At 43.7% G+C, this 63,463-nt stretch overlaps 4 protein-coding genes and 1 long non-coding RNA gene across 5 annotated transcripts; 2 read left to right on the forward strand and 3 right to left on the reverse strand.

The window, feature by feature from the left end:
- On the reverse strand, positions 17,017-17,949 carry LOC110432990. Its single transcript, XR_002450337.1, has 2 exons — positions 17,351-17,949; positions 17,017-17,233 (listed from the first exon to the last, which is right to left on the reverse strand). It is a non-coding gene; the product is annotated as an uncharacterized LOC110432990 (long non-coding RNA).
- On the forward strand, positions 24,533-26,101 carry LOC8081049 (transcription factor bHLH87). Its single transcript, XM_002460282.2, has one exon. The coding sequence runs from the start codon at positions 24,880-24,882 to the stop codon at positions 25,663-25,665; it is 786 nt and encodes a 261-aa protein (XP_002460327.1). The 5' UTR covers positions 24,533-24,879; the 3' UTR covers positions 25,666-26,101.
- On the forward strand, positions 34,520-36,424 carry LOC8081050 (NF-kappa-B-activating protein). The gene has a single exon (XM_021453766.1). It carries the CDS (start codon positions 34,625-34,627, stop codon positions 36,170-36,172), a length of 1,548 nt encoding a protein of 515 aa, XP_021309441.1. The 5' UTR covers positions 34,520-34,624; the 3' UTR covers positions 36,173-36,424.
- Positions 37,782-39,334, reverse strand: LOC110432840 (2-hydroxyisoflavanone dehydratase-like). The gene has a single exon (XM_021453767.1). It carries the CDS (start codon positions 38,988-38,990, stop codon positions 38,016-38,018), a length of 975 nt encoding a protein of 324 aa, XP_021309442.1. The 5' UTR covers positions 38,991-39,334; the 3' UTR covers positions 37,782-38,015.
- Positions 41,107-42,367, reverse strand: LOC8081051 (tuliposide A-converting enzyme b1, amyloplastic). Its single transcript, XM_021454413.1, has one exon. It carries the CDS (start codon positions 42,244-42,246, stop codon positions 41,266-41,268), a length of 981 nt encoding a protein of 326 aa, XP_021310088.1. The 5' UTR covers positions 42,247-42,367; the 3' UTR covers positions 41,107-41,265.

Consider the following 63,463-nt stretch of genomic DNA (forward strand, 5'->3'; position numbering starts at 1 on the left):
CAAAAATAGCCTTCACCCATTCTGCCAGCTTCTGAAAGCGCTTCTTCTTTCTTCCATCTCTCCTCTGTGGCACACTGTGTCCTCCCTCACTATGGTATGAGCTCTCTACTGCAGGAGGTGGGGCTGTTTTACCACCTTTGGTTTTCTTGATGTTATACACCGTGTGGCTACAATCCTTAGGATATCTAACTCCAGTCACTCTCTCAATCATAAACATCAGATAAGGAGCATAAGGAAGTGACCTCCTCCCATCATCCATAGCATATGCCAGCTCTACCCATATGAACCTTGGAATATTAAATTTATCCCCTTCTGGAAATCTGGACAGCACATTAGTAATATGGCCATTGAGATCAGTGGCATTGTCTTTTGGGTTGAGTGTCATTTTGATAAGGTTGTTCATCACATAATAGAAACTCTTCAACCCAGTCCTCCTGTTGTTCACTTGGGTTGGATCCTCCCACATAAAACTCACCTCATGTGGCTCAAACCTTCTCTCATTGTGAATTCGAGAGTAGGTTCTATGGTCATTTCCAAAACCCAATATCCTGCAGAAGGTAATGAAATCAATCCTATAATGTGTACCATCTGTCATCCAATGAACCTCATCATTGTCTCTGTTCCAGAAGTAGGTAGCATGAAATTGAGCAAGTATCTCTCTATTCCAGTCATATTTAAAAGACATGAGAGTGGACAGCTCAAACTTATCACATACTTTAATTGCAGCATCAAAGTCAGGCTCCTCTTTTGCTTGCATAGCATCAAAATCAATGAAATGCATCTCACAAATCTTTCCCTTTCTAGCTGGTAGAATAGCAGTCGCATAGAAATTTGAATGAAAAACATTCCAGAAACGATAATCAACACCACTTATCTTGCTGTGAGCATAGGGATCCATCTCTCTAGCTTCCTCCACAGCTTTCCAGCTTGCTGCATAATTGATTAAGGGATGATCCACTGTGTCATTTGGTGCCTTGAGTTCAAACTCATCAGTGTTGTCCCTCATATAGCTGTCATCAAACTCTATAATGTGCAAGGGAGTGCTAGGACAGCCTATGGGAGAGATCATGAAACCAGCCTGCTGCAACATTTCTTCTTGCTGAATATACTGCTGCCTTGCTGCTCTATCATCTCCAAAGAATACTCCAGAGCTGCTGCCTCTGCCCCTGCCTCTGCGAACTTGTTGCTTGGTGGTTATTTTCCTCTTTCCTCGGTCCATCTATGCCAAAATTGAGCCAAATCAGGAACTGTACATCTGGCATATAGTGGAACATATGTAGAGTCAATTGATCAAGTGAGATGTGTAGAATATGGACTGTAGGAACTCCCCCTAACCAGGCTGGTCAGGTGAGGGCGGCACTGCCGCCCTCTGAGGGCGGCACTGCCGCCCTGCAGAGTTTCTGCAGTCCCTACTCTTCACTTCATCACTTATTCAACTTACACACATGTGCACCACTGTCCATCATACAATCTCTAATGCAGTTCATATGCAGATTAAGTCTAGATGAGCATGAGCTTAAAGAGGATGAACAAACGAATTAGGATAGATTTAATCTATGAACTTTAATCGATTCACTTTCCCTTCAATGCATTGAAACTGCAGAGAAGCAGTTGCCAAGGCCGGCACTGCCGACCTTAAGCTCCGGCACTGCCGGAGGGCATCTTTCAATACGTCGAGAGAAATCAAATCCATTCAAATCCATCCACTAAACCTCTTCCTAATTCATCATCCATCCACTAGAAACTGAAACTTTTGCCCAAAAAGCAGACATTGCATAGATCGGAATTGGTTAGGGTTTCACCTTGCTTTGCTTCCTTGGATTGAGGGGATGAGAGAAGAATGTCCCTCCTTGGAGAGGGAGCAGCCCACCCCAATGCACCACTGGAGAAGACCAGAGAAGGCCTTCCCCTCTTCTCCTTCTTCCTCACGGCAGTGAAGAGACCGATGGGGAGAAGTCCCCTAGAGCCGGCGTGAGGGAGAGAGAGAGAGACAGAGAGGGAGAGGTGCGGCGCAATGTGGAGAAGAGAGAGAGATCACAGGCACAACTAGAAGGAAAAGAAAAGTGGGCCCGTGAGAACCAGTCCAAGGCGATTTTACCCTGAACCGCCTAGGGCGGCACTGCCGCCCTCTAAGGGCGGCACTGCCGCCCTCCTTGACAGCAGAGGGATTTAAGAGAAAATAACTTTTCTCTATTGCATTAGATATGAACACACACAGCCCAAACACCATGACTAGATACAAGGAAACAGTCAAACTATAGTCATGATATTTGAGACAAATTTTAAGAGTTTTTGAAAGACATAATTAAATCTTTTCAAGTATTTTCTCCTATGCATACTAGTTTTTCAAACAAGATGTGTGCTGGAGTTCAAACCACGTTACGAGAATCCAAGATATTCAGTTCACTACGTAAAGCACAAAACCTTGTCTCGTCTAGAGGCTTAGTGAAGATATCGGCTAGTTGCTTTTCGGTGCTCACATGGCGAATTTCGATATCTCCTTTGGCTTCGTGGTCTCTCAAGAAGTGATGTCGGACGTCTATGTGCTTGGTTCTTGAGTGACTTACAGGGTTGTTTGCAAGTTTTATGGCACTTTCATTGTCACACAAGAGTGGGATTTTGGTAAATTGACATCCGAAATCACGAAGGGTTTGCCTCATCCAAAGTAATTGAGCACAGCATGCACCGGCTGCAATGTACTCGGCCTCAGCTGTGGAAAGGGCTACACAATTTTGCTTTTTAGAACTCCAAGACACTAAGGATCGTCCAAGGAATTGACATGTCCCCGAAGTGCTTTTTCTATCTACTTTGCAACCGGCATAATCAGAATCTGAATAGCCAAGTAGATTGAACTTGGAGCCCTTAGGATACCACAAGCCAAGGTTAGGAGTGTGTACTAAATATCTCAAGATTCTCTTAACAGCCACTAAGTGACATTCTTTCGGATTAGCTTGAAATCTAGCACACATGCACACACTAAGCATAATATCAGGCCTAGATGCGCACAGATAAAGTAAAGAACCGATCATGGAGCGGTATACCTTGATGTCCACGTCCTTCCCTTTATCATCAAGATCAAGATGTCCATTAGTTGGCATGGGAGTATTGATAGGCTTCGCTTTCTCCATGTCAAACTTCTTCAGCATATCAAGGGTATACTTGGTTTGACTTATGAAAGTCCCTTCCTTCAATTGCTTGATTTGAAACCCGAGGAAGTACTTCAGCTCACCCATCATGGACATCTCAAATCTCTTTGTCATGATCCTACTAAATTCCTCGCAAAACACTTGATTAGTACTACCAAATATTATGTCATCGACATATATTTGGCACACAAATATATCATTACCAATTTTACGAGTGAAGAGAGTAGAATCAGCTTTGCCTATTTCAAAACCTTTCTTGAGCAAGAAATCCTTAAGGCATTCATACCATGCTCTTGGTGCTTGCTTAAGCCCATAGAGCGCCTTTTGGAGTTTATAGACATGGTTTGGAAACTTGGGATCTTCAAAACCTGGTGGCTGCTCAACATACACCAACTCTTGTATAGGGCCATTGAGGAATGCACTCTTGACATCCATTTGGAACAGCTTGAAGTCGTGATGGGCAGCAAAGGCTAAAAGCATTCGAATTGCTTCAAGCCTTGCCACCGGTGCAAAGGTCTCTTCGAAGTCCAAGCCCTCCACTTGAGTGTAACCTTGAGCCACCAATCTTGCCTTGTTCCTTGTCACCACGCCGTTCTCATCTTGCTTGTTGCGAAAGACCCATTTGGTGCCAATCACATTGGTATTGGGCCTTTCAACGAGAGTCCACACTTGGTTCCTCTCGAAGTTGTTGAGCTCTTCTTGCATGGCCAAGACCCAATCCTCATCCGCCAACGCCTTCTCTACCTTATCTGGTTCAATTGAAGACACAAAAGAGAAATGTTGACAGAAACTTGCTAAATGTGAACGTGTCAACACTCCCTTTCGAAGACTTCCAAGGATGTTATCGGCAGGATGATCTCTTTGAATTGTTTGGCGTAGTCTTGGATGCTCAACACCGTCTTGTTCTTCATCTAACTCTTCATCAGCTTCAAGCTCAAAAACTGGTGCAAGATCCAGCCCTTGAGGTGTTGAGGAAGTTGCTGCTGCTGAGGGAGGGGCGGCACTGCCGCCCTGGACAGCCTCACTGCCGCCTTGTTGCTGAGCAGCAGGTGTGGCTGACACATTTGCATCGAGTGCATCAGCGGAAGACTTGTCAGCAGCATCTTGGGGATCCTCCTGAGCAGTGGCTTTTTCTTCTTGTGGCCTTATGTCACCAAGAGCCAATTGCTTGATTGCCTCACATGGTGGATCCTCCTTTCCTGCAACACTTTCATCAATATGCTCTACTTGAGAGCCGTTAGACTCATCAAATGAGACATCTACCGCAACTTCAACTCTACCAGAGGTTTTGTTGTAGATGCGGTAGGCATGCTCATTTGATCCATAACCAAGAAGAATCCCTTCATCAACTTTAGGTGCAAACTTAGAGGTTTTGGGCCTTTTATTGAGTATGAAACACTTGCACCCAAACACTCTAAAGTATGACACCTTTGGTTTGTTACCGGTTAGCAGCTCATATGAAGTCTTCTTGAGTTTCTTGTGTAGATAGAGGCGGTTGATTGCATGGCAAGCGGTGTTGATTGCTTCGCACCAAAATAGGTCCGAAGTCTTATACTCATCAAGCATTGTTCTTGCCATATCAATGAGTGTTCTATTCTTCCTCTCTACCACGCCATTTTGCTGCGGGGTGTATGGAGTTGAAAACTCATGCTTGATGCCTTCATCATCAAGAAATTCTTCAACTTGGGTGTTTTTGAACTCGCTGCCATTATCACTTCTTATTTTCTTGATGGGCAGCCCAAACTCTCTTTGTGCTCTTCTCACAAAGATCTTTACTTTCTCTTGTACCTGAGATTTCTCAAAGACAAAGAATACCCAAGTGAAGCGAGAATAATCATCAACAATAACTAATCCATATTTGTTACCCCCGATGCTTAGGTAGGCGACCGGTCCAAAGAGGTCCATATGTATCAACTCCAATGGTTGAGTGGTCGTCATGATACTCTTTGGTGGGTGTGGTACACCTACTTGTTTCCCGGCTTGGCAAGCACCACATATCCTGTCTTTCTCAAATTCAACATTTGTTAGTCCAATGATGTGGTTGTCCTTTTGGAGTTTGGCCAAGTTCCTCATGCCAACATGTGCTAGACGGCGATGCCATAACCAGCCCATGCTAGATTTTGCCATTAAACAAGTCTCAAGCTTGGCCTTACCTTTGTTGAAATCAACTAGGTAAAGCTTGCCCTTCAAGCGACCCGTAAAGACAATAGAGGAATCCTCCCTCTTAAAGACTTCCACACCTTTCTCCGTAAAGAGACAATTGTAACCAGCCTCACACAATTGTGAAACTGATAACAAGTTGTATCCCAACGGATCCACATGCAAGACATTTGAAATGGAAGAATTTGTTGTGATAGCAACCTTACCAAGACCGACAACTTCCCCCTTGGAGTTATCACCAAATATGATAGATTCTTTTGAATTTGTAGTTGGGGAATACGTTGAGAACATACTCTTCTCTCCGGTCATATGATTTGTACAGCCGCTGTCAAGCACCCAACTTGACCCACCGGAGGAGTATGCCTGCAAAACCAGTTTAGTTCCTTGGTTTAGGTCCCCAATTTTTCTTGGGGCCTTGCATGTTAGTCACAAAAATTTTAGGAACCCAAATGGAAGTGTTAAGATACACATTTCTGCCCTTGCCAACATATTTGGCAATCACTTCCCCTTTGCTGTTATTTTTCAACACAAAGGAAGTATTCACAATTGGGCTTTGTGTCTTTGCCTTTGGTTGATAGAAACTTTTCTTTGGAGTCCCCCTGTTCTGCTTTCTGGGTTGCTGGAACTCCCCCTGAGGCTGGCATACCTTCTTTTGTGCTTTCACAAGCTCAGGTTTGAGGTTGGTAGCCTTCCCTTGTCTGGGGAGGACGGCACTGCCGCCCTTCAGGGCCTCACTGCCGCCCTTGGCTGGACAGTGGGCTCGGGACAGCTTTTGTGCCCCCTTCTGTGCAGGCTGCTCTACACCAACCTTGCCTTTGCTCGTGAATTTGACACACTCAATGCCATTTACCAGGTCTCTTCCATTGGTCTTTCCTCCTTTTGTGTGACCAAGTCCATCCTTGACTTTGGGATTTCTCCCATCCTTGTAGTTTGGCCTATTTTGCTGAACTTCTTTACCTTGTGGTTTGTTCTCACACTTGGTGTCCAACAGATGTGTGAGCCTCGTGATCTCCTTTTTCATAGCCTCCATGTTTGCAAGATTTGTGGAATACATGTTTAGGTCAAGATTATTGCATTTTCCACAACCTTCACTAATGGAGGGAGTACTAGTCTCATTTGACTTAGAGGACTGTGAGGTACTCTCCCAAAGAAGATTGTATTGCTGCTCAAGACCTTTATGCTTTTCATCTAAGCCATAATACTTTTGCTTGAGTGCATCTACTTCCTTCTTTGTGAGAGTGTGGCTTTCTTTTTCTTTCTTTAAACTTTTCTTTAGGGCAGCCACCTCACTCTCCAATGAGTCAATTTCTTTAATTTGAGCTAGATTTTTCTTAGCTTGCTCCTTGATGTCATCATTTCTTAAATCAATTTCATTATTGAGATCTAGTACTTCCTTCATTAGCCTAGAGATGTAGACTTTAGTTTTATGATCACACTTTTTGGTCATTTCATTAAATTCATCATCACTAGAGTCATCATCACTAGAGGAGTCACTTAGTTCACTACTAGAGATTTCTTTGGGGATTGGAGAAGATTTGGATTTGGTTTGTACCTTCCCACCTTTTGCCATAAGACAAATGTGGGGGCTGCCATCTTGCTCATCATCGGTCATGTTGTCGAAGAGCCTTGGTGAAGGTGTTGACTTGAGGACAGCCATGGTAGCCATCTTCTCATCACCACTTGAGGTCTCTTGAGTTGAGTCCCATTCATGCCCGATGTGTGCTTCTCCAACCCTCTTGTAATTTCTCTTGTTGTCATGCCTTTGTTCCTTCTTTTTCTTTGCCTCTGGACATTCTGCAACAAGATGCTCGGTGCTGCCACAGTTAAAGCACAATCTCTTCTTCTTGTTTTGGAACTTCCTTGGAGTGAACTTGAAACCATGTTGTTTCAGCCCCCGTCTATGCTTGCTTATGAAGAGGGCAATATCATCTATCTTCTCATAATCACCATCATCACCATCACTATCACTAGAGGATGAGGATGGATCACATTCTTGAATTTGCTTTGCTTTCTTGGGCTGACTTGTTGATACTTGCTTGCTGCTCTTGGATTTACTGCAGCCACCTTGCTTGTTTGATTGCTTTGCCTTGAGTGCTATATCATTGACCTTCATGCCTTCTAACTTGGCTTGCAGCTCGCCAAGCTTTCTTCTCTCATTAGCCTCTTCTCTTTGCATGTCAAATGTCAACAATCTTCCAAGCACATCACTTGGGGTGAAGTGTTCGAAATTCTTCTTGTCTCTAATGAGAGTGACCACGGTCTCATTCCTTGGTGAGTATGCTTCCAACATTACTTTCACAACTCTATGGTCATCAAGGTCACCACCATAGCCTCTAATTTTTCCAACTAGCACCATCAACCTATCAAACATTTCTTGTGGCCCTTCATCACCAATAATCACAAACCTATTGAGTTTGGCCATCATCAAATCAATTTTGGCCTTCCTCACTTTGTCAACACCTTCATGAGCTAAAACCAAAGTATCCCAAATCTGCTTGGCCACATTCACGTTCATCACTCGATTGTACTCATTTCCATTGAGAGCACTAAGGAGAATGCTTGTGGCTTGATTATTGAAGTGGACAGCAATCATTTCTTCATTTGTTGGATTCTCTGGATCTGCAGGTTCCTGAAATCCATCACAAACAACATCCCAAAGACCGGGGTGAAGAGCTCCAAGATAGCGACTCATCAAATGCTTCCACTTGGCAAAGTCGGTCCCATCGAAATGGGGCAACTTGCCAGCGGGCACGTTGACAAGACACTTCTTGTCTCGGTTAGACAAATAAGAATAGTTAAAGGATACAGCGGAGTATTTCCTTTTGTTGCTGTTGTCCTCCTTTGTTGATTTGCCCTTCTTGTCCTTCTTGGAGCGGTTATATGATTCATCATCATCACCATCATCCGTACTAGATGATAGCTCACTTGATGATGCATCATACACCTCCTTTTCTTTCTTCTTCCCTTCTTCTTTATTTGCTGCCCTTCTTTTGGCTCGCTCTTCTCTTTTGGCTTTTCTTTCTTCTTTTCTCTTCTTCTTGGCAGCTAGCTTCTCATCTTCTTTTCTTTTTGCTTTAGCTTCTCTTCTTGCTTGCCTTCTTTGCCTTCTCTCGGGATCGGTAGTCATACCACCATCAGGCTTGAGGGTGGAGTTGCTAGCTGTTGAGACTGATAGCTCACTGCTATCACTCTCAACCAGCACATCCTCAGCTTGTGCAGCTGGAATGGACTTATCCTTCGCTCCCGAGCTTCCCGCAACTTCCATACTTCACGCGGTGAAGCGTATACGAAGTAACTCAGCTCTGATACCACTTGTAGGATCTCTGGATGTACAGGAAGTGGCCTAGAGGGGGGGTGAATAGGCCTGTTCAAACTTTTTTCAGCAAAGTTTATCAGTCACACAGGCAAGGGCGGCAGTGAGGCCCTACCAGGGCGGCACTGACGGCCTCAACAAAAAAAACAGACAGAAGCTTAATTGAATTGATTCAAAGTTTACCCAGGGAAATTTAGATCGACTAAATTTCCAAGCTTCCTGCAAGATGTTAGAGCACAGGTACGTGGCTAGAATGTGCTGGAGCCTCCCCACCAAGTAGATCGGCCTCAAATCCTAACACAAACTCATACACAAGTGAAAGCACACAAGACACACGATTTTTACCGTGGTTCAGCTGTTGCCACAACAAGGCTTGGCCTACTCCACGTTGTTGAGGTGCCCACACTAGGACCGGCTTAGCCACACAGGCTTACCTTCTCCTCGTTCTCAAAGCAAGGATTTTACCCCTTGCAAAGAGTAAAGAATGTATTAGCTGCAAGGGTAACCTTACAAACCTTCCCTTGGCTGCCACACAAGTTGGCAAGCTCTAGGGCGACGCCTAGCCGGCTAGGAGCAAGCTCCAAGAGTAACAAACTCAAGGCTGCCGGCCAAACGTGAACCAAAAGCTCTTTTTGACACTGGGAATCAATGGATCTGCTCTCCAATCGAAGTTTGCTGCCTTTTCCCTCAAGTTTTGATGGTTGGAATCAAGGATTGGCTTGGGGGCTTGAGGAGCAACAATGGAGGGAGAGAGAGGTGAGCTCTGGTCTGTTTGCAACGGTTGGAAGCGAGGAAGAAGAGCAGGTTACCGTTTGAGACGGTCTGGAAGGGTATTTATACCCAGCTCTCCAACTGTCACAGGGTAGGGCGGCAGTGCCGCCCTTAGAGGGCGGCAGTGCCGCCCTTGCCTGAACCAGCCTGAAAACACAAAAGTGTAGAGAGAAAGATATGCTGGCTAGGCTTGGGTCTGAGGATGTTGATGAGCTTTTGAGCCTTTGGTTCACAATTTGATCCACAACCTTGGAGTCCCTCTATATAGTACGGCTTTTCCTATACTCAAATTCAAACCGAAAATGAATTAAACCTCCTTTGGAGCTAGGAAAGCCATCCTTTAGAAATGGGGGATCCTCCATGGTATTCAACAACCTCTTTGCTATATTCCCTGCTTGTCATCTCAGCAAAACTCATTAGTTCCCTAATTAGGTGGTCATCAACGCCAAAACCCACAATAGGCTTGATTGCACTTACAGATAGCCGTACTATAAAGAGGGGAATTCTTTGGCTAAGCGGTTATCAAGTGCCACTAGGTGTCATTGTTCATGTGCATGCATCTAGAACCTAGTGAGCTAACTTAACTCCTTCAAAGAAAATGATTGTGAAAATGCTAACACACGTGCACGCTCGTTTGGTACACACGTTGTGGTGTTGGCACACTTTGATAAGGAGGTGGAGTTTCAAGAGTAGAGAGGGGATGGGTTCCTCTCTCCCTCCCGCCGAGCTTGCGAGGCGGGATTCGGCGCTTTTCGAGAAAATGAAGTGCATATTTTCTATTGCGCCGGTGGGAAATTTGGAGAAGTCGCGGGAGTGTTTCTCGCTGAGAAAACACTCACCGGACGCTGGCTCAGAGGCACCGGACGCTGTGTCTGAGCGTCCGGTGTGCAGGCTGCCTGACTCGGTTAGGGTTAGGCACCGGACGATAGGCACCGGACGCTGGCTTGAGCGTCCGGTGGTTAGCGTCCGGTGTGCGGGCGTTTTGCGACCCTCTCTGCGCATGGGTCCGGTGAGCACCGGACGCTGAGGGTGCGTCCGGTGGCTCGCGTCCGGTGAACATGCAAGTTTGCGGAGCTCTCTGCGCATGAGTCCGGTGTGCACCGGACCGTCCGGTGCTCACTTGCTCAGCGTCCGGTGCACTGCAGGTGACCGTTAGATTCTGACACGAGTGTGACACGTGGCTGACGTTGGAGCACCGGACGCTGGTGTTGAGCGTCCGGTGCCCCTTTAAGAGCGTCCGGTGACCCCGTATTTCGCCCAGTGAAAGAGCCAACGGCTCTATTTGTTTGAGGGGCTATAAATACGTGTTTGGCTGGCTTGGGGCTCAGACTCTTGGCATTCTAGCATACTTGACATCCTTGTGAGCCTAAGCAAACACCTCCCACTCATCTCCTTCATAGATTAAACATCTTTGTGAGATTGGGAGTGATTCCAAGTGCATTTGCTTGAGTGATTGCATCTAGTGGCACTTGGGGATCGTTCAAGCTGCGGTTTTCTTGTTACTCTTGGTGGTTGCCGCCACCTAGACGGCTTGGAGCAGCGGAGGAGGATTGGCACGAGTTGGTGATTGTTCGTGGCCATCTCCCGGTGATTGTGAGGGGTCTTGTACCTTCCCCGGCGGAGAGCCGAAAGGTAACTCTAGTGGATTGCTCGTGTCATTGAGTTACCTCACTTGTGGGTTGGTTCTTGTGGTGTCCTAGTGAGGACGAGGTTCGTGCTACACCTCTTAGCCACCGAACCACCAAGTGTTGGTCGACACAACGGGGACGTAGCGTGCCGGCAAGCACGTGAACCTCGGGAGAAAAATCGGCGTTTCAATTGTGTTTGATTGGCATTCTCCCGGTGCTTGATTGTTTATATTGGTGATTGGTTCATCCCCTACTCGGTGGTATAATTATCTCATCCACTCTTTTACATTCCCGCAAACTAGAGTAGCGTACTTACTTGTATAGAAACTTTAGGTAGCTTTCTAGTGTAAGTAGTGACATAGCTCTTGCGTGCCTAGTGATTATATCAACTAGAATTGTTGGATAGGTGGCTTGCAAACACCCCATTAGAGCTAGAGCAAAAAGCTTCGCTTTGTTATTTACTAACCTCTTGCTCTAGTGAGTTTGTAGAATTTTTAAATAGGCTATTCACCCCCCCTCTAGCCATATTAGGACCTTTCACCTGCTGTTGGTGCTAAAGGTATTCTGCAGACTGCCTGGTTCAGAGTTAGTGGGATTCCTGCTGATGAGAGGTCTATAAAGACCCTTGCCAAAATAGGTGGATTGGTGGGTAAGGTGTTGGAAATTGATGAAGGGTCTAGATACAGGTATGATTATGTTAGACTCAAGATAGCCTGTAGGGATGTCACCAGGGTACCTAAGACCGCTGAGAGTTTCTTGGGCATGTATCTGATTGACTTTGGCTTTGAGAGGGAAGTCACTATGGAGAGTGGACCCAAGATGCTTAAGAGTGGAATTACTGTGGGTGATCCTGAGTCCCAACCTCCTGCTAAAAGAACTAAGTCTGGAATGGATGCTGGGAAAAGTCAGCTAGAAGAGAAGAATGAAAGTCTATCTGGAGCAGGAGACACCAGTAACAAAGGAAAACAAAATGATACTAGTAAACAATCTCAAGTATGTTGGTCTGCTCCACCTAAAGTTGGTTGTGGTGATCTCACTACAACTAATCCGAAGAGTGTTGCACAAAAGTCATTCAGGAAGAGATGTATTGATGATGATGGGGAGAAAGTTCATATTCCTGAGACTTTGGAGGACTCTGATTCTGATAGTGATTCCTTTGCACAGAAACTGGCATCACTAGATGGTTTGGATGGTGTTGGCCAAATTTCTAAGAATGATCAAGAGAACAATTCCAAGCAGATATGGTTTATGAATGAGACTTCAGAAATTAATATTAAGGAAATGTCACTTGCTAAGCTAGATGACAAGCTCAAGGAGGATGATACAAAAGGTGTGAGTGTAACTGTTAACACTCAATCTCCTGAGATCTTTTTATCTGATGACACCATTGTCAACACTCAAGAAAGTGAGATCATGGACATTGATGGAGGCACCATTAAGGGTGGAGCCCTGCCCTTATCTGACTATGAGGTACAGATTGAAAAAACTGTTCCTGAGCAAGAAAGAAGGAGAAGTGAAAGGCTGAAGAAGATCACACCCCTGACTAATTTGGAAGAATTGGAGAGAAATACTGAGGATACAAGCTTTGAAGGTATATATTCTAATCATAACTCCTTTTCTGTGCTTTTAGATGATGATATTTCTCATATTACATCTTGCATGGGTATTGTGGTTGATGAAAGTAGTTTTGATACTTTTAACCTCATTAGAGACTTAGAGAAAGCTAGAGATGATTTGTATCAAAAGCAAATTGTTAAAAATCAAAAACCTCAAACTGATTTAGTTGAGGGGGGCTTAGAAGAAGATGTTCCATTAGCTATTGAGTGGATTAATGATGAGTCTTCTGAGTCAGAAGATTTTATTCTGGTTGAATCAAGGAGAAAAAAAAGAGAAAAGAGAAAAAGTTTAATGCTGGCCAATTCTCAAAACAATAGGAGAATCATACAGGAAACTCCTGATGATTTGAAGAAGAAAAAAGGAAAATTGAGTAAAAAGAATGTTACAAAAAATATTAAAAAAGTTAAAAAATGAGTATCAACGATTTAATTTGGAACTGTCGAGGTCTTAGGAAAAAAGGAGTGTCTACATTCCTTAAGGATTTGATATCTCAAAATTAGTTTCATTTTGTTGGTTTACAAGAAACTATGATCAAGGATTGTGAAGAGAAGATTCTTAGGAAGTTTGATCCAAATAAAGATTATTTATGGTTGTATAACCCTTCCAAAGGAAAATCTGGTGGTATTTTGGTAGGTGTGAGAAATGATTTGTATGATGTAGGATCCTTTCAACAAGGTGACTTTATGCTTCAAATGAACTTGTGGGACAAAAGTAACAAAATAAAGTGGAATCTGCTAATAGTGTATGGTGCTGCTCATGATGATAAGAAGATGGACTTTCTTGCTGAACTTTCCTCTTTTTGCTCTCGCAATTCAAATCCTATTTTGATAGGGGGTGATTTTAATATTGTAAGATTTGCTAGTGAGAGAAATAAGCCTCATGGTTTAACTAGGTTCACAAACCTCTTTAACTCTCTGATTGGTTTTTATGAACTTAAAGAGATTGTCATGACTGGTGGCCTCTATACTTGGTCTAATAATCAAGGAGATCCTACTCTGGAAAAGCTTGATAGGATTTTGGTCTCTAGAGATTGGGAAGATATTTTTCCAACTGCTATGGTTAAGAGACTTCCTAGAGAAATTTCTGATCATAGCCCTCTGATTTTAACCTCTGATTGTCATAAACCTCTTAAATTTTTGCAGTTTAGATTTGAGCTCAATTGGTTGGATAATCCTGAGTTTTTAGGGACAGTTGAAAAAATCTGGTCTAAACATTGTAATGCTAGAACTTCTTTGGATAGAATTCAACAAAAGTTGAAACTTGTGAAACAATATTTTAAGGGGTGGGGGTTTAATCTGCAAGGAGAATTGAAGAAAAGGAGGAAACTGGTGAGTGAAGAATTGTTTGAGCTAGAAGGTATAGAGGAAGAGAAAAGCCTTACTCAGGAACAAATGGCTAGAAAAGTTTGGCTGATCAAGGAATCCTTGCAGCTTTTGGATCAAGAGGAATCTTACTGGGTGAAAAGGTGCCATGAGCAGTGGCTGCTCAAAGGAGATAATAACACTAAATACTTTCATAGTATTGCTAATGGGAGGAAGAGGAAAAATTCTGTTTTATTTCTTGAAAGTGATGGATTTGTAATTGAGGGCGATGATAATTTGTTGAAACATGCAACTGATTACTATGGTGATCTTTTTGGTCCATCTGAAGAGCATAATATACATATAGATAATAGTATTTGGGATGAGCTGGAAAAGGTATCTGATGAAGAAAATTCTAATTTGACTAAACCTTTCTCTGAATCAGAGATTAAAGATGCTTTATTTCAAATGGAAAAGAATAAAGCTGCTGGGCCTGACAAAATACCAATTGAGTTTTATCAAACTTGCTGGAATATAGTTAAATAAGATATTATCCAGTTGTTTGATGATTTCTATGAAGGCAAAATTGATATTAGTAGAATTAATTATGGTATTATTACTCTTTTACCCAAAATTACTGATGCTTCTAAGATCCAACAATTTAGACCCATTTGTCTCTTGAACTGTTTATATAAACTCATCACAAAAACTCTGACCTTGAGACTTGAAAAAGTAGCAGACAAGCTCATTCATACTAATCAAACTGCTTTCATGAAGGGAAGAAATATTATGAGTGGGGTCATGGTTTTGCATGAAATTTTACATGAGACAAAAAGGAAGAATCAGGTGGGGATTATTCTTAAGCTTGATTTTGAGAAGGCCTATGACAAGGTCAAGTGGAATTTCTTGTTTAGTTGTTTAGCTGCGAGGGGTTTTAATGATAAATGGTGTAAGTGGATTGAACAAGTAGTTTCTGGGGGTACAGTTAGTGTCAAGCTAAACAACCTAACTGGTCCTTATATTAAGAGTTACAAAGGGGTGAGACAGGGTGATCCTTTATCACCAATATTGTTCAATTTTGTAGCAGACGGTTTATCTCGTATGATTCACAAGGCCCAATCAAATAATCTTTTCTCAGGTTTGATAGACCATATTGTTAATAAGGGTGTTGCTGTGCTACAATATGCTGATGATACCATAATTTGTCTTGAGCACAATCTTGAGGGAGCTAGAAATATGAAGTTGCTTCTATATATGTATGAATTGATGGCGGGTCTCAAAATTAACTTTTACAAGAGTGAAGTGCTGGTTATAAATGATAAGGATAATTGGGCTAATGTCTATGCTGAAATTTTCAATTGTCAGATTGGCATCTTCCCTATTAAATATCTGGGTGTCCCTGTTAGCCCAAGCAGACTGCATGTCCTGGATTGGTTACCTTTGGTTGAAAAGAATAATAAAAAATTGGACCCATGGAAAGGGAGTATGATGTCTATTGCTGGAAGAACAGTTCTAATCAACTCTAGTCTAAGCAATTCACCAATATATCATATGTCTATATATTTGTTGCCTAAAACTATTATAACCAAGATGGATAAAGTGAGAAGGAAATTTTTCTGGCAGGGTGGAGGTACTAAGAAGAAATATCATTTGCTGAAATGGGCTAAAATTTGTAAGCATAAGAAGAAAGGTGGGTTAGGTATTAGGGACCTTAGGAAAATGAATATAAGTTTGCTTTGTAAATGGTGGTGGAAGCTTGACACTGAGAAAGGTCTTTGGCAAGACATTGTACAATACAAATATCTGAGGAAAAAAAATATCTGTACTGTGAAACACAGGCAGAATGACTCAGCAATTTGGGCTGATCTCTTGAAAATTAGACACATATACTTACAGGGAAGGAAGGTAAAAATAAAAAATGGTGATAAAGCTCTGTTCTGGAAAGATAGTTGGCTTTTTGATAAACCCCTCGAATGCTTGTTTCCTGATTTGTTTTCTATATGCATGCAACCAGACATTTCTGTATCTCAGATGAAACAAAGGTCTGTCAATTTTACTAGATGGTTAGTAGACAATATGAGACTTGATTGGAACAACATTCTTAGAAAAGTTGAGAAGATTACTTTAACTGATGGGGAGGATATGATAAACTGGAAGTTTGATAAGAAAGGGTGCTTTTCTGTTAAATCAGTTTATAAATTTCTCACCACTAATGATGCAGACATCTACTATAAGAACATTTGGAAGGGCAAAATTCCTGCTAAAATTAAGATTTTTCTTTGGCTTGTGGCAAATAATGCTTTACTCACTAGGGATAATATGGTTAAAAGAAAGTGGACTGGTGATCCTTCTTGCTTGTTCTGTGAGTGTAATGAATCTGTTTCTCATCTGTTATTTCAATGCAGTTTGGCCAAAGCAGTCTGGGCTGTTGTAGCTCATTGTTTAGGTGCTTCTAATGTACCTAGAAATTTGAATCCAAGTTGGGCTTGGTGTGAGCAATGGTTACCTTATGGTACCAAATTTCATGCAATTGGCATTGCTGCTATTTGTTGGGCAATTTGGAAAACTCGGAATAGTGCTTGTTTTGAGGACAAAGTTGTTACTAGTCCAATTCATGTTATATGTTATGCTTGTTCGCTTATGGAATATTGGGCAGGTTTGTTTCTGGAGGAAGATAAGGAGCAGTTGATTGCTGGAGCAAATACAATGCTGAAAATTGCTATGCAACTGGTGAGCAGGGAGGTGAGAGATCAAAAGCACCTCGCTCTGGAGGACAACAAATCAACTGATGAAGAGGATGCCCCGGATGGACAGAAGTGAGCAGGCGACTGATGAAGACAGATTGATGTCTGGTCTTTTGCAAGAAACTGTCTCGAGGAAGGCGCTTTGTCGCTTGTTTAAACTTCTGTGCAATCAAACTTGGTTATTTTGCTGGTGCTTTCCTTTTGCTGTGCTGACAAGCCATAGCTGTCGTGAGCTAAGTGCGTTAGCTGTCTTTGTAGTTTCTTTCTTCCAGAACTGTACTTCTTTCTAGTCTTCTCTATCGGTCCTACAAACTATCTGTATGAACGGTATTTCCGTTGTTCATTCAATGGAAATGGGGATAATCCCTCGATTCGAAAAAAAAAACCAACCAAACTCTGTATGTTCGTTAATGTTGTACTCCTAGCTGAATCCAAAGCACACGGGATAATACCATCTTAATTCCAAAGCACGTCACACACATGAATCTCTGTTTATAGGTGCTAAACATAATGACGCTCGTGATCCCAGCAGCATGGTCCTAGCAGGCAGATGCTGCATTCATAGGTAATCGCGTTCAGTGCACAGGAAATGTGAGGCTATAAATCAAATTTTATTACACCAAAAAAGGAAAGAAAGTAAAACTCAAGGAAATTTCATCAAACACGTTACCTGCAGAGAAAACGAATGACGGACGGATGACTGATGTGCACCAGATGGCCTAACACTGATTGGATCCGGGTTTCGCCAGATTTGGCCGGCGGTCCTTACCACCAACCGATGAGCGGCGACGCCCCGACCTGCTCAAGATGCCTAGATGAGTAGCAGGCGGCGGTGTCTGGTGGTGGAGACGGACGCCAACGGGGTGGTCCTGAAGCGCGTCGGCGAGGGGTAGGGTGGCGTGGATGTTGGGGGACAAGCGGGCGGCGATGTCTGGCTGTAGGGTAGTAGGCTTGGTGGTGGAGGTCGATGTCAGCGACCTCAGGTGCGAGCGGGCGCCAATGGATGGCGGCTGGTCTCAAGGCGGACGGCGGACGACGCGTGCGCTCGGCGGCGGACGGCGCGTGCCGGCTGACGGCGCGAGGCGGGCGAGGCGAGGCGCGTGCGCTCGCCCTCGGTGGTGGACGGCGCGTGTCGGTGGACGGCGCTCGGCGGGCGAGGCGAGGCGAGGCACGTGCGCTCGTAGGCAAGAGGCGAGGTGCCGCGTGCGTTCGCAGGACGCCCGAGCGGACAAGATAGGAAAGGTGGAGGGGATCGAGGAGGGGATGACAGTCTCTTTGTTTCCAAGTACACACGATGGAGGGATGCGGACGCACGGCGGGCGGGCAGGACGAAAGTAGATGTCGCACGAATCTTCTACTCTTTTAGTTGTAGGAGATATCAAAGTAGCCCTCTATTTTCTTATGGTGAGCTTTATTCCTAAATAAAACCACCATCCAAGTGCTTTATAAATTATTCAGTTCCTTGAAACAATTCTAAATATAAGGTTCCATTTAGCACAACTTACCTTTATTAGTAAAGTTTTTTTTTTTGAAAAACAACATTATAAGTAGCTTTTTTAGTGAAGTTGAACTGTTTTGGAAAAACTGTTTGACAAAACCGCTTCATACATAGCTGAGAGAGGGAAAGGGAGAGAGAGAGAGATACATAAAAACCTACTTTTTTAGCTTCACCTCTTTACATTTTTCTTTGTAAGAGCATAAACAGGAGCTTCACTCCATGAGCTCTTCTAAAAAAGGGTGTTTGCTGATTAAAAAAACAGCTCATAGCAGCTCATAAAGTTGTTGGTGAAGCTATGCCAAACAGGTTCTAAATCTATAATCTATAATCTATAATTCTTATAAAGCTAAACCCCACTAGATGATTTCTCTCTTCATGCAAGGTGTCCACATCATTTCCCACTAAGTGACCCACTAAATATTCTATTTCTTCATGCAAGGTGTCCACATCATTCTCCACTAAGTCCATGTCATCCCATAATAATTACAAAAAATGATCATGTCATCTATATCATGTGAAATACTTTAAAACTTTAATCTATTAACATACAAGTCATATACATATACTATTTGTTTCATCACCAATTAAGTCCTCTATAATATAACCAAATATTAGTTTTTGTTCTATTAGCTTAGTAATTTTTTACTAGATCTAATACAATAAAATACATGCAAGTCAAATTTATATGTATGCATACATTGACTAAATACCATATAGTAAATGTTGTGTATATAATGATTTATTTAATCTCTCAGCAACGCGCGGGGAATTCACCTAGCATAGATTTATATTTTTTGTTTTTTGTCAAAAAAATAACCGAGTTCATCAAATTGTTGCTCATATCTACTAAAGCCACTAGCCAACCATGTCATCATGCTAGCATCTATCGGCACATCAATCCTTCTCAATAAAACTATGGAACAACCACTGGTGATCTGTTGATCTTAGAATTCTACGCATGCTGCTCTATTGTACTACTGCGAAGCATCTTGTGACCATTGTAATTCCTTGCAAAGAAGAAACCGAACGATGTGTGTTGCGCTATTCATATCTTATCGGACTCTGGTGCTTTGCCAAGTGCTATTTTTCAAGTGTTATTTTTAGGATACTCACGGTTGAAAAAAAAAACTCAAAAAAAATAGGAATATCTTTTTCGAGCGAGCCCCCATCGGCCAAAGGCCGGGGTGGGATTCAAACTCGTGACCTCCCTCACCTGCAAGTCCCTCCCTACTAGTACACCACATTTGTCACCTGTGTCTATATTGCATTTCGGTTCCTTATATACTATACCAAACCACATATAAATTGATTGTTTGCGACCCTAAACAATTTCAAATCAAAATGTTGTCAACAATTAAGTTTTATAACTTTTAAGATCTACAATTTTTATTTGGGGAGCTTCTCCATCCGACATCGTTTGTAAAATTTGAATTTCAAAATTGAGAAATTCAAACATAGTTTTTGCCTGACAAGATTTCAAATTAAAAAGTTGTAAACTACAAAGTTTTATAACTTTTTGAGATCTATAAAGTTTATTTAGGGAGTTTTTCATCCGAAATCATTTCAAAAAATTTGAATTTTAAAATTTTCACCGGATATAGCTGTATGTATTATGTATAGGTCTAACTCTGCAGAGCATGTACACTTCTACCCATAGCATCTCTGTCATTAGAGGCGCCCGCCTAGGCTGACATCAGGTAGCTATCTAGCCGATATGATACCACCTTATCCTAGGCCCTGAGTCACAAATAGACATGTAACATTTACATCTACATTTCTTATTAGTGTTTGATAGTTTTTTTCTCATGATGCAAATGCACAAGTATATTTGCTGGAACCGAAGAGGTTTGTATGATTTCTTACCTCCATTTCTATGTTTGACGCCAATGATTGGAAAACTTAGGCTCTGTTGGATTCGACTGTTTTTTTAACTCATATCTCGTTGAATGTTTGGACAAATGCATGTAGTACAATATAGATTATTTATGAAACTAAAAACACAGCTAGAGAAGAACTTGCGGGACAATTTTTAAGCCTAATTAGTCCTTGATTAGATACTAATTGCTATAGTTACAAATGTACTACAGTAACTGTTAGCACCTCCAACCAAACACCTCTTAGGCTAATTGACACTAATGTTGTTGTTGGAAATGCAAATTATAAAGAAACAAAGATACTTTACTGGTGATTTTGTAAATCACGAGATCTACCGACTCAATCCTTCAAAGATGCTTATAAAGGTAGGGTTTATGTATATGTATTCATAGGGGTAGTATTTATGCATGTTATGGGCGTCTACATTGTACAGTGTGATTTTTAAGGAAAATCTTTCGGGGAAAGCCAACTGGGCCCAATGTTTAGCGTGCTAGCCCACCAAATAAAGCAGGGTGCCAATCGCGGGCATGCCCTATCGCCGGATAATCTTAGGCTGGGCCTAGCCATATTCCATGGCCCATTATGTCAATGGTCTCTCGCTATAGAGAAAAAGGAGGAATATTTGAGGTGGTGACTGTGCGTTGTGGCTCTGGCTCTGAGTTTATTTTCTTTAGGGAACTCTGGCTCAGAGTTTATTGGAGCATGAGATGAGATCCTTGAGCTACAAGCTGCGAGACAGCAAGAGGTTACAACAGCCTTGCATTGCGTTTGATTGAACGTTGCAAGCTGTGCGTGGTACAAGAATGAAAAGAAAGCTGATCGATCGATGTGCATGCCACACATTTCCAAATCATCTTTTAGCATCACGCGCTAATGCACCTTGACTGTTTCCTAGTTTCACTTGTTTCCGAGTACTGTAAAAAGGAAGCGTAGTAGTAGTAGGAGTGCGGAATCGATCACGCACAGCTAGCACTTGACAGAGACAGGATGAGTGCAGCGAATGGAACAAAAGCTAGGGAAATAAAAAACCATGCGCTAAGGGTAGTGACGCTGCAGGATTAGGGACTTTGTTTGACGGGTTCTGGTTGGTTAACACATCGTGTTCATGCCTCCCCCTAGTCCCCTGATAATAGAACACGCACAGCATTAGGAAACTTGATACAGAACGTGTAGAACCAACTAGCTAGCAGCAACGTAACTACGGCAACGATGCTGAATTCTTCCGTTATTATAAATGGAGCTAAGCTAACCATACTGTAGAGTGTAGACAGTACTAGCAACGCAAAATCTTTTTTTGCCGTGCTATAGGGTACCACACCGACCACTAGCACGCTCATCGTATGGTATGGTACGGCGGTACCTGTACAGCATGTACCAGCTATCTGTAGACAGTAGACTGTACTCCCTCCGTTCCAAATTATAAGTTATTTTAAGAATTTTGGAGAGTCAAAACATTTAGAAGTTTAACTAACAATATAGAGAGAAATATAAAGATTTATGTCATAAAATAGGTACACTATGAAAATATAACTAACAAAAAATCTAATGATACTTGGTTGGTATAAAAAATATTATTATTTTGCTATTTAAATTTGATCAAACTTGAAAAACTTTAACTCTCCAAGATTCTTAAAAATGACTTATAATTTGGGGCGGATGGAGTACTTAGCAGGCTGGTAAATGGTAATTCAGCATTGTGCAGTGCACATTCGTCGACACGAACGTCGCAGTTGTAGGAGCTGCAACTTGCAAGGCAATACGGCAAGCCAACGGACCGTGTCTGTACTCCGCAGGATCGTCGCCACGTGGGCTGCTGAGCGCGGTCGGATCTTTGCGAACCAAAAGATGCAACATGCAAAGGCGGGGTCGGGGTCATTTATGCGGGTACCGAACGCGAACCGACCACCCTGACCACCGTACCTTTGGGCGTTGACCGTGTCTGGAGCCGAATGCTACTGCTGGCTTACTTTTTGTCGTTTTTTTAAAAAAAAATTATTCCGGTCATTCGATTCAGTGCTGAAAGAGCAAACTGCGAGTGCCGAGAGATCAAAAGCGATAGAGCAAATTTGGATATTTTTTTAATCTCACACTATCTGCGTTTTAGCAAGAAGAATACGATTCTCGTCTTCGACTAGTCAAATAATTCTTAATTTATCAAATACATACCCATAAAATTAAAGAGCTAAAATTTTTAGTTTGTTTTTTGTATGGTCTTTCAATCTGGCCAAACTTTAAGCCCGCTTGTTCACGCTTTACTTACCCTCTATAACACATGTTCATGTCTCCTCGTACACTGCCCTTATTGTACAGACACAATACATAGCAATCTATCAATGTCATTTCCAAATACCACATCCTACGTCCATCTAAGTCCCTTGAACCTTTGTTTGTCTCTGCCGGTCCACGTGACGGCTGCTCCCTATTCACCCTAGCTTGTGAAGACCTCATCATCAACAGTGTGAGGAAGTGTCATACCGGAGGAAGAGGCGGAAGAGGTAGCGCATGGGCCCTAATGGCCATAGAGGCAGTGATAGAATGAAGGTTGCGACACAAGCAAGGCCCTGGTGTTCATCGACGGCGGCAATGGCATACAGAGAGAGGCATTTGCTTTCCTTCATGAACGTTCCTGCCCTAGGGCTCTCTTCCGCCAGCATGAGTCAAAAATTGGATCATAATTGAATCCAACCTTTTCGGTCGTCCCACCCTGTCCTTAGCTACGTGTAAACTATGCTGGAGTGTTGGCTACAATTTAGAGACGTTCTTAATGATAATTTCTATGATTTTTACCTCATTTTTAGCGTATCTGAAGACTTCAAAAGAGAAAACGAACTTAGAGCATGATGTCTTGCTTTTGATGTAAAGGTGCACACGTAAATGAAAAAGAAAATGAACTTAGAGCATGATATCTTGCTTTTGAAGTAAAGGTGTACGTAAAAGGAAATCATATTATTTCAATATATTCTCCGCTTGCATTCTGAGCCCTTGTTTAGTTTTCTAGGTGAAAAGTTTTTGAGTACTGTAGCACTTTTGTTTGTATTAGACAATTATTGTCTAACCATGGACTAATTAGGCTTAAAAGATTTACATATAGACTTTGCAATTAGTTATTTATTTATATTTAATGCTCCATGCATGTGCCACAAGATTTGATGTGATGAGGAATCTTAAAAAGTTTTTAGATTTCATGTGTAACTAAACAAGGTCTAATTCCTTTCAAGTTTCAAGTAGTACTAGCATAACACAACAAAATAATATAGCCCGGATAAAACATATCCACACAGCTATGTAGCCAGTGGTGGAGCCAAGGAGGGGCCATGCCCCCCCCCACACCCAACATATATCAATTTATTTACTAATATTATACAATTTTATAATTGTACATGTCAAAGGATAATATAACAAAAAATCTTGTCATCGTATTAACATCTTTTAGATAAAAAATCATACAAAATATAACTAGATAATAAAATTATCCCTACGAGTACATCCAAAAGTTGAGTTGGTAGATCTCAAAATTTATAAAATCACCACAGAGCCTTGATGTCAATGGACATGCCAGTATGCCACCTATCATTGAAAAATGGCACCTCAAATTCTAGAACACTTATAAAAAAAATACCAACTCTCGTGCCAAATCAATAAATTAAGAAATTTCAAACATCCATATTAAGTTGATGAATTAACTTAGGCAGTTACCACGAGAAATATATTCAGACGAGCTATCTTAAAACTTTACAAGTTAGATGCTTTTTTCTGCTAGCCCTATATAATTTCTGGCTCCACCTGTATGTAGCTACACTACACGCGTGTTGGTAGTATATACAGGGGAGCAAAACACAGAGGATTCAGTGCATATAGCGTAACCAGAGCCCCATCAGTCCGACTCGGACGAACAGCCTCTGCCCCACCGCTCTCCTTTCCCGACGCCAGCTAAGCCCCCCACCCGATACGTGGATCGCGCAACGTGTGAAAAGCGATTGCCAAAACCAGCATCCACGTGTCAACCCGTCCTGCCCCGGCGAACGTTCGCCAGTCGTCGCTGCTGCGAGGAGCCAGCCAGCCGCTCTACACAAAGGGGCAGAGGATACAGAGGTCCTGAGTATCAGGCTGACCGTGACGCCTCAACCGAGCTGTTTAGGACCCTTTTTTTTTTCCTTTGGATCATCAAGAGGTAGGGGTAGCCTGATGAGTTTAGTGTAGTCGGCATGCTTCTTTCAGTTTCAGATATTGAGATATACGCTGCAAGATCGGCTGGCTTGTGTTCCTTGAGAGGCATCTTTCGAGACGTCATTTTCGCGAGAAATAAAGAAAGCGAGAGTTTTTTCTGGATGTCTTCAGCGTGGTGTAATTCCAGGAAGGAGCAGAAAGGCAAAAGAACAGAGGGGAGTTTTATTTTTTTAATAAATGATAAAAAAAAAGGAGATACAGATAAATAAATAAATTGTCAGTGCCCGCTGATGCTAAGAGGAAACAGCGTTTCAGTGCGTCACCCAGTCTTCCACTGCCCTGCCAAGAATGCAACGACCCCAGAACCCGTAGCGGTCTTGCTTATAAATAGGCCTCTCTCTTCACTTGCAGCGCTCCATCCATCGACAGCATCGGAGCGCTCGCAAAAACCTCCACACCTTCCTGAAATAGTAGCCACTAGCTTCTTGAGCTGCTCCCCCTAGCTTTGACCCATCCATCGAGCTCCTTGCTTTGCTTCCTGATCATATATATATATATATACACTCTAACTAGCTAGTTCTATCATAAGTATCAGCCTTCCACACGGATATACAGGATTTGTATAGCTAGCTATACCAGCTCGATCAGCACCGTAACTGATGGAGTTTGACCTGCTCAATTACAGCCCGGAAGCGCAGCTTGAGCTGATGAACACGATGCTCCAGCTGGAGCAGCTCACTGCGCTGGACGCCCATCAGTCGTCGCCGATGGCACCTGTCTCGCCGCCGATATCCCCGGTGCAAACCCATGCAGGTCATCACAACAGCTTCTCACCGCCTCCGCCACACATGTCGACGATCACGACCACCACCGCCGGGTACCCAGCAGAGCAGTACCACACACCGCCGGCGGCCGCCCTGTACGCGGCCGCTACCGGCGGCAGCCTCGATCACCTCCAGGACTGCTACGTGCTGTCGTCGTCCCCGGGCCCCGACAACAACAACAACAACAACGGCGGCGCCGCGGCCGCGGCCGCGCTGCAGCAGGCCATGGGGTCGTCGTCGCCGACGTCGGCGGACGCGATGCGGGAGGCCATCTTCCACATCGCCGCGCTGCAGCCGGTGGAGATCGACCCGGAGGCGGTGCGTCCCCCTAAGCGCCGGAACGTGCGCATCTCCAAAGACCCGCAGAGCGTGGCGGCGCGGCTGCGGCGGGAGCGCATCAGCGAGCGCATCCGCACCCTGCAGCGCCTCGTGCCGGGGGGCACCAAGATGGACACGGCGTCCATGCTGGACGAGGCCATCCACTACGTCAAGTTCCTCAAGTCCCAGGTGCAGTCCCTGGAGCGCGCCGCCGCCGCCACCCACCGCGCCGCCGCGCTCGGCGCCGCCTACCCGGCCTTCCACGCGCCGTGGCAGTACGCGCTGCCCCACGGCGACATGTGACGACGAGAACGAGAACGCACGCATCACTCTCGATCGATTGTTACCATCGATCGATCGAGCTAGCGCGCGCGCGCGCGCGTCGGTTGGCGATCTCGACGGGGACGACGACGGCATCTGCTGATGCTCTTGTAGTGTTGTGTGTGTGTGTGCATCAGCTAGCGCTAGAGCATGATGATCGCATGCTTGTGTAAAGATGTAGGAGCTAGCCTTGATACATTTATTGCTGTAGCTGCATACGGCATACGACGTGGTTGCTTTGCTCCAATTTTTTTTGTTGGAGTCGTAGCCCGTGCATGCTCGTAGTGAGTACGTACGTACGTACGTGCGTAGGCTGTACATTTACATTGTACCCCCTTGTTGTTTTCTTCTATCCATGGAGTGCTTCATCTTCATCATCTTCGCACGCTAGCGATCGATGGAGCGAGCTTTCGCAGTACACTACAGTGTGTGATCTGTGATGTGTGATCCTTAAATTTCGTTCGCATGCGCCCCAGGGCAAGAAGCACACACATGTGTCCTTATAAATCTCCTTCATTGGTGCAAGCGACTGGCACATCGGCCGACAAGACAAAGCTCAGTTGACCGTCCATCAATGGAGACGGTACCGGCCGTGTCTCCGGCTGCCGGCCGATTCTGGCTTATCTCGCGTCACGTCGTCGATCCGTGCACATGTCGTCTTTGCCCAATTTGCAATGCACAAATCGCACGCAGGCAGGGATGAAGAATAAATCACCATGCATGTGCTGTTACATCTCGGGATCGAGCCGCAACACGCAACGGCGGTAAAATCTGCCGGCCGGCGGCCCTGGCATGCTTTGTATGCGCAGGTGCTCAACCGTTTCTGTCGGGCGCAGCTTCGTCGGCGCATGTGGCGGTGTCCGCCGGCCGGCCGCCCGGCCATGAATACGCGCCAACAGTTTGGTGCCTGAGCAGGAGGTGGTGGTGGTTGCCGTTGTTTCGAAACCGTTGCGGAATTATGAGCTATACTAGCTAGGCGGGGCCCACCGTGGATAGTGTTCGGTAATGTTGGCTCGCACCTCGTCAGTTCATCATCGACCATGCATGGACCGGCCGGAATCGGGCAAAAATTTAAGCATCACATGGTTGCAGCACGGGATATATAAAAACCGTTCCAGAGATCTGCCGCTGATCTTGCAGCTACAGTGGGGCGGTTCATGATCGATGCTCAATCATTGTTCATCTTTATCTGTACGGGGCATCAGGGCATGCACTAATTAACGAAATAATTTAGGACCTTCATCAGAAGCCATTTAATCTCTCTACTGCAGCACGAAACAGAGCAGGTTTGCCGCTGTCTGAAAGGTTACACTGTACGCATTGAATTGAAGATGAACTTCGCCATCAGATAGCCACACGTATGGATCAAAACGCATACTGTAGAAAGTTATTAACTCTCGTGTTGATTTCTCACCCAAGACCATTACAAGCTAAGCCATGCTGGATCGATCATCCTGCTCCTGGACCACGAGATCGATGTGTGCGATCTCCGCCGTGAATTTCCCCTGCCCGGTCGCCGTTCGATGGTATATACAGTATCTTTTTCACGACACGTACTGTAGTTTCATCTTTGAATTCATGCATCCACTTGACTTGAGAAATGAGAAGGACGGTTGGCGGCATGGCACTGTGGACCGTGCGCATCATCGATCTATTTACGAGTTATGACGCATGGGCATGCAAAACGGAGAGGAGACTGGAGAGACTAACCGACTGAATGATGCTGAAATTTGCCTGTGCTTCGTAGGAGTAAAATGACACGATCGAAAGCAAACCGGGAGAGATGCACGTACTGTGGTTTATTAATGGCCAGATAAGGGAGAGACGGTGAATAAAAACGAGGTAGTACTGTACACTAGCATTAGTTCAGATGAATAGGTGATAAATTACACACAGCCCATGTCATTGTAGCGGAGGACTGCTGATTATTATTCCCAGGTGGAAAAGATGAAAGCGGATTCCACATACGATGAACGAAGCACTGCTGGCTCGATCACTGAATACACATCGATCGGCATCTCAAAGATGCTACAAATCTACAACATATCCTTGTCTTTGCGAATTTCAATTGATTGTCACACGTGTCAATTAAAATCATGTTTGACAGGCTCTGGCTCCTCCTAAAATAGCTCTGTTCTTGATTTTTTTTTGGAACAGCATCTCCAGTAAGGGCCTGTTTGGTACAGCTCGTAACAGCTTCATGAGCCAAACACTTATTTTCAAAACAGCTTTATGGGTGAAGCTGTTTTTCCTCTCCTCTCACAAAGACATAAGTTGGATGAAGCTGGAAAAAAGTAGCTTATTGCAGCTTCTCCCTCATTTCTCTCTCTCAACTATGCATGAAGTAGCTGGTGACGCTATTTTGCCAAACACTTTCTCCAAAACAGCTCAGTTTCATCTAGAAAGTCACTCATAAAGCTATTTTCTAAAAAAAACAGCTTTACTAGTGAAGTTGAGCTGTGCCAAACAAGCCCTAAAGCTAAACACTTGCTCAAAATATTTAGCAAAATGATTTATAGAATGATTTCAAAAAAACGATTGAAACTATAAAATTTTTAGTTATACCTCCTACTTTAAAAAGAGCTTCAGTTCCTTGGTGGTTTAAGAGGCGCAAGTGTAAAGAAGGGACGGAGTAGTGTGCTGTTTGGTTATAGCATCAGTAACAGTAACGCAAATGGAACGGATTTAAAGCTGTTGACGTTGCTGCAAGTCATACTACCATTTGAACTAAATTTATTTTCATTTGCGTAACTGTTGTGCGATTCAAACAGCACGTAATTAAGTTGGGGTCATGACCCCTCCTATCTATTATGTTCTCTACTGTCTAAACAGTAACTTTGGTACTGCTTCAAAGTAGATAATGCTTTAATTATATAGAGTGGCCCCTCCTATATTGTTGTTCAAGCTCCACCACTGCTACAAAAGAATCCACGGCCTAGAGAACTCCAATAAACTTGTCAGTACAAGTCTAGGACCGACCATTGTAGCTAGGGGCTTGTTTAGATCAGATAGAAATGGTTATTAATTGCGATAAAAAAAGTAATTTAAGTTAGCTAAGATTAGACAGTTTTTTTCAAACTTCAGGAAGCTTTATCAATTAATCAAAATGGATATATCATTTACAAACATACAGGAGATCATGTACCCAAATCTGAGAGCTTTTCTCTAGTAATAGCTAACTTATGGGCAATTGAATTGCAACTTCGATTATAATGACTAATATAGATTGTCACGAACTCCTTCCAGTAGATAACACATTCTGCAGTTGTCGTTGAGAAACGCCCATCCTTCATCATATTGACAATCTCCATACATTTAGACTGGAACTCCCCTCGAGTACACCAATTTTTTGGGTGAGGAGTCCAACTAAGATTACATAGTCTTTTTTTTGGGGTGGGGGGGGGGGGGGGCTAGCTAAGATTAGTAGATAGTTAGTTTCCTAAGGAATACTTTTTTTTAGGGAAGGCTAAGGAATAGTTAATGACTTGGCTTAAAAAATTAGCATTCCTATTGGCTTCTGTTTAAATAAGTTAGTGCTAAAAATGATTTGACTAATAGTTAACCACGGGCTTAAGGCCTCGTTCTGTTGGCAAAATTTTTAGATTTTGGTTACTGTAGCACTTTCGTTTGTATTTGGTATTTATTGTCCAGTCATGGACTAACTAGGCACAAAAAATTCGTCAGACAAATTACAAATAAATTGTGTAATTAATTTTTGTTTTTGTCTATATTAATACTCCATGTATGTAACATAAGATTTGATGCGACCGAAAATCTTGAATTTTTTTAAAATAAACAAAGCCTAAATATGTACATGCAGCAGGAATATTCTCATGCTGCTAGGCGCTAGCTTAGAGCAGTACTACACTAGCAGTTTGTCATGAGCCCATCCATCGCTTGTCGGCAACAAGAACGGCGAATCAGCAGCAGCAGCTCACGGTCTGAGCTGATGGAGAGGAACAGAGACGGCGACCGGGCGAGCTCGCCAAGTCAACACCGCGACTGCCGGATCGCCGCCACCTGGGTGTAGCCACCGCCGGATGCGCGGCACGTAGCGGTCGCCGCGAGAGCGGCCGGTCGGCTTTGGCGCTCGGTCGCGGTCGCCCGCGGACACGCGTCAGGCGGGGAGTGGGCGCGGCCCCGCGCGCGTGGAGGTCGGGCTCGGAACAGGATCCGCGGGAGATCTTGCGGGGGGCGCAGCCGCGCAGGTGCATCCCTCCTCGCCGAGGCTTAGCAGCAGCGAGCAGGAGGCAGTGTTGGAACACGGACTAGGAATCGCACTCGCACCATCAGCAGCGCACCGCGGGCGGGCGGACGGCGCCGTATCTCCCCGCCGCGACCAACCTGATCTGATCTCGGGTCCCCCTTTGGTCGCTCCGATCTTCTTCAGTTGTTGCTCGATGCTTCCTTTTGTTTTGTTTTAGGTTTGTTTCAACGTGCTTTTTTCAGTTTTCTTTCTTACCGAACCAATGAGGCTGCGCCATGTGTAAAGTATTCTTTCACTTGTTTATTATGAAGAAGGTAGTATATAATATAATGTAATAGCGGTCTCGTTCACATTGAGTTTGTCTTTGAGATGGATGGCAAAAGAAGTTTGTGCCTTGATTACCAGAGGCACCAATATGATTCTTTTTTTAACCAAGGGAAGTTGAATATTAAGAATCGAATCGACATAGTAATATTCTATTCAAATTCTTCCATTGTATTTTTGCCTAATGTCTTTCCTCGATACAAATGATGCTCTAGATGAACAGAGTCTTGTTGAATGACGAAAGCAAAGTGTAGTTTGTATACCGAATTCAACGACCAACTACAAAAACATTGGACAGGAACGGATCGACAGTTGCATCGTCACTAGCAACATACGATGCAAATTCATCATCTTCAATACTTGATTTCCTCTTCGCCGCTATCGATGATGAGATCGATGACCTGGAGTAACGGTCCTTGTTGGTTCATCTATGACATAAAATCCGGCGGTGATCCTTAGCTGATGCAATGGGCTGCAATTACACGATTGTAGGATGATCGGCGTCCCAGATACCAAAACGGATGAGGAGGAACAGACATGTCACATCGGGCGCTACTGACGCTTTGTGATGGTTGCCTGATTTTGGAACATTTAGTTTGGATATTGAGAGGGATGACATGTGGGCGGCATTTGCAGGCAGGCCTAAGCACCTGTAGCTTTCTCATCATCCCAATAATCCTTGCTTTGAGTCCCCCTATCTATCAAGATCATTGTGTGGGGGCCGTTCCTGATTTGGGTCCGGGCACCAACCCTCATTGGAGTTGCTTGCGGCGAAGGCTGGTGGATGCTGCTGCCCTCGCGAAAGGACATTGCTTGGGCAGGATGCATGCACCTGAACCACCAATGGAGATCAATGGACCAGCCTGATAGGCATATCAGTATACGTCTCATTGGATAATACCTGAGAGAAGACCAAAGTAGAAAATGACGCAATGTAGGCCACAACAAGATATAACTTTGCAGATTATACGTATATAGCTCTACAACTATTTGGAGGAATAATAGTCTTTATTCCCTAGGAGCCTAGGTGACATGCACTCCACTATGACATTTTTTTTCTCTCCCAAGGGCCTGATTTCATTAATGAGAAGGAGCGATGAGCCAACGAAGTTACAGAGCGTTCACCTGTCTGAACATCCATTATACTTAGCTCTACAGCAGTAACAATAATAGTATGATGAAAGAGATTTTCAGAAGATAATCTTGTGTGTTGTGTGCCTACCTACCATGAGCAGTTGAGCATTGCACCAATATTTTCTTTCGCCATGATGCACCTGTTTCTTAAGAACATCGTTGATTTGACCTAAATTCATTACGCTCTTGGATATTTGCTCCCTTCAGGATCACACCAAGCATTCTCTCTGTCCACTCTGTGAAGTCAGTGAGCAGTCCCTGTTTCACCAGCGACGAGCCACAAGGTTTCGGCCCAACACCTGTACAGTAACCCATCATTCCCGCGAGTAATACGGTTACAGTTAGCGCAATCATTAACATCAGTTTCAAATCGAGTTGGAATCCAAACACAACACACACACATTTCCCAGCCGTCGTCACGTGATCGCCATGACCACGCAGTTGAACTGTGCGTTGTGTTCACGTGCATACCCAATCCGTGCCTGTCCTGATGATGCAATTGCAAGTTGTAGGTCTTGTTTAGTTCAACAAAAAAATAAAAAAACTTTTCAAAAATTCTTCGTCACATGTAAGGAGTACTAAATATAGATAAAAAATAACTAATTATATCGTTTATCTGTAATTTACGATACAAATATTTTGAGCATAGATAGTTCATGGTTGGACAATAATGGCCATATACAAACAAAAATACTACACTAGACAAAAAAAAAATTTCGCCCTGGAATAAATTTGGCGATGTGTTTTGTGCGAGAACCAACACCGTCAAGGACAGGTGGTGACGATCGTTGCGTGTCAGCTTTCCCGTCTCTGCTGCTCGATCGGTGTAGTACTACAGCCAAGCCGGACGGACAGCAGGCAGCATAGCAGCCAGCAGCCGGCGTTGCTGCCCGACCAAGCGAAGGGCCACATGGGCCGGCTCTAGTAGCCTGGGCGGCTACTCCGATCCGCCGGCCGGTTGGCCCCCCATCCCAAGCGCTCCCGACGACGGCGACCGGCAGACAGCCAACGAGGGCTGCAGAGCGGCACCACTGCATTGCAGGGCCGGCCGGCAGGACGCGGGATCGCGTACCCGGTCGTTAGAAATTGGTGCGCCGCATTGAATGGCGACGTCGTTTGCGTCGACCGGGGGCGTGGCCGTGGCCGTGGCCGGTGGTGCCGCCGCCGCCGCGCCGATGAGAGACGAGGGCTACTGGCTGGATCGCCTGACGGACGGACGTACCGACGACGGTTGGGGGGACGGTACTTGAACAGTTGAAAGCGCGGCTGCGATCGAGGGTGGTCCGGTGACTGGGCGGCGCTTTGGTTGTTGGTCCTGCATTCCTGGCATGGTAGATCCCATGGGTGCAGACTTGCACTGCACTAGTAGTCAGATTCTTGCTGCACGGATTACGGATATATACGATTGGAGTTCCGAAAATTCGTTAGTCGGGTTTCAGTTTGAAGCTTTATCAATTCTGATTCAAGGTCGTCAGAGTTGAAATTGCATAATATAGTCACGCAATGAGAGCATGATCGATAACAATTACTTTGGCTTTGGATAACACAAGACTTGTTATTGTAGCCATTACTAGCTTTAGTCCCCTTTCCCATAACTGCATGCAGACTCCTTAATTATAGCTGCACGTATCAGCCAATTGCTTACGCAACAACCATCTTTCTATGAGAGATGTCTACTAAATAAGGGTATCATTGTCATTTGAGTTTTCTACTAATCTGTCTTTTTAGAATGACAAGGTTTTTTAGACTGAGGGAGTGCCTACATTTTTGCATGTACTCCTTCATAAACATCGTGTGTTTGAAGAACAGAGAGAGCAAACAGAAGCTATGATAATAGTTATTCCATTATTTTCCAGAAAGAATGCAGTGATACCATAGCCTGTCAAATAGAAGAAACCCATGGAATCATCATACATTGATCAACTTGTTTTTTGTCGGAGAGAAGAAAAAATAAAGATCATAAGACAAACTTCGCAGCTCCCCTGATGAAATAACATTTCCTTTTTTTTTAAGAAACTGATGAAATAACACTTGGGTGTACACGGGCTCATGGGCCATAAATTCTAGGAACAGTAATGCATCCGCCATCTCGCAAAAGCCCATGAACTACTGTTTCCGTTTTTTTTAAGAACGAACCAACGTTTACTCCTACCTGACCGGCAAGATCACAGGGCAAACGTCACAGTTTCTCTATAGAAACTTGGGTGTACGGGGGTCGTGGGCTATAAATTCCAGGATCAACATTTTCTAAGGAACGAACCAATATTTCCTACCTGACTTTTGTTGCTTTTTTCCCAAAACGTAGATGATTGTTCGTACATCCTGAATGGATCTAAATTTATCTTAAGTCAAACTATACTAAATCGGCACATGCCACTGCCTAGGGTCACGAAAACGTTGCCACCGTGCCTCCACCTTGGGTCCCCTCTTCTTCTTTCTCTCAAGTTCATCTGCCAGAGGTAGGAAGGAGAGGGGATCATCTCTCTTTTTGTATACCCAATTTGTTTATGGTTTAGCCAAATAAATTTACTGACAAAAACAGATGATTTTTTTGTCAAGATTGTGTTTTCTACGATGACTTCGGTGATTACCATGATAGGATCGCCGTTGCAGGCGTTGATTTCATCGGCACACGACCAATTTGTGGCCTTTAACTGCAAGGGGAGGATGCTTCTAGGAGCCTCCTACAGGAGCAACGACGATTTCAAAGCATTACATATTGCAGCATGTCCAATATTTTGGGGTTGATCGTTAAATTTGGCATAAGGATTGCACTTTGGCTCTGACATTTGAGGGAAGTCATTGGGGAAGGAGGCGATGGAAGAGTCTAGATAGAATATTGTGTATTTTTTATTTTAGTTTTTTCCATGTGTAATTTAGAAATGTATTGCGCCAAGATTTAGTATAAGTTCCCCTTCCCTTCACGAAAAGAAAACTATGCTAAGTCAAACTAAATTTGCAGAGAAATATTAACATCTCCCACATTAAAAAGGTATATATTTTAAAAACATATTTCATAATATTGTACGTAAAAAGAGCCCACGCCTGAGAAAGAAACAAAAGCAAAGCCCACCCCAATAGGCCTTCATAAGGCCCATGAAGCCCAATAATAACTACCATTTCGAACCGACTCCTCCTGTCATCCGAAAAAACCTCGCCTCCCTTGACCCTTCCCCTCCAGGGTCCAGGTCCCCAATCCGAATCCCCGACGCAACCCTTGCGTGGTGGCGTCACCACCCAAATCCCACCACCTGGATCCGCCGATCCGCCGCCGCCATGTCCCACCGCTCGGAGCGACGCCTCGCCTCCGCCGTGGTGCGCCTCCCCGGCCGCTCCAGGGTCTCCGCCTCGCCATCCCCGCGCCGCCGCTCCCAGTCCCCATCCCCGCGCCGTGACCGCCGCCGCCGCGACCGCTCCCCGATCCCTTACCGCGATCGCTCCCCAAGCCCTTATCGAAACCGCCGCCGCGACCGCTCCCCGAGCCCTTACCAGGACCGCCGCGGACGCTCTCCGAGCCCTTACCGCGACCGCCGCGGCCGCTCCCCGAGCCCTTACCGCGACCGCCGCCGCCAGTGGTCGCCCTACCACAACGACCGCGGCCGGGACCGTGACCGGGTCCCGCCCGTCCGTAGCGGCGGGGGTGCCTGGTCTGACGACGATGACGACGACAAGGAACTCCAGGGCCTCAGCTACTTCGACTACCGCCGCCTGAAGCGCCAGAAGCTCCGCAAGAGCAAGAAGCGGTGCATCTGGAACATCACGCCCAGCCCGCCCCGTGTTGAGGGCGACGAGGAGAACTACGGCTACAGCGACGTGGAAGAGGAGAAGGCATCTCCGAAGGGCTCGCCGGAGGCTAGCGAGGAGGAGAGCAAGGATGCGTCGGAGTCAGAATCCGGTGAGTCTGATAGCCTGTCCGAGTCCAGCGAATCCGAAGCTTCTAAGAGGAAGAAGAAAGGGAGGAAGAGCAGTCGCCATAGAAGCAAGCGCAGCCGCCGGCGCCACCGCCACCGCTCATACAATTCTGAGATTGAGGATGAAAGCGAGAGCGACGATGATTCTGAGGGCTCTTATGATTCGGAGGATTCTAGGGATAGGAGCAAAAAGAGGTCGCGTAGGCATAATAGATCTAAGAAGAGGGGCAGGAGCTCCAGGAGGAAGAAGAGGAGGAGCCAGGATACAGCCTCCGAGCAAAGCTCTGAAGAGGAAGAGGAGGAGGAGGAGGAGGAGGATAGTAAGAAAAAGAGTAAGAGCTCGAAGAGGAAGCGGAGCAAGCGATCTGATTCCGAAGAATCAGTCCCTTCTGATGCCACCCCTGTTGATGCAAAAGAAATTGAAGAAACAATAGTTCCAGAAATTGATCCAGAAGCAATCAAGTTCAAGGAAATGCTTGAGGCCCAGAAGAAGGCTGCCTTAGAGAATGATATGCCTGTTGGTCCAATGCCACTTCCGCGCGCGGAAGGGCATATTAGTTATGGTGGTGCATTGAGGCCTGGAGAAGGTGATGCTATTGCACAGTATGTTCAGCAAGGGAAGCGTATCCCACGACGTGGTGAAGTTGGTCTGTCTGCAGAAGAAATTCAGAAGTTTGAGGATTTGGGGTATGTGATGAGTGGCAGTAGGCACCAAAGGATGAATGCTATCCGTATCAGGAAGGAAAACCAGGTTTACAGTGCTGAGGATAAGAGGGCGTTGGCCATGTTTAACTACGAGGAGAAGTCGAAGCGGGAGCACAAGGTTATGGCTGATTTGCAGCGCTTGGTGCAGAGAACCATTGGCCACGATGTGGGACCTTCGCATGATCCATTTGCTACTACGGATGGTTGAGTAATGATTTCTGGATCAACTAATCAACTATATCGTTCTGGATCAACTAATCAACTATATCGTGTGTGCTTTACCTGTTTGTGTTTCCTTCTCTCTGTTGTAATTAGTGATGTTGAACTTGCCTAGTTATGCTGCAAATTTCTTATGAGATATTGCATGAGAACCAAATTTAAAAGGAGCGTACTGTTAGCTTGTATCTTGTCTTGGTAGTATTTTTGTTATGATGGTTCAATGTGCTTACATTTTCTGCTATTGTTCCAAGCTGCTTGGTTTCCCATTGAATCTTAGGATTTTTCCTTTCTCCTTTTGGGGGTGAAGGGGTAGAGTTATCACACGGCCATGACATAGTACCTCGTATTTTCTTTCTACCATATGCAATTTTTCCTATGGCTGCAGCATAACTAGTTGTACAGAATTTTACACCAACAGCTGCAGCAGCAGAGCCGCAAAAAGGCAGCTGAGCAGGCCGAATAATAAACTTAGGTACCTTGTATCCCTTTTTTGCAACATGCCAACTTGCAGTGATGGATTTTAGTAACTTATTTAGAAACCAACAATACCATTCTTCACCTTAATTAAATTTCGGTATGGAATCGGTGCTGAATGTTGGAAATGCATTCCCATGATCTGTTTTCCTGAGAATCAGATAGAAGAAAAGTGCTTGTGTTTGTGATCTGATAGCTGCAATAGCTGCACTGCTCCATTTTATACTATGCCTGCTTCAACAGGGCTTGTTTGGATCGCTTGGACTAACAACTAGTAGCTAGAAAATTGTCCTAGTTCATCCAAGCATATAGACTAATAGGTGGATTATACTTCAGTCGAGTCCTCAACTAACAACTAGTCCATTAGTTGTGCAATCCACTTAATGTGACTAATAGGTGTCCATAAACTTTCAGTTGGGGGATCCAAACACCACCCAACTAAACTTTAGTTGTCTAGACTTTATACGACTATTTTTTTATTTGAACTAACAACTTGTCCTTGGCAATCTAAAAAGGCCTTAGACATTCTGATATTCGGTTAGCATAAGTTTTAAATTTTGATTTCACATATGCAAGGTGGGTTTCAAACTCTTTTCTACGCTGCTGATGGTTCTGGAACTTGTGAAGAAACTTAATAAGCAGAGTTATGGGCGCACAGCGCAAGTTTCTTGTGCTTATTTCAGCTGAGAATTGTTATTGTTGTTATTTGATAAGTTTGTTTTGACATACATCTCGATTGGCCATTCAAACAATTATGGGCAGTGTCAAGCTTGTGCTTGAGAACCAACAATTCATTTTATTCCCTGCTACCTTTCATTTTTTTTCAACCTGATACTCTTTTCAGTTCCATAGTTTTTGTTTGGACCGCGATACAAAAAACTGTTTGGAGATCCTATCGTGGTCCAAACAAGAAGTTTGGTCTCTGCATCCTTGTCCAGCCGTTTGCTCTCTGCTGCTGTCTATATATTCATGTCCATAATACCATGTTTATTGTCATAGCTTGGCAGGTAAGCTCGTTCTCTGCGCCCAATTAACAAATTTTATAAGCAGTTCAGCACTTGTTTTTTTGAGGAAGCAGGAGGGATCAGAGGCTGATGGTCCCTACCGATTCAGTACATGTCAAGTTGTCATTGGTATAAACACAGTTGATGACTTGATGTATATAACTGAACCACAACATAATCAAATGTCCAAATCCCACACCTCTGAATGGTGTGGAATGACGGCAGTGTTTATTCCAAGAAGCAAGAACTAATTTAGGAAGCTCTTGGGAGTACAGACAGTAACACTTCACTTGAGGTCACACTTGCAGTACACCAGGATCAGCTACAACGATCTTGCTGTGCCTGAGGTTGGGGTCACTGGTCCTCGAGGAAAGCAACCACTCGATCCATAACCTCAACCGCCTTGTGGTTGCCGGGGTTGTGGACGAAGAAACCATGGTCCTCACCTTCTGTCTCGAACCACTCCACCTTCCCGCGCCACCCGCTGGCCCGCACGGCCTGGCAGTATGCCGGCCCCCTCGGCGCCCTCGGGTCCAAAGACGCCGTGCAGACGAGCAGCCTCTCACCCACCAGCTTCGCTAGGCTCGGCGCGCCGGCCGCCATCGGGTTAATCCTCGGATCGTCCGCGCCGCCGATCGCGCCGGGGAAGATGACCGCCCACCTGTTATTGTTAGCTCGCCAGAACCCCCCTTCTTCTGCCTCCATCTTGTGCTCGCTGGAAAAGGAAGGGTGGAGTAGGATCACGCCTTCTATGCGCGGCGGTTCGGCGGCTGGCAACAAGCCGTTCACGCCCACGGAGACGGCCATGTTGTGGACGATGTTACCGCCGGCGCTGACTCCGACCAGGAAGACACGGCCGAGGTCGCCGTGGTCGGACAGCCACGGGTCCGCGCCGGCGGAGACCGACCACCTGAGCGCGGCCCAGGAGTCGTCGTAGGCTGCCGGGAGCGGGTGCTCCGGCGCGAGGCGGTAGTCGACGGAGACAGCGACGACGCGTGCTCTGGCGACCAGCGAGTTGACGTAGCGATGGTACATCGGTTCGCTAGTTGAGCCGACGATGAAGTAGCCGCCGTGGAAGAAGACGACGATCGGGAGCTTCGTCGTGGTGGCTCCTCCCTGGACAGCAGGCGGTAGGTAGAGCCGCACGGTGGCGCCGGTGGCGGCGTCGATGACGACCTCTTTGGAGACCACGCCCGTGTCCGCGTCGAAGCCGGCGGACACGGTTTCCATGCGATTGGCAGCGCGCTCGACGTGGCCGTCCATGTATAGTCGGAAGGAGCTGCAATCGAAGGCGACCACTCTGCTGCTGGAGCTGGAACTGGAATCCATTGCCCGGCACCTGTAGCAAACTGCGCGGCGGCGTGCACTGGCACAGTGGCACTGGAGTGGCTGGACTGGAAGAAAGGCTATCCTTCGTTGGGTACTCTGTCTGCATCTGCTGCAGGTGGTAGAGTATCAGGACCCTCTCCGCTCTCAGAGTCAGAGCAACGTCATTCTCGTGATGTGCCTAGCTTTGTCGTTGGAATCAGTTCACACGTCACGGCTGTGGTTGGAATCAATTCTCACGTCACGGCTGGGCTCCAAGAAATTGGCCGGCACAGCACATACACTGTATGACGCACAACTGAGTTGTCACTAGAACAATTTATAGATAAAAAACATTTTCAGGATATTTATGTTATTCATAGTGCTTATAACGTGTTCATGTATCCATTTATTATTTAATATAATTCTTTTTTTTGAAAAAAAACAATTGGCTGTCATGTTTAGTGCTCCGTACGTCATCGGGTTGCTCACAGCGATGCAGGTGGCTAGGTGGGTCACGATTGGGTTAACGAGTGGCTTACCCACGGTACGAATAAACTGAATTTTAGTTTTGGATTGGGCACAGCTGCTAACCCACGTGATCCATGAGATGTGTGACCAGCTTTGCTTGGTCTTGCTTAGAACTTGTTTAGTTCCATTTTTTTTTGCAAAATAAGAATAGTAGCATTTTTGTTTGTATTTAGGCTCAAAAGATTCGTCTCATAAATTATAGGTAAACTGTGTAATTAGTTATTTATTTTATTTATATTTAGTCAAATATACATGTGCCGCAAGATTCGATGTAATGAAGAATCTGACAAATTTTAGCCTAAGCGAGACTTGTCTTGCCCAGTGAGGAGAGCCAATTCGGTTCTCCCAGACTAGCAAGAAAAACTCGCTTGCACGAAACTTGAGGCAGCGAGGGAAGGAAACCAAACGGCTCATTCTGGTCACTTTCTTGCTAGGCGAGGCGAGGTAAGATTCTTTGGTAGAACCAAACGTGCCCTAACCCAAAACACCAAGTCACTTCACCAGCTTGCCTCGCGGCGCTCGGCCAAGTGGGCTCCTAGACTTCATATTTTGTAAGCCAAAGTGTCTTATTGGGGATTTTATCTTTAAACATTTGAAATTAGAATTAGAGAGAGCTATTTAATCAAGTGATTCAACGACTGCTGTGAGTCTCTTATTTTAATCTACTATCGAATGATAGATAAGTAATGGCAGCAGCGGAGATGCATGGTCACTGCTTAGGTAATATCCAATCTTAAGTGTGTTATGTAATATCCAAACTTGAGTTTGCTTGGTAGTTCAACCACGGTTGTTTTAGATCTACCTCCTAGGACACTCAACAATATGTTTAAACTCTTCTTAGTACTACAATGATGCGCAAGTATTTTATGTATTCAAGAAAAGGACCACAAATATTTTATGTACCCTTTAACACCGGTTGGTATAATCAACCGGGGTTAAAGGGTGAGACCGGTGCCCTAAACCGGGACTAAAAGATGGGCCTTTAGTCTCGGAAGGGCAGTACTGACTCGGGAATTGGAGCAACAAGCCCGTCTCGACCGGTGCAAATGCTTGAACCTGTAGCAGTGATATTATTCACCCAAAAGCTATGTCACCATTTAGATACTTTACCATGTGAGAAAGTGGATATATGTCCTGAGCCTAGGTGGGATTTAGGAATGTGTAGGATCATATGAAAGTTGCGACCAATCTAGGAGGTACAAGTTTTTTAATGCCATGTTTAGATTTGAAATTTTCTGGCCAAACTAGTAAATTTTTTTGTGGTCAGAACTTTAGCTCAGAAGTCTGACGCACGCGAAAAATTTTATTAGGTGTTTAGTTTGATAAATTTTTTTCTGACACAACTTAGGCTGCAACATTGATGGGGTTTCTATGGGAGTGCGTGTTGCAGCTCAAAATTTTGGCCCTAAACTTTTTAGCCCCGTTTAGTTCTCAGGTCCCAATTCCATAAAAAAATTCTTCTTTAGGCCAAAAAATTTCAAATATAAACAGGCCCAAACAAGAAGAAAAATAGGCACCTAATGGTTGGATGCATCACACATACCTCACAGCTTAACCAGTTGGGATCAGACTTTCCCAAAACACACACGACAAAAACATCTTTCACATGTATCAAATTTTGTCTGTATAGAGAAATTGCAACGAACTAAAATTGTAATTTTAATATAAATGAAATAACCCTCAGTCTGAAAGAAAACTAAATTTAATTTAGCAAATTCCTTTATTTGCATCTGCACAATCAAATCGCCTAGAGGTCTATCGACGGCCACTAGCCAGCAATGAAAGCCACCACTTGATCCATCAGCGCGACCGCCTCGTGGCTACCGTAATCATGGACGAAGAAGCAGTGTCCCTTACCTTCTGATTCGAACCACTGCAGCTTCCCGGTCCAACCGCCGGTCCTCACGGCGTCGCAGTACGCTCGGCCCCTTGGCGCCCTGGCATCCTCCGACGCCGTGGAGACAAACAGCTTCTTGCCTGCCAATCTCGCCAGGCCCGGCGCGCCAACACTGGCCGCCATCGGATTAATCCTGGGGTCGTCAGATCCATTGCTCGCGCCGGGGAAGATGACCGCCCACCTCTTCTTGTTAGCTTCCAAGAACTCTTCTGCTTCGTCTTCCATCCTCTGCTCGCCGCAGAACGAAGGGTGGAGTAGGATCACGCCTTCTATGCGCGGTGCAGCTTGCAGGCCGTTCATGCCCGCGGCGGCGACGGCCACGTTGTGGGCGATGTTCGCGCCGGCGCTGGCACCGGCCACGAATACCCGGCCGAGGTCGCCGTGGTCGGACAGCCAAGGATCCGCCGCGCCGGACACCGCCCAGTTGAGCGCGGCCCAGGAGTCGTCGTAGGCAGCAGGGAGCGGGTGCTCAGGCGCGAGGCGGTAGTCGACGGAGACAGCGACGACGCGGGCGCTCGCGACAAGCCAGTTCATGTAGCGGTGGAAGTTGGGGTCACGGGATGAGCCGAGGATGAAGAACCCACCGTGGAAGACGACGAGGATGGGAAGCTTCTTCGTCGTGCAGCCGCCGTCGGACCCCGATGGCGTCCTGACCGTCTGGATGGATGGAAGGTACAGCCTCGCGGCGACGCCCGTGGCGGCGTCGATAACGACATCTTTGGATGTGACGCCGGTGTCGGCGTCGAAGCCGGCGGGCACGGTGTCCATGCCGCCGGTACGCTCGACATGACCGTCACTGAATAATCGGAAGTAATGGCTCTCGAAAATCACCTCCGCGCTGCCGGAATCCATTGCTCAGTGTCCAGCAGCAAGTACTCACTCAGTCGACGTAGCAAACTGCGCGGCGGCGGCGTGCAGCGGACTAGAACAACCAGGGCCAACGCAGATTTGGGCCTTGCTTCCCTTACCCTCTACGAGGTAACACATATCTTAAAGAAATCACAGCCATTGACTTTTTTCGAAAGAAAACATGGAATCTCAGCATCACTGACGTACTCCCTCCATTTCAAATTATGAATTTTAAAGAGTTAAAATATTTTCAAGTTTGACCAAAATTATAAAAAAATACTAAGATTTATAACATAAAATGGGTGCTATGAAAATATAATTAAGAAGAATGTAATGATACTTAGTTAATACCATAATAATTATTATTTTATTTTATAAATTTAGTTAAACTTAAAATAATTTAACCGTTGAAGATTCTTGGAATGGATCGAGAGAGTAATAAATAGTTTGTTCCTCCTTCCTTGTTTGCAACGAGAGAAAAGAAACACCCAACCCCCTGTTTGGTCAACTTGAAAGCACATGTATACGTCCCTCCCCCCCTCCCCCCCAATTTTACAACTTGTTCGGCTCAGCAGCTGTAGCTTCTCTCTTCTGGTACTGCACAACGGCTGTTTTTTTTTGCTGCAAAGAAGTTACAGCGATTCACGAGTGAAGTTTTGAGTAGTAAAGCAAGAGCATAATAAGGTCATGTTTGGTCTTGCTAAATTTTAGCAAGCTATAAATTTTTTAGCTACTCTTAAATGATTAATAAAAATAAACTATTTTAGCTCTTTTTTTAATCAGTATATTTGAAAGTTTAACTACTAAAGTAACTAAAGTTTAGGTGACTAAAATTTAGCAATGAAACCAAGCAAACTCTAAAAACTACAGAGCCAATTACATTCCTACCGTACCGGCTACCGCCGAATCCACGATCATCATCAGAATTGTGAAGAACAAGAACTGCACCGCTTCCATCCTTTCGTTACATCTAAACAACTTTCATGCATGATAGAGCAGTTAAATACATGTTCTTTTTCAAAGTTGTCAAATTGTCATACCTGATGGGAGTTTTTCTTTCATGTAAAAAAATCGTTGCAGGTCACCGTTTAAAAATGTTGTGGATCACGTTCTGTTTTCATAAAAATTGCTACATCTCTAGATTGTTTTCTACAAAATAAGTATGCTACAAGAAAAACACTTTAGATTTATCCTCATGTCACGTTATATATTAAATAGGAATCTTATATTATGCATGTATATTAGATCCAATAGGAAGATAATTTTTCTATTTCTTCTACTACCGCCAAGAAGTAATTTTTTTTTTGAACCGAGGAGGTTTTCTCCCCATTCCCATGCACAGTGCACATGGAAATACAGCGGGCGCCGGTTCGAATCCGGGGTGGCCAAGGGCACCGCCTTTGGCTTCGTGCTGCTGACCAAATGGCCAAGAAGTAATATGTGATAATTAACATTCAAATCGACGGTCTATAGTTTTTTTTTTGGGAGTACCAGAACCCCACACGTATACATGATTGACCAAAGAAAAAATGTTGTCTATTGAATATGTTCGTCAACCTAATCGGTAGTACTATCTAAGGAACATATTCATCATCCTAGTCTCATCGCCACATCATTTCTTCTTTGGGCTTGTTTGGGATCATAGTGCAGTATCGGTACCGTGGCCTTCCATCCACTGCATGAAAAACACGAGCTGTAGTTTATTCTCATGGTGGCTATGTCTCGTGTGGTGAAAAGAATTGTAGGTTCTAGCAAGAGTTTGGCGGTAGTTTATTCTCGTGGTAGCTATGTCTCGTATGGTGAAAAGAATTGTAGGTTCTCGCAAGAGTTTGGCGGATATTTTCAATTCTCATAATGAGATGCTCACAGATCCGGTTAAGATGCCTGTTTTTTTTTTTCTTATCATGGTTCCAAGAAAATAGTTGTTCATCTCGTGATTTACAGTCAAACTGTGTAATTAGTTTTTGTTTTCATCTATATTTAATGTTTCATGCATGTGCCGCAAGATTAGATGTGACGGAGAATTTTGAAATTTTTTAGGTAGCTTTTGGGAACTAAACAAAGCCCAAGTTTAGAAGGAATAGTTGGGGAAAACTATAATTTTCTTATATATTGAATGCGTGCATGGACACTTGTGAATCATAAGTGCCCACCGTTGCTCTACTGAATTTGTTTCTCCCACTTCATACCCCCAGCGTGTCTAATGATAGGATTCATCTTTTGTTAGACAAGCATTTGTCTACTCTGAGGTCTTTCCTAACAAACCTTGGTACCATCTAGCATCACGTGGATTGGGGTCTTGTTTAGTTCAAATTTTTTTTCGCAAAACGGACACTGTAGCACTTTCGTTTGTATTTGACAAATGTTCAATCATAAATTAACTAGGCTCAACAATTTTGTCTCGCAAATTACAGGCAAACTGTATAATTAGTTATTTATATTATCTATATTTAATGTTTCATGCATATATCGTAAGATTCGATGTAACAGAGAATTTAAAAAATTTTATAATTTTTTTTAACTAAACAAGGCCTGGATGCTCTATACGGACACAAAGGCTAGAGGACCCTGCCACTGTGTCTAAGGATGCAAGCGGCGGCGGGCCAACCACTAAATCCGCTGGGCTAACCCACACCGCAACCCACTTAAACCAGTGCTGCAAACCCACTATTCTCGAGCGGCTCAACGCGGCTCGTCCATGCAGCCTAGCGGCGCCGCAATAACCCGCAAAGGAGTGGGTGCGATTGCAAAGGGTGGATAGAGGACGAACCCATGTAGTAGCTAACACCGGCCTACGCTGGCACCATGCGCAGAGCTGTGCCTCTGGCCGAGCTGACTATGTCGTGTCTTTGTTGTTCGTGCCCCGTGCTGAGCCGGCTCCTACCTACCGGTCGCGGAGCCAATACATGGCAAGCATGACAGGTACGTGACGGTTGCCTGCATGACATCGCGCCGCGCGATAGCGTTTCTCCACACTTACTCGCTGATGGCCATTTGCCATGCCTTTTCAATTCCTGCTAACCTTGCTTGGTGGTTGCTTCATTGCTTTGCCAGACGAAGGACGCATTCAAAGGGAAATTTTATCTACCACGTGATATGCGCCGCCGCCCAATGTGCCTGTGCATCAACTATTTATAAATTATCATAGCAAGTCTAGTTTGTGTAACTAGATGAATCCGATCGCTGAAGATATCCGTGACAGAGAGGCGTTGCAGCAGTTAAGAAATCTGTCTGTAAGTGGTGCTACAAGCAGCGTTGTGCGGGCTGCCGCATAAACCCGCAAAAGCAAGCGGTGTTTTGCGGTCTGCCGCACGCACCCGAAAAATCTCTCGCGGCTCATGCGGACGCGGGGCGGGCTGAGCACCGCCGCCCCACTTGCATCGTGAACTGTGTCACGTTGGGCTCGGCCTTATCCTCTCCTCTGCATCCTCAACGGGCATCTGTATCATCGGTTAAGTAGGCTTAGCAGTAGGTTCAGACAAATGTGAAGTGGAGAGAATGATAAAAAAAAACTGCTAGAGATTTGTTTGGCGCTAGCGTGGAGTAGAGGTGAGAGGGAGTATTCATGTTTAAGACCTGGCTTGGCTAGCCAACCAATCCTGTATAAGATTACTTAGGGCTCGTTCGGTTAGCTCCTGATTGCTTTCCGTATACAAATTAAGCCTACTGTTTCAGCTGGAATTTTTCCAGGGTGTCATTCCCTTCTAACCGAACGGGGCCTTGTTTGGTTGTATGAACTAGCTTACCATGTACAAGAGGTGGTATGTTTGGTTATCTGTTTTGTTTTGCATAGGATCACCAAACCTTCGAACGGGTGAGTTTAGCTCCTTTGAAACATTTTGTCGAACATTTGGTGAGCATACTAGCACCACCGTCGTCGCCATGGTCAACTATGCCTTGCTGAAGGGCACCTCTGCCGCATCCACGCACGGACCATGCCGACGCTGCTGCAAAGCCCCTCCCTTGCAAAGCCCGACGAAGAGATGTACTTCCGGCCGCCGCCCAAGGGTAGCGCACTAAACTCACAATCACAAGCCCATCACGGGCAAGCGTGCACCTACCTCGGCGAGCAAAGGCAAAACTTGATCGGAGCAACAAAACCCGAATCCATGGTCACGGCCACGGCGGCTCCCCGCCACGCCGCGCTCCTCCTGCTCCTGCTCCTGCTGCTCGGCCTGCATGCCACGCCTGCCCTCGCCGCGAGCGCTGGCGCCGTCGTCGATGCTGATGAGCTCATGTCCAAGCCGTCCTCCCTGGGACCCAAGAAGCCGACCGGCAAACCCAGAGTCAAGCCGCCGTCCGTCGGCTCCGGCGCCGGTGCGGGAGGCGTCGGCGGCGCGATCCTAGCCTTTCCGGGCTTCGGCATCCCCGGGAAACGCAGTGGCAGCGGGTTCGGCAGCATCCTCGGATACGCGTGCGCCCTCTGCCAGCGGAAACCTTCCGGTCCGAACGTTCGGACGGGAGCCGCGCGCCGGTAACTCCCGCCCGACGACTCCCGCGCGATGGTAAGTCCAGACAACCTCGGCCCAACGACGGAGATAATGGCCCACGTAGCGCAGCGAGAGGCAAGCGCACAGACGTCGAGTTTCTCTCTCTTCTTTGTTTCCTTTCTTTATATTTCTTCATTTATACTCCGGGTAGGCTGTTGTTAGTTTCTCTTTTAGTTTTTTTTTCTCATATTTATTTATTTTCTTTCTTTTTCTTTTCTTTTTCTTTTTCTCCCATTTGTTTATATAGTAGTTATATTATGTTTTTATTTACATAATGTTTTTGTTTCAGGGATTTTATTTTCCTTGTCTTTTTGTCTATTTTTTAATTATTTTTGTTCAATCTTTTATTAGTAATTTTATATTTAAGTAATTATTTATTTCTATATATTCATAGCTTTAGTTTCTCTTTTTTTGCTTCTTTTATTAATTTTTATGTTTATGATCTTTATTTTATCTATTCATTTTGTTTGTTTTCATGTTTTAGTTTTTTTGCATTATCCTTTCTTTTCTTCTATTTTGTCTTCTTCTTATTTTTTATGTTTCATATTTCATTTCTTTTTCTCTTTATTCACTCTAGTGTTTTTCTTTTTTTTATTAATTTACTCTAATTAATTAATTAATTTCATACAATTTACTTTTAATTTTATATATTATACGAGATATATGTGATGTTTATATAGTATACCTATGATGTTCTGTGAAGGAGTTTGTGATGTTTACTTTTTATATTATTTATATTTCCTTTTCCTGTGTTTTTATATTTTATTCCTTTTTTCTTTTTTTATTTCTTGTTTTTTTCTTAATTATGTTTTTGTTCATATTTTTATTTTTTCATTTTTTATCTTTCTTTAATTTTTTATTTCTTTAATTTTCCTTTCTTATTATTTTTATGATATTCTATGTTGTTGCTACAAAATAACTTATTTTGTAGCCACTTTGAGTTACGATAATTACTATATTAATTTACAAGATTATAATAACTCCTTACTAAGTGGTTTACTATAACATTACGGTAAATATCCCCATATGTTATAGTAACCCAACTATCGTAAATTAGTATATAAAATTATCGTAAATGGAGGTGGCTACAGAATAACATATTTTGTAGCTAACTATAGAGTATACTCTCCATATATATATATGATATTTTATTTTTTTGTGATGTTCACGTGTCGTACATGTGTTGTTCTGTGATGCTTTTTTATATCCACGTGGTAAACATGTGATGTTCTGTGTTATATTTTGTGATATTTATATAGTATATATGCATTGTTCTAGATATATTTTTCTGATGTTCACATGATATACGTGTGATGTTTTTTTTTTGCTATTCACATGTTATAATATGATGTTCTATGATGTTTTTTATGTTCATGTGTTATTTTGTTGTTTAGTTAGTGTTGATGTGATGCTTTTTGTTAAACATACTCTTCCATAGTTTTAAACATATATATTATTTTTATAAATATTATAATACTATCACATTAACCTATAATTTATTCTTCTAGATCTCAAATACTATTGTCTTGAATCCAGAATATTTTTCTTGTCTTGCTGAACCTAGAACGGTGTCCCTGTTCAATAGAAAAAAAATATTCTTTTCTCACATGAAAAATATTTGATATTAAAATTTTATCTAAATATATTTATGTGGAGTCTTATTTTGAAGGATTTATTACAAGAAACATAATAGCATAAACCAAATTTAATTTAGATATTTATTTTGTAAACTATAGAGTTTTTAAATTCGTAATAAACCATGACGTTATCGTATTATTTTACTATACCTGCATGCACTTGTACGACCTGGAAGTCTGGAAATGACTTGTGAAAATTCTTTGCCAGACTTCTCGGCCGGCGCGCGAACTTCTGTTTGCAAAATTTTTTGGCACACTTCTGCCGGCACATGGACTCGGTCCGAGCGTTCAAACCATAACAGGCCCCTCCGCCAGTGTATGTGCCCCCAAGTGGTGGCACATGAGCGTGGAGGAGCGACGGCACACAACCTCGGATTATGGGGGTGAAGGAATGATGGGAGCGTGACTGGCGAAGCATCCACTAAGCCCACTTGCAGTGCACTATACTCTCTAGTTCCTTCGCATAGATTTTAGATGTTGTTTAAGACATCGATACAGTCTATAAAAAATAATTTTAATCTCTTGTTTTTATAAAAATATTTAGAAAAAATAATATATGTATATTTTTTTAAAAATATTTTTCAAGATAAATTTATTCATATAATTTTTAAATTTATGAATTCAACAATTTAAAAAGTTATTGATGATTTATATTCCTAATGTTTGATCCAAACCTTGTACAAAATAATATTTAAATCCTATATGGAGAGAGTATATTTGTATACAGAAAAGTACCCTCATTATCTTTGTCTCCTTTCACTCAATGACGCATGGTCTAGGTCAGATCTTTCTTCCATCTTTAGCCAACTCCTCTCCAATGGCGATGCCCCTGCAACCATGACAACCATGGTCATATTCCTACTAATGCCATGGTGAGTAAAGATGTGCAACGGGCCGGCACGGCCCGACACGGCACGGGCCCATGTTAGGCACGACCCGTTAAGGCACGGGCCCGCATGGCCCGCGTGCCGCCGTGCCGTGCCGACACAGGACACCGTGCCTAGCTAACGGCCCAGGTACGGTCCGTGGGCCGTTTTTCGTGCCGTGCCAGCCCGTTTGGCACGCGGCCCAACAGGCCTTCGGGTCACCCCGCAGCCCACACCACAATTTTGACAAAGCAGCTTGAATGTCAAATTTTAAAATACCAGATTTGATCAGAGGAAACACAGATAGAGCAAATAAACAAGATGTACCCAAAATGAACTCCATGAGCTATCTGCAATGCCGCCTCACTAAAAACCTTTCTAGGTAAAACTCACACCTCGTGAGATAAAACCCTAGAAAGGAAAAGAGTACGACCAACTCATGAAAATATTCAATCATTAAAGTTTCAAGTATCAAAGTTATTACAAGCCAACATTCAAATGTTTTTAATGTCTCTCATCTCACTGCCTAAATCATCTTAGGTCTTTGAAGCCACTGTTACTTCAGCATCTTCATCAAGGAACTGGTTCTTCATGTAGTCTTCTAACTCTTTGTCCACTGTTGATATTTGGGAACGCAATAAGGAATTGATCTGCAAGCGCACGGATATCGGTGAGCACTTCACCCGGGAAATTATCTAGAGTATCGTATTTATTTTTTTACCACTAGGAGAAAGAGTGCATCTGACTAACCGGTCTATTACTACTAACCTTTTAGGCACAAAGAATGTCTTTCGATATGAGTGATAAATAGAGAAGACTGCAACCGTAGTCTCCTTCTAACCTTGGTAAGGATGATCTACTGTTCTAATAGGGAGGCTAACGGAATCTAGACACCACAAAGGATGTTCAACCCGCACCTATAAACCCTATCCTTCCTGCTAACGAGATATGGTCTGTAAAGGTAACTCGGAATTGTCACGTTCCTCACTACTACCACGGTCCAGCTAGTCAGGGAATATCTATGAGTACCCCAGCCTAAACACCACGTTTACGCCAGCAATGATTACTCTAAACTCTACGCGAAGAGATTAAAGTAAACTCATAAACCATAAGAACAATAAAACAAGAACTTACTAGAATTTAGAAGTCGAAATACTGAAGAATCCTAGGAGCAAGCTTCGGGTTAGGAGAACTTGATCCCGCAGGTACAAGCTTGGAGTAGACACCGACAGGCCGGGCTTCCTCCAATCTACACCTCCACTCTATCTCTCTCAATCTAGTAGAAACTAGAAGATCTATTTCTACTTTACATTGGTTGCTAAGCCTAAAAAGAAATATTAATTAGAGAAGAGGTTTTCCTTCGAGGGCACCCCTCAATCTCTATGATAATTTCTTCATGTCTTCTCCAGGGGCCAGGGGGTCTCCTTATATAGTCCTCCTCCTCTATGCGTTTTTGGGTCGGTAGACGAGGTGGTACTACGTTATTCTGGATCCAATAGGTCGGTGGAACATCCTGTGCGAAGAGAGTCCCGATTGACATCTAGCAGGGGGCGGGCGCCCAGGTCACCAGGGCGGGCGCCCTGGGCATGGCCCCTTTCGGCCTCCGTTTTCGTCCCGTGGCTTCTGGAGTCTTCTAGATGGTAGAAAATCGTGCGATGCGTTGATATCTCTATGTAATCCCGACATGTGGGCCTTTCTTCCTTATTTCCTGATAACCCCCTGCAGAAACAGATAAACAACAAAACTCGTGGAATTCTGTCAGATCAAACCCTAATTCTAGGTGTTGGTTGCATATTGGTCCTTTCCCTTGTTTATTTAATAATTAAAATTGATACTTAAGAACCGTCAACAAATACCCCCATATTTAGGCTTTTACTCATCCTCGAGAAAAGGATGGTTAAGAACAATATCTGGGGTAAAACATTTTAACGCATTCTTTATATTTGCAGGGTGTTAAAAATCCACTGTGTACCATAGTCAGAGATGTTTATGGTTAAGAGTAAAGATCCTTTCTTCTCAATCCTGTCACTTGGAGTTTTTTATATATTTTGAACGAAAGTTAGCATGCCTTTTTATCCTCATAGGTTCTCTCAGATCACTCATTATCTTTTATATATCTCATTGAGGTTGTTTTAATTTGCAAAAATTCTCAAGCATACTTACTCTGCATTTATTGCCTGATCAAAATGGGATCCGAGGAGGGGAATGTCATACTCTTAGATCAAAGACTTTGGAAATTAAAATCTTTGTCAACTCTTGCTGGCATATTGCTTATTAGAGGGACCATGGGCTATCATTTTTTCTCTTTCTCTTTTTTTAAGTGGATACCGAGGTACCCCTAATTCTACTGCCGGACACTTGTCCATTTTTTCTGCGAGGTTGTCGAGCACTTGCTCCTTTTTATTTTCTCGAATTATCTCTATTTTTGCATAGCCCATGCCTCTAATGCAATAATACTTCGGAAGAGTGAATCTTTCTGAATAAATGTCTTGATCTTAGGGGCATGATAAATCTCTCAACAAGGGTCTAGCTCATTTTGAACAAACTCAATACAGAGCAGATAGCTTTTATAATCATAATTAATATTTTCAGTTTTATCAGACATATAAAACACTGAGGATGGTAGCTAGAATTTTGAATATTTTGAAATAAATTCTCCAAGTAACAATGATATCAAGAATAAAAAACTCATACTCTACCATCACATATTCCATATTGACTTAAGTAACACAGGGTTTTAAAATGATTTTATAATAATTGCAAGTTTTCAGGAAATATCATAGATTGAGATTAATCATGATTAGAAATATTTTAATCTTTTTATTTTATCATGTCGGAGACAATATTCTGCATAATCCAAAATATATATATGTGTAAAGTAAAGTGTGCAGAGTGTGTACCTGGATCGTGGAGTGGTGTAGTCGGAGTGTGTTTAGCATGTCGAGGGATCTCCCCCATACTTGTTTTCTGCTTTCTTGCACAAAAGTAAAGTAGAGACACACAAGACACAATAATAATAATACTCTTTATTAATCTTGAGGCATTTATTACAAAAGACTAGTAGCAAACTAACGATAGAAGTAACAAACTGATGATAATAATAAACCTAAACCGAATTTAAAGATAGATAACTAAGATGCATTGCCTCAAGGTCTAATCTAGATAACTTAGCGGCGCTCTAATTCCTTGATCTTCTTATTGGCACTGGCAAGATCCTGCCTAAGGCCTAGTATAATGGTGTTGTGGTTAGAGAGCTGCCTAGTGAGGGAATTTATCGAGGACTCGAGATCTATGATAACTCTGTCTAGTCTGCGAACGTCCTCATCAATATCTATTATAGTCTTGCGACGCTTGGGAGGTGTCTCAAAAGCATTGAGAGCGTGCTTCGGGGCTGCCTTTGGAGGGATGAAACGGACTTTAGCTGCTCTAATCCCTTCAAAGTAAGGCCTTTCTTCCTCCGTAGTGTAGCGAATACTGCTGATCTCGCCGCTCCGGTTGGTCTTGACTCCAACGACCCTCTCATTGGGTCTAGGTGGAAGGATCCTTGTGCCGATTGGCACCTTGATAGTGGTCTTCATCTTGGATGATGATCCTTTGAGGAGTAGGTGTTGTGGCGGTGCGGTGAGAACTGGTTGAACATGATAGGATTGGGCGGAGCTGTGTTGGCGTAATGGCATGGCTTCTAGCTGTCGCTCTGTGTTGGCCGCGACGAGAGCACGGGCAACGGGGTCTTCCACAGGCTCCATGTTGAGGTTGAAGGGGACGACTTCCCAATCATCGTGGTACTTCTCGGCCATTGGAGCAGCAAGGAACTAATCAAGCTCTAATTGAAGGAGAGAAGGCTTGGTGGCTTGGTGTTTGAAAACTGAGGTCAGGGGTCTGTTTATATAGGGGTCAAAAAGTGCCTCTAGGGGTTGTTCGGGTTGCTCCCGTCGATGTGCGTGCGAAACTTTCCATCTGAGGGATTATTCGGGTTACCATAAGTGCATTTTCCATAACAGAGAAAATCGGGACCGAGGGGGAACAGGAGCTGGGCGCCCGCCCACCTGATCTGGGCGCCCGCCCTCTCTCTGGCCCCTCTGTGGGCCCACTTTCCCGAGCGCGTTTCTAGATGCGAAATTATTTAGAAAAATATATATATGACCCAAAAACATCAGACTAAAAAGGTCGGGCTCTAATTCTCTATGGGAAGGTAAAAGTGGACTACGTCTATTTCTTCTAATTCTTTATTGGGCTCTAAAAATAATTTAAAACGTTGACCATTTACCTTGAATAACGTACCTTCGTCATTTTGAAGTGTGACAGCTCCGTGGGATGATGAATTAATTACCTTGAATGGTCCTTCCCATTTGCTCCGGAGTTTTCCATGCCCGAAAAGCTTCACTCTAGAATTAAAAAGTAATACCTTATCTCTAATATGAAGGTAAGGGTTTTCGTCTTCCTTTCCCGAAAAAGATAGGTTTTGAATCATAGCAATCAACCTAGAACTTAACTTATACTGGGATGTTTGGATAGGCTGTCATAATTCCCATGGTAAAAGGTCAGTTACTGAAGGGATTGCAGATTCATGGATCGATTTAGAATTTTGGTTTTCCATAAGGTAATAGTAAAGAAAATAAATACAGAATATAAAAGATAAGAAAAGATAAAAGTATAGATACAAGCTAGTAGTAAGACTCAGGTTATCTCAGCAACCGTCTTTCTCCCCGGCAACGGCGCCAGAAAATGCTTGTTGATATTTGGGAACGCAATAAGGAATTGATCCGCAAGCGCACGGATATCGGTGAGCACTTCACCGGGGAAATTATCCAGAGTATCGTATTTATTTTTTTACCACTAGGAGAAAGAGTGCATCTGACTAACCGGTCTATTACTACTAACCTTTTAGGCACAAAGAATGTCTTTCGATATGAGTGATAAATAGAGAAGACTGCAACCGTAGTCTCCTTCTAACCTTGGTAAGGATGATCTACTGTTCTAATGGGGAGGCTAACGGAATCTAGACACCACAAAGGATGTTCAACCCGCACCTATAAACCCTATCCTTCCTGCTAACGAGATATGGTCTGCAAAGGTAACTCGGAATTGTCACGTTCCTCACTACTACCACGGTCCAGCTAGTTAGGGAATATCTATGAGTACCCCAACCTAAACATCACGTTTACGCCAGCAATGATTACTCTAAACTCTACGCGAAGAGATTAAAGTAAACTCATAAACCAGAAGAACAATAAAACAAGAACTTACTAGAATTTAGAAGTCGAAATACTGAAGAATCCTAGGAGCAAGCTTCGGGTTAGGAGAACTTGATCCCGCAGGTACAAGCTTGGAGTAGACACCGACAGGCCGGGCTTCCTCCAATCTACACCTCCACTCTATCTCTCTCAATCTAGTAGAAATTAGAAGATCTATTTCTACTTTACATTGGTTGCTAAGCCTAAAAAGAAATATTAATTAGAGAAGAGGTTTTCCTTCGAGGGCACCCCTCAATCTCTATGATAATTTCTTCATGTCTTCTCCAGGGGCCAGGGGGTCTCCTTATATAGTCCTCCTCCTCTATGCGTTTTTGGGTCGGTAGGCGAGGTGGTACTACGTTATTCTGGATCCAATAGGTCGGTGGAACATCCCGTGCGAAGAGAGTCCCGATTGACATCCAGCAGGGGGCGGGCGCCCAGGTCACCAGGGCGGGCGCCCTGGGCCTAGCCCCTTTCGGCCTCCGTTTTCGTCCCGTGGCTTCTGGAGTCTTCTAGATGGTAGAAAATTGTGCGATGCGTTGATATCTCTGTGTAATCCCGACATGTGGGCCTTTCTTCCTTATTTCCTGATAACCCCCTGCAGAAACAGATAAACAACAAAACTCATGGAATTTTGTCACATCAAACCCTAATTCTAGGTGTTGGTTGCATATTGGTCCTTTCCCTTATTTATTTAATAATTAAAATTGATACTTAAGAACCGTCAACATCCACCACAGTGTGTTGTCCATGCTCCTCGCCAAGCTCCCAGTCCTTGGTGCAGATCAGCATCTCCACAATGTCGGCGCCCAAACGTCGTCGTCGCTCCTCAATCACCCTGCCAGAGAGACTAAAAGTAGACTCCAAAGAAGTAGTTGATACAGGAACAGTCATAATGTCTTTAGCCAATAGACAGAGAACTGGAAAGGTCAGTTTATGCTCATGCCACCAGTTGAGAACATCAAAATCATCATCATAGGCAACAACATTGTCACTGTCAAGGTAAGCAGTGAGCTCAGATATGCCAGCAGATGAAATAGATGAAAATGATGAACCATTTGGAATAGATGTTCCAGAAGAAACCGATCCTCCAAAAATCCTGCCCCATGCCTATTTCCTCTTACCTGTCAGGCCAGATGGATGTGTAGTCCTAGCTAGCCTAGCTGCACCAAATCTAGATTCATACTTGTCATACAGTGCATGCAACTCAGATTTAACCTCAGCAAGATAAGCATTGTAACTGATATTGTTACACTGAGAAAGCAAGTCAAGCATATTTTGCAAACCTCTGATCTTAGCCCTTGGGTCCAGAACAAATGCAAAAGAATAGCTGTGGCAGAACCTCCTGAATTAAGTGGCCCACATGCACACATCATTGTCCCAAGGACTTCTGATCGACGTGCACGAGTTCCAAATGACTCAAGAAGTCTGTCGGGTGTCCTCGGGAAACCCGAATCATCCACATAACAATCTTTTCAGGAATTCCCTCATCAAGCATCACAGTATTACAACATTTCATAGATAAGAGAAATCAGAGTAAAAGCGGAAAGGTTACATAACATAGATTGAAACTTAAGTTCATAGTTTACAAACCATAAATATTTGATACATAAAACTTCGGAACTTTATATTACATAAACCATAGATCACGCAACAAGTTTTTACTTGCCCAAGGTCACACATCAGGTTCATCATCACCACTCTCCTCCACAAGAGTAAAATAACCATGACCATCAAAAGGATAATCAAGAGGTTCACCTGCAACATGGGTTAATAAACCCTGAGTACAAAAGTACTCAACAAGACTTAACCGACTATAAAAGAGATGGAGACTCAGGTATGCAGGCTAAAAGGATTCAAGGTAAGGCTTAATCAAGATCAAGTATTTCTTTTGCATAAAAGCTTACTAAGAGTAAAGCCTACTTTCAAGTTTTAATTCAAGATTTTCACTTATAACTAACCAAGATCATTATCCTACTTTCATAAACAAAACATCTCTTTCTTATACCAAAGATTCACTTATTACTACGATGATGGTACGAGGATTGAGGCTCCATATCCGAGGAAACACGGTGATTCGAATCGATTAAACCCAGCTGGGGATTCAGTACCACACGACATATGTAGAACTTAATCTTGCATATGTCAACCTTTTCTATAGATCCTCCCATACAAGAACGGGTCCAGCGTCACCCGAGAGTACAGTACACCACCATCCTACAACCAATCTAGATGTTTCCCGGTCATCTCAGATCCGTAAGGTGGGTACACGCTACTCTCGCCATCTTTCCACTCCCAGTACGCGGTTAGCCGTTCTCAAGTATCGGAATAGCTATAGGTAAGGCTTACCAGCGCATGTGGGCTGTACTCAAAGGTCTCAATCACAACAGGCCAATCAACGGTACGGTCCTTAATCGACTCAGTTGGAGACACTACTTTAAGACTCCATTCTTAAAGCAAGTCCACCGACCGGTCTCAAGTTCAAACATTATTAACCATAAAAGTATTCCACAACGACCCTTCAAACGTTCTCATTTGAAAACTTATCTAATAAGCAGGGCTAAGCATACTAAGCATTTTCATAAAGCAGGTATCAAGGTTAATATGGAAATCATCAAGGTAGATAATGCAGCAAATAGGATTCACTCAACTCCTATTCACCTAATGCATCATATTAACTCAAGTGATATAAATAACTTTATGAAAATACAAGAATAGGGTTTAATGTCCGGGGCTTGCCTTGGTCGGAGGGGACGTTCGGAAATTCAACAACACCCGAATGATCCACAAACTCGGAAGAAACCCACTGTGGATCAGATTCTTCCGGAGCGTATTCTATACGTAAAAGTGCATATGCATGATTATGATATACTCATGGCATGATAAAGACAGGTTACATGTTCTTGGATGATAACAACAAAATATGATTATCTCGAGTACACTTTACCTTCATGGTAGAGAAACAAACTAACTTAGTGAACAAAGCATAGATTACTACTAAGCAAATTTTATCATCTTCATTAAGCAAGGTGGTGAATCTATCATACCATAAAGATTATTTATATGAAAATAAACCATAACCAGGGAGCATATCATGCTAAGTAACCATGGTTGTCAAACAATCCAAAATATCACCCAAATCCTAAAGGGATTAATTATTTCTATTTCTTTTATAAGCATTTTAAATAGCTTTATCAAGAAACAGAGCATACTTGATCAAACAGAGCTGAAATTAATCATGAAGCTAAATAACAGTAACACAAGCTCACATATTAAATTTCATGATTTTTTGGATAAATCTATAAATTGTTAAAAATCATGGAATGTTTATTTATTATTAAATAGAGGCAATTTAAATATACATGCAAACTATCATAAAATAAAGTCTAACATTTTTCCTGTGTTCTAACAAATTTATGTAACTTACACAAAAATTTTCATCATTTTTGGACCAGCAATTAATTTATTACACAATTTCAAACATATATCATAAACTGCACAAAAAGAAAAAGAAAAAGAACTGCACAGTGGACAGCCAGAAAATGGGCCGCAGACCAGCCCACTCCCAAATCGGCCTGCGCGAACACTGCGCGCGCCCGCGCCTTCGCCCCCCCCTCAGGACGTCGCTGACAGCGGGCCCCCGCTGTCAACTTCGCCTTCAAGCTCCCGCCGGCCGATTCGACGGCGCGACCGAGCCCACCCGCGCCATCATCGTCCTTCGCGACTCGCTGGTCGCGTTCCCCACATCAAGGCGCACCTCTGGACCCCCTAAACACTCGCTCTCCCCTAGTCTAGCTTCCACGGCCACGGACGCGGCGGACGGCCACCTCGGCCGAGCCAACGCCAGCCACGTCGAGTAAGAAGAACGCGAAAAGGATGGCGCATAAGTATCGGTGGCTCACCGCGACTTCAACGAAGCAAACGACGGCGGTAGAGGAGCTCGGAGCAGGCCTAGCCGCGGTGAGGTACTCGCGACGGAAGATGGCCGGAGCTGAGGAAGAAAGGCTCGACTGAGAGCTTCAAGGGGTTAGAGCGCGGGGTGAGGGATCCAGGAAGTAGCTAGGACGTGGGCGAAGCGGACACGGTACACTGGGGAGATGGGAAGGGCGTGCCGACGGCGAATTTCGCGGTGGCACGGTTGTCACTTATCGGCGCCCTCGGAGGTAAACGGAAACGCGTCGACCGGTGACGCGGCTTACAGCGCGAATGGAGGCAACGGCCGGCTTCCACGTCGCCTGGCGACACAGGCAGCCAAGCAGCTGCGTGCCCTCACGCACGCAGGCGGCGATGCACGGGCGGCGACCGCAATGGACAGGGCGCCGAGGTCCACATCGGCCACTGTAGCCAACCATATCCCCCTCCTTTTGTCTGTTTTGCAAAAATTTCGACCAAAAAGTGAACTGAAGCCAAATTTTTACCAAAAAGAAACTTGTGCAAAATTTTGTGAGCTACAAAACATATTTAGGTGTCCCAAGCTGATTTCAAATGGAAAGGGATGAATTTGAGCCAAACAGTTGGAAATTCAAGCTAAATTCCAAAATTTTGAATTGGGGCAAAACAGAATTTCTAAAATTACTTTTGATTTTGTATAACAACTTGAAAAACTTCCAACATGAAAGTTGTTCAACTTTTCAAGCCCTACAACTTTCATGTTGACCATTTTTCAAAACTCCAAACAGATTTTGAATTGGGGATTTAAGTTTGAAAAGGGGACACTTTCCGGAAATCTGTATTTTTAAAATTACTTTGGATTTTGTACTAAATCTTCAAAAACTCAAAACACCAAAGTTGTACATCTTGACAAGATCTACAACTTTGCTTTTGAACTCAACTTCAAATTTTGCTTGGTTTTTGAATTGCATAAAAGGGGACAAATCTAAGGTTTTGAAAACTAGGGTTTCCCCCCCTAAGCTTTTCGGAAAAACTTTCACCCAAGGTTTTTAAACTCCAAAACAAACATCCATACATAAAATAAACACACTTTACTTCCTAAACACATTCATCCAATTTAAACTTATTTTAAGTTAATGCATTAGTGTGTGCTTAACGAATTTACGATGCAATGCTCATGATGACATGTCATGTTTTAGTTCGCTTAACACGAGAGTGTTACAGCTCTTTCCCCCTTAAAGAAATCTCGTCCCGAGATTTACCCTAAAGGCTAACTACTGGAAAAGGAAATTTGTCAAGCACTTCCATTTCCAACTTTTACAAAAACAGGGGTAGATCATTATACTATAGATTACAAGGATAAGACAGAAGAAAAGAACTCAGGAAAACGTTCTAAGAGAAACTCTTCGGATTCCCACGTGGCTTCTTCTTCGGTATGTTGATTCCATTGCACCTTGTAATATTTGATAGTTCTTCTACGAGTGACTCGATCTTTTTGATCCAAAATCTTGATAGGATACTCTGAATATGTTAGATCAGGCTTTAACTCAATTTCTTCAACATGAATGATATGATCAGGCACTCGAAGACATTTCTTTAATTGAGAGACATGGAACACATTGTGTACTGATAACAACTGTGGTGGTAAATCTAGACGATATGCCACCTTTCCACATCTTTCAAGGATTTGATATGGACCTATATATCGAGGTGCCAACTTTCCTTTTACTCCAAAACGAGTGACTCCTTTCATAGGTGACACTTTGAGGTATACATAGTCACTAACCTCAAAGCTAAGAGATCGGCGTCTCTTATCAGCATAACTCTTTTGCCTGGACTGTGCTATCTTCATGTTCTCTCGAATGAGCCTGACTTTTTCTTCGGTTTCTTTGACTAAGTCAACCCCGAAGAGACTATGTTCTCCAGGTTCTGACCAATTCAAAGGTGTCCTGCACCTTCTGCCATACAGAGCTTCGAATGGTGCCATCTTAATGCTCTCTTGATAACTATTATTATAAGAGAATTCTGCTAAAGGCAAACATTCGTGCCACTTCTCTGAATAACTGAGCACACAAGATCTTAACATATCTTCTAAGATTTGGTTGACTCTTTCAGTCTGGCCCCCAGTCTGTGGATGATAAGCTGTACTATGCAGAAGTTTGGTACCCAAGGACTTATGCAGATGCTTCCAGAAAGCATTTACAAATTGTGTCCCTCTATCAGATATAATAGTCTTTGGAACACCATGTAGACTCACAATTCTGTTAAAGTATATCTTAGCATAGTCAGAAGCTCGATAATCCTTTCTTACTGGAATGAAATGAGCCGATTTGGTCAGACGATCAACAATGACCCATATGGAATCAAACCCTCTCGAGGTTCTGGGTAGACCCACTATGAAGTCCATACTAATGTCATCCCATTTCCAAGATGGAATTGGCAATGGTTGCAGTTCTCCAGCAGACCTAAGATGAACTGCTTTCACCTTTTGACAAGTATCACATCTAGCCACATAACTAGCAATTTCAAGCTTCATCTTAGTCCACCAGAATCTTTGTTTTAGATCATGATACATCTTATTACTACCTGGATGGATTGAAAGTTTTGTTGCATGAGCTTCATCAAGAATTTGTTTTCTGAGTTCAGGGACCTTTGGAACTACTAAACGATCCTTGAACCAAATCACTCCAACTTCATCTATTCTGAACTTAGAATTTGGTTCAGACTGAACCTTTCTTTTCAAAAAGATTATACCCTTATTTTCTTGTTGGGCTGTAATAATCTGATCTTTGATGGATGACTGAACTGTCATATTTGTCAAACTCCCTTGTGGAATCATCTCAAGACCTAACTTTTCAAATTCATAACATAAGGTAAGGTCTATAGGCTTGACTTCCAGACAATTGCAATGGCTCTTTCGACTGAGTGCATCTGCCACCACATTGGCTTTGCCTGGGTGATAATGTACCTCAATATCATAATCTTTTATCAGTTCTAACCATCTTCTCTGGCGCATATTCAACTCTGACTGAGTAAAGATGTATTTCAAACTCTTATGATCAGTATATATGTGACAAGTATTGCCCAATAGATAATGTCGCCAGATCTTCAGAGCATGGACTACAGCTGCCAACTCTAGATCATGGGTTGGATAATGCTCTTCATGACGCTTAAGTTGTCGTGAAGCATATGCAATGACTCTGCCTTCTTGCATTAGTACACACCCAATGCCTTTGCCTGAAGCATCACAATACACATCAAAAGATTTTTCAATATCAGGTTGAGCTAGCACTGGTGCAGTGGTCAACAACTTTTTTAAGGTCCGAAAAGCTTCTTCACACTCGGATGACCACACAAACTTGGTATCATTCTTCAGCAGTGTTGTCATTGGTTTAGAGATCTTGGAGAAGTCAGGGATAAACCTGCGATAATACCCCGCCAATCCTAAGAAACTCCGAACTTGATGTACTGAAGTTGGTGACTTCCAGTCAAGAACTTCTTGAACTTTGCTTGGGTCTACTGCAACACCTTCAGCTGACAGGACATGACCCAAAAATTGAACTTCATCTATCCAGAATTCACACTTGCTAAACTTAGCATATAATTGATGTTCTCTCAGGCGAGTCAACACTATCCTGAGATGCTCTTCATGTTCTTCTTTAGTTTTGGAATAGATGAGAATGTCATCAATGAATACCACCACGAACTTATCTAACTCTGGCATGAACACTGAATTCATCAAATACATAAAATGTGCTGGGGCATTTGTCAGACCAAAAGACATGACCAGATATTCATACAGACCATATCGGGTAGTGAATGCTGTTTTCGGAACATCTTTTGGCTTGATCTTAATTTGATGATACCCAGATCTCAAGTCTATCTTTGAAAATACCTTAGCACCGGTTAGTTGATCAAAGAGAAGATCAATACGGGGCAAAGGATACTTATTCTTGATTGTTACTTCATTCAAAGGACGATAGTCCACACATAGCCTCAAGGTATGGTCCTTTTTCTTCACAAAGATTGCCGGACAACCCCATGGTGATGAACTAGGTCGAATGAAACCTTTATCCATCAATTCTTGCAACTGCGTTTTCAATTCTGCTAATTCTTTTGGTGGCATTCTATAAGCTCTTCTAGATATTGGTGCTGTCCCTGGCTTGAGCTCTATTTCAAACTCCACATCACGATCCGGTGGCAAACCAGGTAAATCTTCTGGAAACACATCAGGAAACTCACAGACCACTGGAATATCCTTGATTTCCTTAACAGAGGTAGCACACACTTGCTCAACTGCTCTCTTAAGAGTAGGAAGATGGATAAGAAGTTGAGACTTGCTATTAGGTAAGTTGACCCTGATAGTTCTATTTAAGGTGTCTATAACTGCACCTCTCTGGCTCATCCAGTTCATACCCAAGATCACATCTATACTTGGATCTTTTAACACTATCATGGATGTTGGAAATATATATCCACCCAAGTCTATTGGCACCTGATGTACCATTTCCTTAGTGCATAGTCGACCCCCAGGTGACTGTATAAAGAACTCATCTTTGGTTGCACCAATAGGTATATTATGCTTTTCCGCAAATGTTCTATTCATGAAAGTATGTGATGCTCCAGAATCAAAAAGTGTAAGTGCTGGGTGTTGGGCAACAGGGAACATACCAAGCATCACTGGCTCTCCCTCAGGTATAGCTTCAACTTGAGTATGGAAAACCCTTCCTGTTTTCTGAGTACCCTTACCCTTCTGCTGATTCTGGGCATTACCTTTGTTTTGATTTGCTTGCTGATTTACAACTGGTCTTGGTGCATTGACATTTGGAACATTTTGCCTTGGATATGGACATTCACGAGAAAAATGTCCACTCTTCCCACAATTGTAACAAGGGTTGTTTGCAGCTTGTGGCACTGGCGGACGGATGGCAGGAGCATTTGGCTGGCGTTGAACATTGAATGGCATTGTCGGCCTTGCAAAATTCCTCTGCATATTCTGCTGCTGAGGTGGCTGATAAGGAGGACGATAAGATGGGCGGAACTGCTGAGCTGGATGATATATGAGCCTCTGGCGCTTCTTGTTGCCGCCAGATGATCCAGAC

The sequence above is a fragment of the Sorghum bicolor genome, chromosome 2 (genome assembly GCF_000003195.3).
Source record: "Sorghum bicolor cultivar BTx623 chromosome 2, Sorghum_bicolor_NCBIv3, whole genome shotgun sequence".
Classification (NCBI taxonomy): Eukaryota; Viridiplantae; Streptophyta; class Magnoliopsida; order Poales; family Poaceae; genus Sorghum; species Sorghum bicolor.

Excerpts from the sequence above, each read along its gene's own strand:
- LOC8081050 (XM_021453766.1), top strand. The coding sequence starts at position 34,625 with ATGTCCCACCGCTCGGAGCGACGCCTCGCCTCCGCCGTGGTGCGCCTC.
- LOC8081051 (XM_021454413.1), bottom strand. The coding sequence starts at position 42,246 with ATGGATTCCGGCAGCGCGGAGGTGATTTTCGAGAGCCATTACTTCCGA.
- LOC8081049 (XM_002460282.2), top strand. The coding sequence starts at position 24,880 with ATGGAGTTTGACCTGCTCAATTACAGCCCGGAAGCGCAGCTTGAGCTG.
- LOC110432840 (XM_021453767.1), bottom strand. The coding sequence starts at position 38,990 with ATGGATTCCAGTTCCAGCTCCAGCAGCAGAGTGGTCGCCTTCGATTGC.